This window comes from Ricinus communis, chromosome 1, assembly GCF_019578655.1.
Source record: "Ricinus communis isolate WT05 ecotype wild-type chromosome 1, ASM1957865v1, whole genome shotgun sequence".
NCBI classification, from domain to species: Eukaryota; Viridiplantae; Streptophyta; class Magnoliopsida; order Malpighiales; family Euphorbiaceae; genus Ricinus; species Ricinus communis.
The window spans coordinates 4039160-4106922 of record NC_063256.1 but is presented as its reverse complement, the minus strand read 5'-3'; the positions used below and the strand labels follow the sequence as shown (position 1 = coordinate 4106922).

General features: G+C 34.6%; 13 protein-coding genes across 33 annotated transcripts; 7 read left to right on the top strand and 6 right to left on the bottom strand.

Moving 5' to 3' along the window:
• Positions 1-1887: 1887 nt before the first annotated feature.
• On the bottom strand, positions 1888-5906 carry LOC8281804 (probable apyrase 6). Its single transcript, XM_015721302.3, has 8 exons — positions 5020-5906; positions 4832-4944; positions 4184-4291; positions 3951-4002; positions 3306-3494; positions 3111-3208; positions 2745-2941; positions 1888-2581 (listed from the first exon to the last, which is right to left on the bottom strand). The coding sequence occupies exons 1-8, from the start codon at positions 5597-5599 to the stop codon at positions 2308-2310; spliced, it is 1611 nt and encodes a 536-aa protein (XP_015576788.2). The 5' UTR covers positions 5600-5906; the 3' UTR covers positions 1888-2307.
• Positions 5907-13027: 7121 nt separating this feature from the next.
• On the top strand, positions 13028-15125 carry LOC8281805 (amino acid transporter AVT1I). The gene is made up of 3 exons (XM_015721303.2): positions 13028-13174; positions 13549-14156; positions 14475-15125. Exons 1-3 carry the CDS (start codon positions 13081-13083, stop codon positions 14991-14993), a joined length of 1221 nt encoding a protein of 406 aa, XP_015576789.2. The 5' UTR covers positions 13028-13080; the 3' UTR covers positions 14994-15125.
• Positions 15126-16452: 1327 nt separating this feature from the next.
• LOC8281807 lies at positions 16453-25632 on the bottom strand. Of its 11 annotated transcripts, none has more exons than XM_048374880.1 (10): positions 25206-25631; positions 24531-24669; positions 24364-24393; positions 23199-23604; positions 23063-23119; positions 22580-22981; positions 22284-22343; positions 21737-21814; positions 21549-21653; positions 20606-21050 (listed from the first exon to the last, which is right to left on the bottom strand). In XM_048374880.1, exons 4-10 carry the CDS (start codon positions 23602-23604, stop codon positions 20944-20946), a joined length of 1215 nt encoding a protein of 404 aa, XP_048230837.1. In that variant the 5' UTR covers positions 24364-24393; positions 24531-24669; positions 25206-25631; the 3' UTR covers positions 20606-20943. The 11 variants fall into 11 exon arrangements, with proteins under 11 accessions (XP_048230863.1, XP_048230850.1, XP_048230859.1 ...); XM_025157974.2 differs by having other exon boundaries at positions 23199-23589; positions 25206-25630; XM_048374906.1 differs by lacking the exon at positions 20606-21050 and adding an exon at positions 16453-16705 and having other exon boundaries at positions 24364-24669; positions 25206-25627.
• LOC8281806 (amino acid transporter AVT1I) lies at positions 16884-19076 on the top strand. 2 transcript variants are annotated; one of them, XM_048374871.1, is made up of 3 exons: positions 16884-17336; positions 17503-18113; positions 18375-19076. In XM_048374871.1, exons 2-3 carry the CDS (start codon positions 17619-17621, stop codon positions 18885-18887), a joined length of 1008 nt encoding a protein of 335 aa, XP_048230828.1. In that variant the 5' UTR covers positions 16884-17336; positions 17503-17618; the 3' UTR covers positions 18888-19076. The 2 variants fall into 2 exon arrangements, with proteins under 2 accessions (XP_048230828.1, XP_015576790.2); XM_015721304.2 differs by having other exon boundaries at positions 16884-17352; positions 18375-19075.
• Positions 25212-33319, top strand: LOC107261509 (pentatricopeptide repeat-containing protein At2g02980, chloroplastic; the record flags this gene model as incomplete). Its single annotated transcript, XM_048370916.1, is given in 7 exon segments — positions 25212-25395; positions 25398-25489; positions 25491-25611; positions 28465-28467; positions 31375-32550; positions 32553-32615; positions 32618-33319. Coding segments are annotated over 7 exon segments (1737 nt in total), but the record flags the coding sequence as incomplete, so codon positions are not given.
• Positions 33320-34673: 1354 nt separating this feature from the next.
• Positions 34674-36534, top strand: LOC8281810 (extracellular ribonuclease LE). Its single transcript, XM_002522396.4, has 4 exons — positions 34674-34857; positions 34966-35121; positions 35874-36072; positions 36187-36534. Exons 1-4 carry the CDS (start codon positions 34756-34758, stop codon positions 36408-36410), a joined length of 681 nt encoding a protein of 226 aa, XP_002522442.2. The 5' UTR covers positions 34674-34755; the 3' UTR covers positions 36411-36534.
• Positions 36535-39782: 3248 nt separating this feature from the next.
• On the top strand, positions 39783-41355 carry LOC8281811 (ribonuclease 3). Its single transcript, XM_002522397.4, has 4 exons — positions 39783-39987; positions 40099-40254; positions 40750-40948; positions 41040-41355. The coding sequence occupies exons 1-4, from the start codon at positions 39886-39888 to the stop codon at positions 41261-41263; spliced, it is 681 nt and encodes a 226-aa protein (XP_002522443.1). The 5' UTR covers positions 39783-39885; the 3' UTR covers positions 41264-41355.
• Positions 41356-45281: 3926 nt separating this feature from the next.
• Positions 45282-51000, top strand: LOC8281812 (beta-1,3-galactosyltransferase GALT1). 4 transcript variants are annotated; one of them, XM_048377399.1, is made up of 8 exons: positions 45282-45589; positions 47360-48194; positions 48531-48757; positions 48862-49143; positions 49265-49393; positions 49466-49645; positions 50196-50303; positions 50439-51000. In XM_048377399.1, exons 2-8 carry the CDS (start codon positions 47435-47437, stop codon positions 50646-50648), a joined length of 1896 nt encoding a protein of 631 aa, XP_048233356.1. In that variant the 5' UTR covers positions 45282-45589; positions 47360-47434; the 3' UTR covers positions 50649-51000. The 4 variants fall into 4 exon arrangements, with proteins under 4 accessions (XP_048233356.1, XP_015576854.1, XP_002522444.1 ...); XM_015721368.3 differs by having other exon boundaries at positions 47032-48194; XM_002522398.4 differs by having other exon boundaries at positions 45282-45595.
• A 211-nt stretch (positions 51001-51211) lies between these two features.
• Positions 51212-52490, bottom strand: LOC8281813 (protein DMP8). Its single transcript, XM_002522399.4, has one exon. The coding sequence runs from the start codon at positions 52033-52035 to the stop codon at positions 51370-51372; it is 666 nt and encodes a 221-aa protein (XP_002522445.1). The 5' UTR covers positions 52036-52490; the 3' UTR covers positions 51212-51369.
• Positions 52491-53255: 765 nt separating this feature from the next.
• Positions 53256-55025, bottom strand: LOC8281814 (50S ribosomal protein L18). Of its 6 annotated transcripts, none has more exons than XM_048372263.1 (4): positions 54409-55025; positions 54182-54270; positions 53896-53994; positions 53256-53775 (listed from the first exon to the last, which is right to left on the bottom strand). In XM_048372263.1, the coding sequence occupies exons 1-4, from the start codon at positions 54503-54505 to the stop codon at positions 53620-53622; spliced, it is 441 nt and encodes a 146-aa protein (XP_048228220.1). In that variant the 5' UTR covers positions 54506-55025; the 3' UTR covers positions 53256-53619. The 6 variants fall into 6 exon arrangements, with proteins under 6 accessions (XP_048228220.1, XP_025013735.2, XP_002522446.2 ...); XM_025157967.2 differs by having other exon boundaries at positions 53256-53787; positions 54409-55009; XM_002522400.4 differs by having other exon boundaries at positions 53896-54048; positions 54409-54956.
• Positions 55026-55436: 411 nt separating this feature from the next.
• Positions 55437-56570, top strand: LOC8281815 (E3 ubiquitin-protein ligase MPSR1). Its single transcript, XM_025157965.2, has one exon. The coding sequence runs from the start codon at positions 55750-55752 to the stop codon at positions 56449-56451; it is 702 nt and encodes a 233-aa protein (XP_025013733.1). The 5' UTR covers positions 55437-55749; the 3' UTR covers positions 56452-56570.
• Positions 56571-56716: 146 nt separating this feature from the next.
• Positions 56717-59558, bottom strand: LOC8281816 (protein HOTHEAD). Its single transcript, XM_025157964.2, has 3 exons — positions 58764-59558; positions 57885-58529; positions 56717-57773 (listed from the first exon to the last, which is right to left on the bottom strand). Exons 1-3 carry the CDS (start codon positions 58918-58920, stop codon positions 56899-56901), a joined length of 1677 nt encoding a protein of 558 aa, XP_025013732.2. The 5' UTR covers positions 58921-59558; the 3' UTR covers positions 56717-56898.
• Positions 59559-59689: 131 nt separating this feature from the next.
• On the bottom strand, positions 59690-62587 carry LOC8281817 (myb family transcription factor PHL8). Of its 2 annotated transcripts, none has more exons than XM_015721357.3 (6): positions 61326-62587; positions 61115-61191; positions 60929-61016; positions 60746-60836; positions 60564-60633; positions 59690-60467 (listed from the first exon to the last, which is right to left on the bottom strand). In XM_015721357.3, exons 1-6 carry the CDS (start codon positions 61456-61458, stop codon positions 59826-59828), a joined length of 1101 nt encoding a protein of 366 aa, XP_015576843.2. In that variant the 5' UTR covers positions 61459-62587; the 3' UTR covers positions 59690-59825. The 2 variants fall into 2 exon arrangements, with proteins under 2 accessions (XP_015576843.2, XP_002522449.2); XM_002522403.4 differs by having other exon boundaries at positions 60746-60821; positions 61326-62586.
• Between the last annotated feature and the right edge of the window lie 5176 nt (positions 62588-67763).

Sequence of the window (67763 nt, the reverse complement as noted above, 5' to 3'; positions counted from 1 at the left end):
AAGAACTTAGATTACTAATAAAAACATGTTAATGTTAAAAATGAAATAGACTCGCAGGTTCAATTAAGATATATTCTAGAATTGCATATAAAATAATTATTTTGTAGCAAAAAATATGGTTATTAGGACTTAGATTATTTACTGCAATTAGAGAATCACTCTCTATCAAAAACTGTGGCCACTTTGAATAGGTCTCGCAACCAATATGATATCTCGATATTTGATATCTCTATTTAAAGATATTTTACCGAACTCGATTAAAATATATATATTTAAATTTATTTTAAATTCATTTAAAAAATTATTTTTGTTATTCGAATCTATTCCAAACCTAAATGAAAATACTCTCATACTATCCAAATTTAAATAAAAACTGTTTAAATTAAATAATTATTAAATCTATTTATAAATATTTAAATAAATAGCGAGTACCTTATCCGTTTACCTAAATATTTGAATAAGTAAATAGGTACTCGTTTACAATAATTAAATTCTAAAATATATTAATATAAATTAATATAAATAAAAAAATATAAAATATAAACTAATCAAATTTAATATTCAATATATTAATACAATCCAAACAGAAATTTAATAAAATTGAAAATAATGTTTTATAATCAAATTCGGATAACAGGTACTGTGGATTTAAATTAAATTTGACCCGAACTCGAATAATAAAATTAAATTTTAAATATATTTCAAACCCATTTATTATTATCTAAACGCGTCGGTCGAGTCGGGCGTATTACCGTCCCTGACTTTGAGGGATCATAGTAAGTGAGAGAATGCCAGATTGGCATTCCTGCAGCCATAATCGAACCTGCGCATGAGAGTCTCGGAAAACAGTTTCTATTTGCAAGTGAATGGGTTTTTAGAATAAGAGAGCAAATCGCACACAAAAGAAAATCGAATAAAGGATTTAGAATAACAAAAGGTTGTTTATGATATTCACAACAAGATCATCCGGTAAAAGAGTTTTCTTGATGTTTTTTTTCTAAAATAAAAAAAAAAAAAAATAGATTGAAGTTCTTGAGAACCTTTTTTCTGTTTTAACTTAACAAATGGTTTTAGTTGCTGCTGCAACAATATAAGGGTTGCTTGATTTGTTTAGGAAGGACTGACTTTGTCGGTGAGATCAGTACTTGAGATACTTTGACAATAGGCCATCATCTGCTGCAGGGCATGGAGTTTCATGTCTCAGGATTTTCAAACAAAATGAATTATTATTTTTATTGTTATAGATTTTATGTTTTATTTTTATTTTACGTGGTACAGAAATATTGCTGATAGGATTCAGCGGGGCGTTTGTCACATCCACATGGCTTAATTCCTTTTGGGTTTAGGGTTAATTAAGTTATTTTCAACTTGCCATATCCCTGAATTTATAACCAGTGCCTTGAATTTTAAAATTCCGATATTTCCAAATTAAAAATTAATATTAAATCTTCAAAGAATTGTGATTTCATTTCTGATTAAGCATCAGTTCCAATGTTTAAGTTTCGAGAAAATTGTATTCGTCTCCTGTTGGGAAACAAAATAAACAATTGTAGTAACTGAATTACAAGTATAGTTATCCCTCTAATATCAAAGGGACAAATATTGTTAATCAGGATTTGAATCTTAACACCAGATCATTGGGTTCTAATCCCTATCTGGGAATTATTAGATGATAAAATCATATAAATACTTGACCAATTAACAGATAGATTTAATACAGTATATGAAATATAGCTGACCTAGTAGCACACTGTTCACTCTTAAGCAATACTTTTTATATAATTATTATCCGGCCCTAGCAAAATTGAAACTATCACCGCTGAAGGATTCATTCTTAAATCAAATCAATCACAAAAGAAAAAGCAATCTAATCTGAAGATAACAGTATTTTGAGGAATTATATGCACGGAACAATAAATAAATCTTTTCATACAACAAGTGCGGGAGATACAACTGTAACTCACATGGTGGAGTTGTTTTGTTTTGTTTTTTCATAGTAAGTTGTAGTTCCTATAACAAAGGAAGCATTTGGTGTAATGAAATTTGAGGTTCTCAACTGCCGCTAAATACAAAATGGTCAACTAAGCTTTCTATCCTATGCACAACTCTACTTACACTACTATTTAAAAATTTTAGCATCTTACAGTCTCACCTTTCCAACTTGCTGGCAGCTTCAAGTGAGGGGCAGTAAAATTGGAAGTATGTTGCATAAGAAGAATGATATGCTGCTTGTAGGTGCGTAGGAACTTCCTTCCCGATCTGCAATGGCAGAAAAAGAAAAGGTATTCATGCCTTCAAAATATGCTATCAACTTCTTCCAACACGAGTAACTATATATCGCCCTTTCTCTAGATCATAAACTGTCTTTAACTGAGGTTTCCTCCATTTCGATATAGACCATGCTACAAACATCAATAATATGGCGATGGCAATTAGTGATATCAGTGTGGGTGAATCATCATTAATAATTGTGGCAATCCAATCTGGGTGCTGCATGTCCAATTCAGCAGTGCTCTGCAAGATAAAAGCTCCCAATGCCCAATCTAGTGGCATGTTTCCAACCTCATTGGCATACCCAATCCTGTCCAAACATGAACATCATATAGCTCTTGCATAAGCAAGTTTATCCAGTAACATAAAAAAGTAAAATCCTGAGGGATTAATTTTCTTTTGGAAATTCAAGAACACAACAATATGCATTTCAAGGAAAACACTTCAAACAAGTACTAAAATAAGAAATCTACCTTTCATCATCTAATGCAATTCCAAGACTGTCATGAAGTAGAGCCACAATATATGCTGAAGAGAAGCAATAGCGTATCAGATCATCATCATCTAATGAGTGGTGCTTCTTTCTCAACTTTGACCAATCCTCACCACAAAATTGTTCTCCAGCCATAATCAGATTGGAAAGAAATGCTCTTTTACCTAACCCAAAGAACTAATAAACCAAAAAACACAATGGAAAAGAAAAAAGAGTCGGACACATGTAATTAGTGCATCTAAGCAGGGTTGACATGGTTAATTACTTATCACTCTCAAGCAATAATTAGTTCTCTTTCTAAAGAAGCATGAAATTGTAACATATAAAACAAGAAAGATAGGGGAACCTTTGATGTATAGAAGAAATTTTCAGTTGCCAGAAACTTCCCCTGAAGCTTAGGTATGAATGTAGATCCGACGTTGCAGTGCTGATAGATGCATTTCTCTGCATTTCAGATAATAAAGCAATAATCATTGATACAACAATAGAAATGAAAAGAAAACCCTATCACACAAAGGATTCTTGTGATAGGAGTTGCAACCTTTTCCCTTTTGTATCAGCGTCAATGCAGCAGATCTGCACTTGGAGAAGTTACCCCCAGAATGTAGACTGGATAAAAGCTTGCCCTTTTCCACTGAACCTGGAGACAAATCTCCAGACTGCAATGTGTTCAAGTAACCTTTAGGAGTACAAGGATCTATAAACTTTCCTTTCTCAAGTGACTTAGAAGCTGCAATAATGGAAAAAACAAAATAGTGGGTAACACTCCATAACAGAAATACTAGACCAATCGAAGGTAAAATACCCCAAGGAAAATAAAGTAGAACATAATAATAGCAATTTTAACAACCTCCGCAGCAACATGCACAATCAACAAAAATGAGTTATGCATAATTTCCAATCTGCATCTGGCCATTTTGCTTCCAACACTTTCAATTTCTTTAATGTGCAAATTGTCAAAAGGCATGCATCAAAGGTTAAAAATATATAATAGAAGTACGGTCATTAAATTCAGACATTAAATCATGAAGACTAGCAGTGATAATTAGTTGCTATGTCCATAGATATGCATCATTGTTTGAACAGTTAAACTTCCCGCACAACATTAAATTCTCAATTTGGTGATCATTTTAAGAGATACTAATCTTACATATCCAATGTAACAGACAAAAGCATGGATGCCTACCTGATAGATCCACTTTGACAAGTGATTCCCTCAATGCTTCAAATGCAGCATTCTGCAAAATGAAACAAGTCATATACCTCTAGAGCATATCTTGGTTTAATACAATCAAAACCAGCTCACTAGGCACAAGTAGTTATGAGGAACTCTGATTAAGCAAAATCATAGGACAAGAAGTATTGCAAGAAAAAGCCTAAAGTGAATACAAATAATGCAATTTATACCACTTACATTACCTGGCCAAAATGAAGAAAGCTATGGCTATAGATACTGTACGTAAGGTTCCCAAACTTAATGATGCGCGAGAACTCAGGAGGCACTGGCTCATTTGGAACAAAAGTTACCTGAAAAATATTTAAAACAAAGTTTCACCAGCAATACCCACCACAATCCCACATTTTCTTGCAGAGGTGTAAAAGATAAATATTCAATAACAAATAGATGCCGCTCAGAGCATGAGTTACAACACGAACTCCATGTTTTTTTTAGGAGGTTCTTTGCATAGACCAGTAACAGCTCAATCTGAACTGTTCTTAGCCCAATGTGTAGAATTCACAAAAACCAGGCTGTATTAAAAAGAAAGGATATCTACTCTAACTACAATCTGCAACAGCTACATTTATTGACCTCTATACTAGAAGTGCTCTTAGAATCCTTAGTCATTGGCTATTTTCATTAATTCAGCTCCATCTCATTTCTGATAAATTGATATGTAAAGATAAATCTTTCATTTTTTTTAAGAAAATAAAAGTAGCTGAAACTTCTTATAGGCAGCATGTAGCTAAACTTTAAACGACAATATTAAAATTTGATAACTCACAATAGGATAAGCAAATGAACATGACAACAAATACAGAATTAAAGATGAATGAAACCAAAAAGACCTGAGCAGAAGCTCCCCCAAGTTCAATAATCCCAGTTGTCTCACTAGGATCACCTCCAAGGCTACCCAATGCATAGTTAGCAGCAATCCAAGCATATACCCCTTCATCAGACCCTTCAAAAAAGCAAAAAAACTTTAGCATAATGCATAGAAAGAAATAATAAAAAACAAACAAACAAACGAACATACCACTAATAACAGAAGCCCAATGATCAAAAAACTTGAAGCCAGATTTTCTCAAAACAAGTCTACAAGACTCCAAGATCCTATCTTGAACATTAAAATCAAGTAATCTCATTCCAGCAGTTGCCATTAGCCTAATTTCAGTCTCTCCCCAAAGCTGTTTAGGCACTCTACTTTTCCCAAACTCTATAAGCTCCTCTAAAGACCGACCTGCCATATCCGGATCCTCGGAATACACAGACAAACCCGGATTCACCCTCATCGCCCCATTCCCAAATGCAAACACGGGTCTTCCATCCTTATTCCGATAGGAGAACACGTGGATTCGGGTACCCGTGCTGCCTCCATCGATTATAATACGGTACATTTCATGAGAATCATTTGAAGCAAAGATAAAATAAAATGATAAGATAGCGAGAAGGGTGAAAAAGGAAGCGAGAAAGATATAGAATAAGGTGGATTTGGGTTTGGTTTTGGAGAAGCGTGAATTAGGTCGGATCTGTAGCTTGATGGGATCCATTTGATTATTACTGTCGTTGTTTTTGGGTTTAGAATCGACCCGATTACGAGCATGCGATCGTCGCATCAAAAGACTAAGGAATTGGAGAGATGTAGAATAAATACAATCATATGATCATGGCCTTCTGTCTTCTCGATACAGAATTGAAAAAAGCAGTAATTCTTTTCTTTGTTTTTTTTTTTGTTTTCTTTAAATGGGCAATGGAAGAGGGAGAGGGCGAAAGCAAGCCCTCTCTCGCTCTGGGATGGTGATTCCGAGTTTTGTAATCAGAATAATGAAGAAGAAGACAATGAAGAGAAAAAGCTTTGGTTTTTACTCGCAAAGATACAGAGAGAGAGAGAGAGAGAGAGAGAGAAGAGGAGAAACCCAATCAAAATTTCCCTATGTTCGGTTTTCTACACTTATGGTTGACCGGTTTGAACCGGATTTATTTTTCTCGTTCTTCTATTTTTATATTGGCTATAAATAAATATATAAAATATCAATGATTTCTAATGTTCAACTCCTTTTGAATGGAAATTGCAGCGAAATTGGTTTTAGGTTTCTTACTGAACTGTGGTATAAATTTATTGACTGTAAGAGGTTGTTTCTGGTCAACCTCGATATGTCTGATAGCAACAAGACCCATGTGTTTATCATGAGATGGCAACTTTGAAGGATAAGGAAGCAAGATTTCACCAAATTACAGCCACAATACCATAAGCATAAGCAGCAAAGAAGCTAGAATCTACCACCAACATTGTTCATACGACCACTGGGAAGAAAAGCAAAAAAACTTTATCGATCCGAACTCTATTCAGAACAAGCCGACACAAAAAGGGAGTTTTTCTTTATTTGTTGATTTTAGTAGTATGGAAGTCTGCACTTGTTTCTCATCCTTGTGATTATTGATTAGTAACTACTATCGTTAATGATGTAATAATGCTTGTACACATACGAAAACAGGACACTGAAAAATGCAGTCTTTGGAGTAATCAGGATTATTAAACAACAGTTGACATGAATATCATGACCATGCCCAAAATGGACTGGACATTTAAGGAAGGCTTATAATGAAGCCCATTACCTATCATACTGGATTCCCATTTTTTGATCCCTTTCTGGAAATTTTGCTAAAGGGAGTATCTCTTTCATCTCAGCAGTGAATTGAGTATTCCTTAATTGCCTACTACTGTAGGAAGTAGCAAGTCAACTATTTATGGAGATGGGAGAAGTAGTTGACTAGTTTACCATTGTCCAAATATTATTTCAACAAATTAAGATTGTTTACTAAAGACCGGGGTATGTAGATTTACCTTCCTTAGGCTTTATCTAATCTTAACCTAACGTATTTTATACCAGTAAAATCTTAGATTTTTTAAACTATTAATTTTAGTCATTCAAATTTACTATCACCAACTTGATTAATAGGTACAAAAATCAGAAATGATAACTTATAACCTATAGAAATTGTTAAATTATCTTATTTTTCTAATATCTCTTTCCTCTATTATTTGCTCTTCTTCGATCCATAATCCAACATCAAGGTATGCAATGCTAATAAGTTCACAACAAATTGAAAGCACCATAGAGATCTAGCCCCTTACATTGCTTCCACCGACTTGATGTTTTCTTATTGAATCCAGTAGCAGAAACAGATAGAAGACCACAAGAAACACCAGATTTATGATGATTCTTTGTGTGCAAGGAGAACCCAAAATCAAGTTTCTCCTCACCAATCCAAGAAAGTTCTCCTGCATTATAATCGAGTGATAACCAATATGACAATAGCATCATATTACTTAGATGTTACTTTTTATTTAGCAAATTGATGTTTTTAATCTAAGCTATAGCATATTAGTAGAATAATTTAAAAGTTAATCTAAATATGATATATGTCCCTATTTATACACCAATCTGATAGATGATTGATATATATTTATTAGTTTTAAATAATAAAGTATGCATTAATTATTTAATATCAAAATGTAAAACACTCGTGTTTATACGTATCACCCTCTTATTAATTGTGGTGTATACACTTCTAAGTAAGAATCTCTCAAAGTTTAATTCATTTATAAGAATAAATTCCAAGACAATCAAGAAAGAGAAGGAAAACTATTCAAATTTCCATACTAATTACCAAAGAATATTATGAAATAAGATTCTGTTATTCTTGCCAATGCCCCTCCTAAAAATTCTATCATGATTATTATTTCTTGAGCTAAGAAAACACCTCGCCGTCAAACCAATTCCTAAATAAGAAAGAATAATAAAAATAAAGAAATAGGAGACAATCACAAGAAGGGAGAGAACAAGTTCAGCTGCCTTTTGCTCAATGATCCATCTTTTAAGGATCTTATCTGTCAATTTGAGCACCAAATTAGTACTAGTTCTGTTGACTAATCTATTGCCTACGATTGTATTTGTCATGTACTTAAGCATACAAAATTTAATAGAAAGAAAGACTGGAATTGTATTCTAATTATTTCCTTTATTTCTTCTCCATAACTTGTACAAAAATTTGAGCACATAACTTTAAATGTGTAAGAATAGGAGTGAGAAGTGACCCATAAATTTAACTTGTTAAACCCGCTACATAGCAGGTTAAATTTTTTTTTTTAGTTTACTCACTGTAGCAAGTCATACCTACAAGTGTGAAATATGCTAAGCGCATGCTACAAGGATATGTTACGAGTGTTATAGAAACGGCAGATGCTGTTGTTGTTCCAGGACGACAGGGTCTGTCGTTTATGAATTCACACAGAGCATACAAAATAGAAACAAACAGCCTATTTGAAAAGGACATTGTTAATAAATACGACAAGAGAAATATCAAGGTAAACGACCTTAAAGACATTCGAGCTATCTTCATGGTCATCTCTATTACAGTAAAGAATGATTGGCTCGTTTAACCTTGCCGACACACCTCAAATGCTGATACATAGTCATATGATTCCTTTCTCTTGACAAAAAGCTACAGCTGCTACATTTTAGAAATGAATCAATTAATTTTCTGAAGTGACAACCGATGTAGAATAAGGACATAGGTTGAGATTAGAACGAATGAAGAAAACTTGTAGAGGAATATGATTAGGATCCCATAATTTGCGAACACTACTTAGTAGTACCATCAACTAATATCACATCTGAAATAAACACGTGACCTTTTTATTTTCCTTTTTTATAAAACAAACTTTACCTTGTAAAATGGCTATTATGAAGTGCAGCCTAGTTTTATGTTAATCATTACAGAATAGAAATAGTATAAAACCAACATTCTAAACAATTGAGCAATTAACTTAGTAGAAGTATAAGGAATAAGGCGGGCCGGGGTTGAGAGTTAGAACTCGAGGTGCTTAAGTGAAAAAAGCACGATTCAACTAAAACGCTTGGTTTAAGAACTGATGAAGGCACTCGATCACATCGCAGTCATGACCCATGAATCATGATACTGTAACTAAGCCATTTGTTAATCAATATGCTTTCCTAATGGAAACTTGACCAGAATTAATAAGTCTTTATCTGTTAACTAAGTGCTAACGTGATCATGCTTTTCTTCACTTAAGAAATTCCTTAAGTTGAGGCTGATGGATGCAAATGTATTTGTCAGCCATGCATAATATATATTTACCTTTTTTTTCAGAATTGAATGTTGTAATCAATTATTATCTTCACTAAAGTTGTGCTCCCTTTTTCGGGATTTGGGAATTCCTCAAGTGCTCTCTCTATACGTGTTAAACAATATTTATATATATATAATTATAATTTAAATTATGCCGGACATGATATTTATAGGTTTTAAAATACTGTCTTAAGAGTTTTAACATAATTATATATTTAAAGTTGTAACTTAGTTAAACTAGTAAAGACCATTACTATCTCTTTTTAAAATTCTTGAATAATAATATTTTTTATTTTTTTCTCATTTTAGTAGCATTTTTAAATACGTGAGCAACTCTTTTATAATTCAAATTAAAAATATAAAAAATGATGAAGGCATTTATATATAGTGGATATGGATAAGCCTAACACTCATGTCACTACCAATGCCTCGTCTGATTCAATTGCATATAAATTGCTGACAATTGGCTAATTACTTCGTGTGGTGATTCGTTGACAAATTATAGTAGTATAATTTTGCTTTTCTTGGTTTGCTAAAGGGAGGTGGGTGCTTTTAGTGACTACATAATTTTTTTTTGGGAGAATGGCTTAGCCACATTAAGTGGAAACTGGAAAGCAAAGACATATTGTTTGATGATGTGAATTGACTTTAAACAGGATCTAGGGCATTCCACCTTATTTAGCTACTTTAAGGTCTGTGAAAATTATAGTGGCTGGGATTATGTAGCTAAGGTTAATAAGATAGAATTTACTGCTAAAAGATGGTAGCCACATATTGCAGAAAAAAATTAAGAATGAACCATCCTAATATGCATGGGTATGGAGATCAGAGAATTACACTTACATGAACTGAACAGCCTATTTACACCAATGGCTTTGTTAAGAATGGGAGATGGTGAAAGCTACGTGGGTTCTTTCTAGGATAGCAATATGAACTTGTACATACTGAGAAATAGTGTAAGCATTGACAAAATTTGTCATTGGAAGATAAAATTTTGAAAGGATCCTTTTCTTTCTTTTGATGATAATAGCAGGAGTTTCTTTTCCTTTCTCTTGTTAACATCGTATCCTATCCGATCTTATCAGTATTCACATATCACAGGGAGGAATAAGGTGAATAAAGCAGCAAAGTGCTTTAAATATATTGCTTTGTTGTTATAAAGTTACATTTCTTTGCATTGAATAAGAAATGCAGATTGATAAGGTAGTTGTACTTCTAGGAAGAAATTTGGTTGATGCTTTTAAATTCACTTTTCATTCCAAGAACATGAATTTCCCCCTTTTGTGAGGTGCTTTATACCGTAAAATAGAAAATATTAGTGAGTAACTTTCCGTACCAACTCTTTATTGTTACATATCAAATGAGATATGCAATGACGTTGTTATTTTGTAACTTTTTTTTAAAGTCTGAATACAGTAAAGATCGAATTTAAAATCTTATTACGTATTAACATGTAAATAAAAATGAATAGTAGATATATATTTTTAATTTTAATTTGATGAGATTTAGATGAATTTACTAATACAGAACTAAGGTACAATTAGTGCTGAATTAAACACTTTTAACAACAATAAACAGATTTAAAGATATAAATATAGATTCGGATTGAGAAAACAATTTAAAACATATGAATATAGATTCATAATGACAAAATTCTACGTATTAGTACACCACATTTACTTCTACCTAAGATTGATATTTAACATATTCACTATATTGTGGAAACCTCTGCTGGACTTTGACAGCTGAACCATCTATTGCTTTACAAAATTTATTATGGAATGTTTAATTATTTAACTAAGTTATCATTATCTTCTGACCCAAAAAAGATTCAATTCAAACTGTTGGTTTATTTTTTTATTATTAACTGTAAGATTCTTACCTAACTCTTTCAGAAATGTTGCACCATACATTTGAGGAACTTAATTATTGCATCAACTATCCTTAAAGGAACTAATAGAGTTCATTTGCATATTGTTAAACATTCTTTTATACTCAAAAGTGTGAGTGGAGAGCTAATTTTGTTTGTGCTTGATTTATTATTATTATTGGAATCTTTCTTTTTAACCTTTTTTTATGAAATTCTTAAAATTTTCTTTGTTGTTTTAGGACTCAATTATAATTGGTTACTTTACTTGCATTATTGCACAGACCTTTTTTAATGTAATAAATTAAAATAGAGATGGTATCACATCAGATAGAGTAAATATTGTATATGCTCTTTTCATCCTCTTGCAAATTGAGCGTTCAGCTTTTATATCCTCTCTGCAATTCTTGCTTTGCTGACCTCTCTTTTCATATTGAAACTCCCTATAACATCAAAAGTGATAGAAAAGGTATTGTAACCAAGAACAAAAAGAAAGTGACAGAAATGATTTCGATTAAACTTAGAAAATAACATAAAATCTCATTTAGATCTTTTCTTTCAATACCTGTATATGTTTTTCTTAAAAGGCTTTTTAGAGTACATATATATGTTTAAATTTCATTGACTTGAAGATCAAAATGTGCCTTGTATAAGCAGAGAGTCGTATGAATTTATTGTATAGGTAGGTTATGCATGTAAAAAGAATGAAGGAAAGCATAAAGATATGCAGCATCTGCTCTGGAAGAACCCTCAATGAGAAGGCATAATGAAATGAATGCGCAAAAGATTGGTGACATGTGAGTTGGTTCCCTTTCGTATATGAACAGTAATCGTCGCAAAAAAGTTGCAGAGGGATGCCAAGAAGGCCCAGCCATTTCAAATGGCTATCTACTCATCCTCACTATCCACTTCTTTTACACCCAACTTCAACTTACCTTTTATCACAATTATGGTATACCTATTATTTCTAAGTCCTTGAATTTCTGTGTTTTTCTTTACTTTTTCTTTTTCAAAAAAAATTGAGCTTCATAGTTTTATTTCATATAATTGAATCCTCAGGCTTTCTCTTTTTTTTTTTTTTTTTTGTGAAGTGCAATTAAGTGCATCATTGACCGGTATGATTGCTCGTAAAGTAATAATATACCTAAAATAGTAATTACAAATATTTGAATTTCAATCTATCATTTATACTTAGGGTACAATTTATATGTGTCAAATCTCATATTATTTATGTTTTATCTCCTTAATTGAACTTTATATGTTTAAAAGTCCTTTTAGGGGTATATTCAATTAAAACTTTTACAGATATTTATAGAATTTTTTTTAAGTAAATAATTTTTGCAAGTTTATACACTTTTAAATGACTTTTATAGAGTTTATAAATGTACTAATGACTTTTATAGACTTTATTTTGGAAGACTTTTAAGAGTATATGAATTTGTTATTGACTTTTGTGGATCTTTTTTTGAAAACAATTTATTTACATTTTATGACTTTATAGAAAATTGAACAACTTTTATTGATTTTAATATCATATTTTGATGAAATAAATTAATTTTTGTCATAGGATAAAATAAATATTTTAAAGTAATCAATAAAAAAAGTGGATGTCTTTAAATAATTTAATAAGGTTTCAACGATTTATTATTATTATGATCGTTAATCCATCGTGATTTTTCAATAATATATTGTTTTTGTAAAAGAAAGTCAATAATGCAATAAAAATTTAAAAAACAAACCTGAGGGCTTATATGTAATATAAAATCAAATATAGGAGCTCAATAGAGAGAGAAAAAGAAAGCACCGTTCATTAAGGATCAACAATATACTTATTATCAATTAATATCGTCATGCCTTTTTAAGAATATTTCACGTGGCTGAAAGTCTGAGACTCCAGTCAAATCAAATAAAACTATGGGGACTCAATAGACAAAAACAAAAAACTTAGGGGCTCAAAGATGCATTATTCCAAGAATTATTGGAGCAGAAACATTTGAGGATTTACTTACTATATAAGTAGCAAAAACTGGAGAGCAGGCAACCAACAAAGTTGGTCTTCCTACAAGTAGAGAGGAAATGGAGAGCCAAAACCAGCTTCCGCAAGCACAGGAATCTGGCAGCGGCACCACCTTCCTTAGAACTTGTTTTAACGGAGTTAATACGTTATCTGGTCTCTGTCTTCTTTCTTTCTCACTCTTTTTCTATCCGTTTTATGTTATTCAACTAAAGATATATGTGCACTTGTGCATTGTTAGATACATCTATTTGATTGCTACTATATATAAATATTTGTTTCAATACCCTTGTTTGTCCTGTAAACCTTAAAAGGATTCTGAATTAATTACATAATTCACGTTCTTTTTCTTCCTATGTCAATACTCTTCCTCGACATGCTAGTGCGCGCCAAAGACACCCGATGAATATTTCATGAATAGTAGGCCTTGTCATTATCACATGACATTTAACAAAACAAAAAGAAGAAAGAACACGCGTCATTGTTGTCCCATCAAGTTCCAATCCATAATAACTTGTCCTGTTTTGCAGGAGTCGGAATCCTGTCAATTCCATATGCACTTTCTCAAGGTGGATGGATGAGCTTGATTCTGCTTTTCCTGGTGGCAATATTATGCTGGTATACAGGATTACTCCTTCGGCGATGTATGGATGCAGATCCAGTTATCAAAACTTATCCAGACATAGGGCAGAGAGCTTTTGGATACAAAGGAAGAGCTCTAGTATCCATCTTCATGTATCTTGAACTATATTTAGTAGCAGTTGAATTCTTGATTCTGGAAGGTGACAACCTATACAAGTTGTTTCCAGATATGAGTTTGAAAGTTGCTGGTGTGAAAATTGGAGGGAAACAAGGGTTTATTCTGCTAACGGCCCTTGTAATCTTGCCTACAACATGGTTGAGGAGCTTAGGTATGTTGGCCTATGTTTCTGCTGGAGGTGTTTTGGCTTCTGTTGTGTTGCTTGGTTGTGTTCTCTGGGTTGGCGCTGTCGATGGTGTTGGGTTCCACGAAGGAGACGTGCTTTGGAATTGGGGTGGTTTGCCTACTGCCACAAGTTTGTTTGCCTTCTGTTACTGTGGTCATGCCGTTTTCCCAACGTTGTGTAATTCCATGAAAGACAAAAGCCAGTTTTCGAAGGTAAGATACAACTGGGTAACACTTGCTTAGCGTAGCAAGGAAAAAGTGAAGAGGAAGTATTCTAAGTGTCTTATACTTGGGTATTAATACATTAAATATTTAATACTAATCATATATATTACTCATTTTAATATATCACTAACTATTTCTTAAATATAATATACTCAGAAAAGCATTTGTTATCAAATATCACTAGTTGGGTGCAATAGATTCCACACTGGCATCAGCAAGTGTTTTCCTAGTTATATATCAAATGCATCATTAAATCCATTAAATGAGAAAGAAGTATTATCTAACTTTCTTTCGCTATCATTGCAGGTTTTACTTGTCTGCTTTATTACAAGTACCTTCACCTATGCATCAATGGCGGTTCTGGGTTACCTCATGTATGGAGAATATTTGAAGTCTCAAGTGACATTAAATCTTCCCATAAGAAAAATTAGTGCAAAAATAGCTATATACACTACTCTAGTTAATCCCTTGACTAAGTATGCAGTTGTCACTGCTCCAGTTGCTAAAGCCATCGAGGACGCATTTCGTCTCAACGACAGCAAATCTCTCAGTATTCTCATAAGAACTGCAATTATGATAAGCACGTTAGTGGTAGCATTAACCATTCCGTTCTTTGGCTATGTAATGGCTTTTATTGGGGCTTTTTTGAGTGTGACCGTTTCGATGTTGTTACCATGCCTCTGCTACCTCAGGATTAACAAAGCTGCTCGAACATTCGGGCTTGAGCTGGTGGTGATTGTGGGGATATTGATTTTTGGACTTTTTGTTGCCGTAGTAGGTACATACATTTCTCTCAAACAAATAATAACCCATCTCTGGCACTAATGATGCTGCTAAGCTGATTGACATTTAGATCATCAACCACTAATGTAATCATTTTGCAATAACAAAGGATTATAGAAAGTTTGTGCGAGCTTTTTATAAGGAAAGAGCAACAAGAACAACTTTATTTCTTCATGATTACTTTTGATTCCTTGATGGAGCGATTTGCCCACAACTTTCTGTATAGCTAATATTGAAACTGAACACATAACGTACAATCCCAATCTGCATATCGGATTTAAAGAACACCTGTAGGTGCAACTGGCTGAAAAATAATTTCCAGTATTATGTTTCCTTTTAAATTATTAGAATTATTCTCTGGCTCCAATAATTCTCTTATGTAGTTCAACATATTATTTTTAGTCCAAATAGATATTATCATTTTATGTTTAGAAACAAGATAAGAATCTCGTTTACGTTTTTCTTCTTTTCAATATTTATGTTTTCAGTATATTAATTTTGAGATATTTTATTTTTTAATTTACATTATCAACTTTGAAAGGCACCTATATAATTTTAAATAAATAAAAATTATATATAATATCGTTAAAAATTTAAATATATATATAATTAATAAACTAATTAAAATAACACTCATTAACTATTTATAATTAAAAATAAGAATGTATAATAATTGATTACATTAATGGTATTCTAAAAAACATCCTAAATTTAACTCTATTACGTTTTAAATTTAACTTTGTAAGTTTTGTTTGTAAAAAAATATGAAGTAAAATCACAACTAATAATTTGAGAAAATAAAAATAAAGAAAAAATAAAATACACCAATAGAACACATAAATTTATGTGAAAAATTCATAAACAAATTAGGATAAAAACCACAGGCAGGGATAGAAGAATTTCACTATAAGAAAATAATAGGAGTTACAATATCTCTATTTATAAAGAAAAAAACATTAAAATTCTCTCTTTATAATAGGGGAATACATTGTTAAGACATGTCTTAAAAAGTTTTTGATATTTGAGAGTTAGGTTAAATGATAATTGACAAATAATGTGGGTAATATGTAGAGTGATATCACTTTTTAGGTAGGCTGTGTGCACGTGAAACGAGTGAGTGAAAGCATACTAAGACGTGAATCTGCTCTGGAAGAACCCTCGATGAGAAGGCATACACTACTTGTTCCTCTTCTTTTTCTTGTCCAAAGGCAGAACTTTATGGAAGATAATCAAATTAATACAATGTTTCTAGAATCAGGATTTATGCATTACCCACAATTGCTATGGCTTCCTTATCCTATATAGTAAAGAATCTCTAAGCTAATAGAACCGCTTCCGCTTCATATATTTATTAGTCGAATTTAGAACTAAAGTCGCTCACGAGCTAAATGAGCAGAACTTTTTTTAGTTTGGACTTTATTTAATTAATACACAAATTTAAAAAAGCTTTTACAACGTCGAACTACGTGTAAGTTGTAAGAGATTTGGTGATTTATTGTCTGGACAAATTTGTGACAGCCCCGTCACATCTAAGAACAAAAGTAAGAGACATGAAAGAAAATCTGGATGCTAATATTTTAGAATCTTTAAATGGCCGTAGCAAAATCAGAAGTTGGATGCACTACCCTCTGAACAGTTTTACAACCCCTTTTGCATCTCTTTCAATCATTACAGCAGTGAGATTCTTTTCAATGGCTTCCTTATCCGAGCATAAGTATCCCAAAACAGCTGGGGGACTTATCCAATTCAATTGCCTACAAAGAGAGAACAAAAAATTACCATCGCCATATACACGAAAGACCGGTAATGGTGGTGACATGTGAGTTGGTTCCCTTTTCTGTTCACACTTATTTATAGTGCAAGTCCATCAACAATATTTTCTAATCTCTTAAATAATAAAAACAATAGAAATAAATCAGCAACAAAGATATGATTTCTTCTTTTTCTCTTTTAGAGAATATATCTCTTTTGAATTATTAAGGTGCGTTATAAACATTCCCAACAAGCTTTAAATTTTCAAATTTTTAATATAGAAGAACAATACAGAAAGAGGAAGAAAATGGACGGTTGGTCAAGGCTCATACCCGTTAATGCCATCATGCCCTTCAACGAAATTTCTTTTGGCTTAAAGTCCAAGAGTCTTATCACGTCAAATAAAACAAATACTCAAACATGCATTTTTCCATGTTACTGGAGCAGAAAGTCATGATGAGACTAGAGGATTTACTCAAAACACTTATATAAGTAGCTAAAAATGGATAGTGGGTGACCAATAAAGTGGCACTTCCTACAAGAAGAGAGGAAATGGAGAGCCAAAACCAGCTTCCACGAGCACAGGAGGAATCTGGCAGTGGCACCACCTTCCTTAGAACTTGTTTCAATGGAGTTAATACGTTAACTGGTCTCTTCTTAATTTCTTTCTCACTTTTCTTCTATGTGTCATGATGACACTAAAAATAAGTAACATGCATCTATGTTACATGTTACTTTGTTGTCCCTGTCAATAACTACATTACATTCCAAATGCATAATAATTTGTCCTGTTTTGTAGGAGTTGGAATCCTATCAATTCCATATGCACTTTCTCAAGGAGGATGGTTGAGCTTAATTCTTCTTTTTGTGGTGGCAATATTATGCTGGTATACAGGGTTACTCCTTCGACGATGCATGGATGCAGATCCAGTTATCAAAACCTATCCAGACATAGGAGAAAGAGCTTTTGGATACAAAGGAAGAGCTCTAGTATCCATCTTCCTGTATCTTGAACTATATTTAGTAGCAGTAGAGTTCTTGATTCTAGAAGGTGACAATCTAAACAAGTTGTTTCCTGATTTGATCAGTTTGAAACTAGCTGGACTAAAAATTGGAGGTAAACGAGGGTTTATTCTGCTAACAGCCCTTGTAATCTTGCCAACAACATGGTTGAGGAGTTTAGGTATGCTGGCTTATGTTTCCGCTGGAGGTGTTTTCGCTACTTTTGTGTTGCTTGCTTGTGTTATCTGGGATGGTGCTGCTGATGGTGTTGGGTTCCATGAAGGAGATGTGCTTTGGAACTGGGGTGGTTTGCCTACTGCTATAAGTTTGTTTACCTTCTGTTATTGTGGTCATGCTGTTTTCCCGATATTATGTAATTCCATGAAAGATAAAAGCCAATTTTCTAAGGTATGGTACTCGTGCAGTTTAGAAAATACTTGCCTATACCAGTAAATTAAACATGGCCAAGGAATGTATGACGGACATATAATAGCTTAATATTCCTGGGGTAAGTGGCAAATGAGTGTAATTTATTCGAAATATATGCCATCTCATCACACATATGGCATCAGCAAATCTGTTTTTCCTAATTCAAAATCAAATGCATCATTAAATCTACCGAATGAGAAAAGAAGGATCATCTAACTTTCTTTCGCTATCTCATTGCAGGTTTTACTTGTTTGCTTTATCACAAGTACCATCACCTATGCACTAATGGCAGTTCTGGGTTACCTTATGTATGGAGAATATTTGAAGTCTCAAGTGACATTAAACCTTCCTATAAGAAAAGTCAGTGCAAAAATAGCTATATACACTACTCTGATTAATCCCCTGACAAAGTATGCAGTTGTCACTGCTCCAATTGCTAACGCTATCGAAGACACATTTCGTCTCAACAGCACCAAACCTCTAAGTATTCTTATAAGAACTGCAATTATGATCAGTGTTTTAGCGGTGGCATTAACTATCCCATTTTTCGGCTATATGATGGCTTTTATTGGCGCTTTTTTGAGTATCTCTGTTTCGATGTTGTTACCATGCCTCTGCTACCTTAGGATTAACAAAGCTGCTCGAATTTTCGGGTTTGAGCTGGTGGTAATTGCGGGGATATTGATATTTGGGCTTTTTGTTGGCCTAGCAGGTACATACACTTCTCTCAAACAAATAATAACCCATCTCTGACACTATCCATGGTGTTAAGCTGATTGACAATCAGATCATCAACACTGATGTAATTATGATCAGCATTGAAGAAAGTTTGTGCTAGTTGAGGCTTTTGCTAAGTATAGAAGAATAAAATACTGCATATTTTTGTATGAAGAGCGATAGGAAAAAAATACATTAACTGTATTTCTCCATGATCGCTTGTGATTTTACCCACAATTTTCTATACAGCTAGTATGGAAACTGAGCATATAGGGAATAACTGCAGGAGCACTGCCTGGCATGAATCAATAAATCAACTTCTAACATTATGGATAAAACAAATTGGCAAAATGATCTTGTGCCTGCTTTAGCATAACAATAACTAGACCTAGCCAAAAGATCGCCTCGAACAGCAAACTGGACCAAACCGGACCAGTGGAATCGGAAGCCAGCCCCTAATCAATGGTCATGTTCATGAACCGGCCTAAAAGGGGCAAGGGTAAGTTAAAATTCTAAATTGAGTGAACTTGAACTGATGATACGAATCCTTAAAAGAAGTAAATTTTAAAAAATAAATTTTTAATCTTATGTTTAAGTTTGATCCATTTATGGCTTAGATAAAAAAATATAAAATAAATACAAAAATATTACTTGATGTTATTTAAATATTTAGTTAAATTCAAATTTAGTTAACACTTAGAAAAAATAACTAAATAAATTATGATACTTAACCGTTATGAAATATATAGTTATTATCATAAATTTTACAAAATATATAACATATGTTAAAGGGTGTGATGAATTTTTATTTTTTTAAAATTATAGTTTTCACAATTTTTTTAAATTTTAAATTTTAATTTTTTTATTATTTGAATCAGAATCGAACCGGCATTAACTGGAATCATAATGAACTTCAACCACAAATGGTCCTGCTCAAAGCTCAACGTCTAAATGAACTGGTGGTTCCGGACTGGTTCAGACCCTTAGCCAGGTCTAACACTAACCATCATCCGATGTTGCTTGAAGGAGATTAGCAGGAGCTAATCGCAGACAATATTGACACTGTACTCCAACAATGATTCTATACAATCAGGTTAACTTAGCCAAACTCAAGTTTCAGCTGAATCCTCGGTAAAGTTAGTTTGTCTCAAATCGCTGTGCTTTTAATACAATCAACATCACCAACAGGCAGTTAGGCAGTGAGACTCAAGATGCAAGTCATTACCGTAGACAGCATATAGTTGACAGAAGAGCATAAAGTTGGATATGGAAGACAAAATATAAGGAAGAAAAACAATTGGATATGAAGTCGTTTAGTAGAGCAATATTGCCGTAATTACATTGCTGGTCAAACTATGAGTATGAGATATTGGACTATCTACCCTGTAAAATTTGTCTACCAAAGAAATTCCTAATGTTATGTTGCCATTCTAAATATATATATCAAAAACTTATCATGTGAGGTTTGTCAAAATTCTAGTAACCATTGGAGATAAATGTCGCCACCTTCAGCTTCTCCTTCCACTGCTCAACTTCGCGATACATGACAGTGACTTCAACTTTATGTGTTATCAGTTGTGTTACAAGTTAAGTTCTGTTCAGCAGGAGCTAAATCAAATTAGATTTCAGATAGCATGTCTAGAGTGACAAAATGGCTTTAATTAAAAATCTTATTCAGATTCCATTTTGCAGTTAGCAAACCACATATTCTATCTGCAGAATTAAATGAAAAAATAACTATAAGTAATCTTAAAGATACAAAGTCATATGCACTTAAGATAGTTTAGGAAAAATAGGTACTACAATATAGAGATTTGATTTTGCAACTATTTTGGTTATTACTTTATGATGTAAAGGAAAAAGAAAAAAGCACTATCTAAAATCCTTGGGAGAACACTATTGAAAATATTACTTTAGTGGAAATTGCAAGTAATTGAGAATTGACTCGTGGCAAAGTACACCAAAAAATTTCGTAGTTCTCCAAGATCTTATGCTTCTGGTTGATATGCTTTGTGGGGTCAAGTATTCATCTTATGGCACCTAAGTTAAAACCAGAGACTTCAATTTGTTTCAGCTGCAATAATACCAGCTATTACAAGCAAACAACTCCAAAGCACCTTCTATTCAACCAATATAAGCCTTGTAAAACTTGAAACTTGGGGCATGAAGAAACATTTCTAAGATCCACAATTATCTGGCCTATCAAAAAATCACTAACAAGTTAGTGTTATGAACATTGATGCTATTGTTTCAGTTTTGCATATTCTATCATTTGAAAGGTTTATGAATAACTTTACTAGTAGGATTATACAACAATTGATGCACATTAAGAAAGAAATCCCAGAAAGCTGCAATAACATCTGGCAGAATGTATTTCTTTCTTCCACTTCAAAACTAAACACTTCCAACTTTTCAACATGGTTACTATTCCCATTCACTTGGTTTGCCAAACCAAACAATCACCTAGGATATGCAACTTTTATTCCTAGAACTAAATTTTGAAATATTTTCCTGTCCCTAGTCAACTCCTTTGATTGGTAATGCTAGCATTTGACGTTCTTCCCAAGAAATCCTCCAAATTGCCAAATAATTGAAAATGGAGTAAAACAAGGGTTCTGAGAAATTTTTTGGACATGTACATGTCCACAAAATAAATAAAATATACAAATGTAACTGATAGGAAAAGGCATAACACACCTCCACGCAATGTGCTAGCATTTCCCAATCGGGCTTCACGTCGTAATTGGCTTAAGCGCATTCTTCCTTTCTCTGGGATCATCTTGTCCTGAACTTCAATGCTCACTACCATAACATTGGCATTGTAAGTCCCACATATGGGCCAAACACCCGAATCAAAGCATCAAATGAAACAAATTAACACATACCAGGTACAGATTGATCGACTCTCCCATTTACATTAGAATCATGCATGCTATCCACTTCCGATCGATGATAATCTGCAACTATAAATCCCGAAAATGCAAGTTAATACTTAAGAATCTAGTGATCTAAGAGTATGACATCTCAGAGTTCAGCATGTTTCTACACAGATCAATGTGACTTCACAAAGAATCTCCAATCCGGGTGCTTACCTTATAGACCAGAGTCTGTTCAGAAGGAGTTATCATATAAAACTAATCAGGCAAAACATTATTCATGGCAATACAAATTATAAATTTGGAGGGAAAGCTACAGACCTACTGCATAAAGAGTTCTAAAGCTTGTTTTAAGTGACACAACATTTCTACATGCATAAAACTATCAGTTCGTAGCACAATACCTGCTGAAGAACCATCAAGATAGCTTGCAGTCTGGGGAAACAGTACAACTCTTAACCAAATGTAAACACTTAAAATCTAAAAAAGCAACTTGAAACTCCTATTAGGGAGTTTATAAGATATTAATGCCATGACAACAAAGAACAAATCTAACCTGCTCTACTACCATCTTCTTCTCCAAATAGATCTGCAATAATCCTCTGCCTATGATCATCTGGAACAAATGCAGCAGATTGACCGGATATAAGCATTGTGATGCAACAAGAATATTCAAATAAGACTGCGATCTAGATTGGATAAGTCCAAGAGTGAAGGAAAGGCAATTCTTTCAAGACTTCCTCCCACTAAGGGACTATGTCCAGGTAGCAGCACTCAGTCAGAAACAGAAACTAGCAAGTTTGATTATGGTTTTTCCAGTTATTCCCTCAAACCATTTCTGAGAAAGTTCACCTTTAGAGGTTTGGTGATCCAAATGCCAGAGCATGTGATCTTCAATTACTTCTTGCACTAACGAGTTACTTCTTGACCGGGCCTGACGCCTAAATTCACTCAAACGAACAACTGTTCCCTGTGAATCTCCGCATGAATGTTTTTGTATCTTCTCCTGCAGTTGTGAATGGTTTTTGGACCGAGCTTGATGTCGAATCTGAGTCAGACGAATTCTTCTTCCTTGCATATGCTCAACCATGGACTCTCCAAGCCTCTCTTGCAACAATAAATTGCATTGTGATCGAGCTTGACGTCGAATTTGACTCAAGCGTGGAGTTCTACTTCCCTGGAATCCAATCTCTTCACTTCTCACACAATCAACTACAGATGTCACTTCAACTTGTTTCCCAGGAGATTTAAGATCTGAAAAGAAATGCTAGGTAAGCAACATACTAAGGGCATATAATATCGAAATTAAAAATGAAAAGTAACAATGACCAGTACCTGCAGCATGGTTCATACTTCCCGATGAATCTTGATCCCCTGGAGTAATGTCAAACCCTGATTATATAACTATTAACATAACATCAGTCAAATGTCTAACAAATTAGAATTGACTATCGAACTCTAAAGCACTTACCTTCTTGATTCTGATCATTCCTATATACACCATCTAAGCTATCAGATTCTAACATGAGTTCAGCAGATTGTGCAAGAATCAACAGATGATCATTGCCTCCCTTAGAGTTGCTTTCTGCATCAACATGCTCTCTGTCTAATTGCATTTGTTCAATTGAATATGTTCCTTTGTCCTCAACCTTTCTATTTTCAGTAGATTCTTCAACAATTTGGCTGTCCTTACCAATTGCCCACTGATGTGAAGCAGCAAGCCAGAGTGTCTTCCACAACTTCTGCTGTACATTATTGGACACTTGAAGCAACTCTCTTTCTGCTGTTTCACTTAATTTTCCATCTTTTTCATTTAGACACAAAACTTTCTTCTGTTGTGAAAAGTCTTGAACATTATCTCTCTGTTTGATGGTCATCTTCAACAGTCAATGCATCCAAGGACAAAAAATATGAAATATCTAATAACACACTGCTCTACTTTCAGAACCACTAAAAACTAAGAAAACAAACAAACAAACAAACAAAAGACAGAAGTCAAAATGCACAAAATCTAGCTTTCCATTTATAGACCTTTTGCTAATAATTCCATGGCCCAATTTAAGTAAAAAGGGGGAAAATTGTCTCTAGAATTCAAAAATGAAGAATAATGAGACACTTAATCATAAGCTAACACTGAACCATTTACAACGACAAATTGGGATTCAAACATGAAGAATAATGAAATTTCCCAGTATAGTAGAAGAATAAATGCTCACCCTAAACATTATATAGATAACCAAGAACACAAGAATGAAATTGAACCAAACATTTCTGGAAAAAAATTGCAAAATAACAAAACCCACTAGTATTTACTAATGGCATCAGGGTTGATACCTAAACATCTATAAAAACCCAGTTCAAAAAGAAAGCAAAAATAAAGTACACATCATATTGTTATTTTCAGATTTAGGCCAGTTGCAGTTTTTGTTTAATCAACAGTAAAGCAATGTAAGTTGAGTAATAAAGGTAGAGTATAAATAAAAAGAAAAGGAAAAGATAAAATAAGGTTGCCATTGATTGGAACAAAATAGAAAACAACAGTAGGTCAATGGGTAGAATAATACTAAAAGAACGGAAGAAAAGTCCAATAATAATAATAATAATAATAATAAGAGAGAGATAGATGGCGGGCTTACCAGAAAGTACAAATATTTAAAAGAAAAGGTCTGGTTCAGTACAGGAAGCAACACCAGCAAGAATGAAGAGTGAAGAGAATGAGGATGAAAATAAAAAATTTAAGAACCCTAAAACAAAAAGAAAGGGTCAAGTTTCCTAGGAATGTAAATCAAAGTGGGTCACTTACTTTCTTGCCTTTTCGAGTTCAAAATCTGCAAGACTTGTTTCTTAACGTAGCAAGATCCAATGGGAGATTTGTTATATAGCAGGTCTTTGTCCTCACTTGTTGGCTGCCACATGCCCGCCATTTTCTTTTCTTTTCTTTCCTAATTAGCCAAATCATTTTGGGATAAATGTTTATATTATTGAAAAATTTAACACTCTTAAATAAACACTAGAAGACAAAAATTATCTATTTACCAGTCAATTAGTTTGTATGTTGCTTATATCTTTTTCTACCTGAAATTTATAATTTGACATGAGAAATTAAAGTAATCAAAATATAGTTTGTGAGATATGCATTGAACAATCTCTAAGTTATTTTATCGGTCCATTAATATAGTTAGTATGTTAATTTTGCTTGTTTTATTGATAAATTTTAATTTTAATTTTCTTTTAAAAAAAATTATGAATCTATTAGGAATATATATAGTTTATGGGTAAATTAAAATGAGCAGCAGAACTATAGAAACGAAGGACTTTATATTTTATAAATTTAATTTTAATAGTTATGAAATTAAATAAACTAATAAAATTCTTTTCAAATAAACTTAATTTATAATAAAATTATAGATAAAAAAGTATTTACTCCATACACATATTGCACTATTTTCTTTATTATTTAGAACAATAAAACACGTACCATTGAAGGACTGCATCCCCATCTTCACTAGTGACTAAATTTCCTCCCTCAAAACACAGCACAAATGACGCACCATACTCTCTATCTCTTCTACCAAAATGCACTTCCCTATAAGAACTCAAGCAAATCCATGCCTTCACCATCAAAACCCACCTCCAAAATGACCTCCACATTCTAATCAGGCTCCTCCGCTTAATCCTACGTCGTCCTCTATGGAGCATGCGCACCGCATGTTCGATCAAATTCCCCAAACATACATTATTCTCATCAATACCATGGCTCGTGTTCTATTCTCGATCCAACACCCCACTCAATGCGATTTTCCTTTTTGTTAAAGTCTTAAATGATGGTTATCTTGCAGATAATTACACTTTTCCTTCTTTACTTAAAGCTTGTATATAGCTAAGTGTCACGAAACTTCGGCTTAAATTAATTTGCTTGACAAAGTCGAACTAAGTAAGCCTAGATGTGAATTGAGAGAGATTGTAGGTAAGCAAAGTAGACAGCAGGGGTTTAGGACTTGGGTAGGGTAGAAAGTTGAAAGCACTTGAGCTTTGTAAATATGAAGAGCTTTATTAAGTTTCAAACCTTCCTCTTGTATCTTACAAATGATAAATGGGGAGGGTATTTATAGGCTTCTCACCTCCTCAACTTGTGGCTAGGAATCATTTTTCTAGAATTGTCTACAAGCTACTTGTGTACAAGGTTTCCTTTGGAAGCTACTTTATGTATAAACAAGGGAAGCTTCTAGGCAGCTCCTTGGCTTGGCATACGACTTTGCATCCTCCAGCAATTTCTAGATCCTTCCCTTGGTTTCCTTGGGCAGCCAACTTGGGCTAGGCTGCAGCATTGGGTTGGGCATATTTCTGCCCATGGAGAAGCCTTGCCTTGCCCAAGATGAGGTGGGCTGTAACACCCTCCTCCACTCAATCTCGCGACGTCCTCGTCACGCCTTGAGCTTTGTAATTTTGGATATGCTCGGGGAATTGCCATAGCAAATCTTCACGTTCCCACGTAACCTAGGTGTCGGACAAATTTTTCCACTTCACCAAGTATTCGGTGTAGTTGGAAACTCCTCTTCTTCTTATCACTCTATCCGCAAGGATGCATTCAATCTCCTTGTCGAACTCGGTGACAACGGCTGTTGGAGCTCTTCTAGATTCACCACGGCTGGGGTCTTCCCTGTCTTTGTGGTATGGCTTGATCATACTCACATGGAAAACATTATGGATTTTTAATCTCGAGGGCAGTTGGAGCTGGTAGGCAGCAGCACCAACACGTTTCACAATTGGGAATGGGCCTTCATATCTCCTTACCAAGCCTTTATGCACTTTGCGGAGGGACTTGAACTGATTAGGCAGCAGCTTCACCATCACCAAGTCGCCAGCGTTGTATTCCTTAGGGCGTCTCTTCACGTCAGCCCACTTCTTCATGCGCTTCGCTGCTTTATCGAGGCATGCCCTTGTTATATCTGCCTCTTCGTGCCATTCCCTTGCAAACTTATAGGCGGAAGGGTTGGCTCCTCCATAGCCAACAGCAATGGCATTAGGCATCAATGGCTGTTGTCCCATAATAACTTCGAAGGGACTCGCCTCGTTGGAGGTTGTATGAGAATTGGGCTACGTCAAGCAGTTTTGCCCAATCTCGCTGGTGACCACTAACATAGTGCTTTAGGTAGAGTTCCAGCAAGGCATTAATCCTTTCCGTTTGGCCGTTGCTTTGCGAATGAAAGCTTGTGGAGAAGTTGAGGTCTGTGCCCAGCAACTTAAATAACTCTCGCCAAAACTTGCCAATAAACCGAGGGTCTCCATCGCTGATTATACTCTTCAGTAAGCCCCACAGCTTCACAATATTCTTAAAGAAGAGACGAGCTGCCTCGTCTACTTTGCAGTCCGTCGGGGAAGGGATAAAAGTAGCATACTTGCTAAATCTATCCACAATAACCATGATACTTCCGGATCCTTCGGATTTCGGTAGGGCCACAATGAAGTCCATTGAGACACTATCCCACGGCCTTTCAGCGATAGGAAGAGGTTCAAGTAGGCCAGCAGCCTGTTGTTGTTCCACCTTGTCTTGTTGGCATACAAGGCAGGTCCGAACATAGGCCTCCACATTGTCCTTGAGTTGCGGCCAATAGTAGTTTTATTGGACTAGCGCAAGTGTGCGAGTCATGCCAGGATGTCCAGCCCACAAGGAGTCATGGCACTCCTTCAGAATTTCTCTCTGCAGATTTCCCCACTTCGTCACATAGACTTGATTGCCAACAGTGAGGAGAAGGCCATCTTTCTCCCAAAATCATCGAGTTTTTCCCTCGATCGCCAGCTTGATGATGCTCTTGGCCAAAGTGTCTTGCTGCATTTCTTCCTTGATGCGGCTAAGGAAGTCGCTCTTCGGCGTGCTAGCAGCAATGGAAGCCAACTCCGCTTTTCTACTCAACGCATCAGCGACAACGTTGGCTTTCCCTGGCTTATATTCAAGCTTGTAGTCGAATTCAGCCAAGAAATCTTGCCAGCGTGCTTGCTTAGGACTCAACTTCTTTTGAGTCTGGAAATAGCTTGTAACCACATTATCCGTTAAAATAGTGAACTTGCTGTCGAGCAAGTAATGTCTCCATGTGCGCAAGCAGTGGACGACGGCGATCATTTCCTTCTCTTGGACAGTATACCGCCTCTCCGTTTTGTTGAGCTTGCGACTTTCATAGGCGATTGGGTGCTTATCTTGCATGAGGACGCCTCCAATGGCATAATCCAAGGCATCTGTATGCACCTCAAATGGTTTTCTATAATCGGGTAGCAACATAACAGGCTCCATTGACATAGCATCCTTCAAGGCTTCGAATGCAGCTTGGCATTCCTCACCCCAATTCCATGCCTTATTCTTATTGAGTAATTCCGTCAATGGAGAGGCAATGGCAGAATAGCCTTTGATGAACTGCCGATAATAGTTCACCAACCCAAGAAAAGATCGCAACTCGGGCACTTTGGAAGGAGGTTGCCATTCTTGGATGGCTTTAACTTTTGCTGGATCCATAATCAACCTGCCATCCTTGATTCGATGGCCAAGAAACTCCACTTCTTCTTTCGCGAATGAGCATTTCTCGCGCTTTATGTACAGCTCGTGTTCGCGGAGTACTTGGAAGACTTGCTTGAGGTGTTACACATGCTCCTCAAGACTGTTGCTGTATATAACAATGTCATCCAAATAAACAACCACAAACTTATCAAGAAAGGGATGTAGTACCTTATTCATGAGGGTGCAGAAGGTGGCAGGGGCATTAGTGAGACTGAAAGGCATGACCAAGAACTTGAAAACTCCATATCGCGTCACACATGCTGTCTTCGGCACATCACCAGGTGATATGCAGACTTGGTAGTAACCAGACCGCAAGTCCAGCTTTGAAAAGTATCGAGCCTTCCCCAATTGATCGAACAAGTCGGCAATCAAGGGGATTGGATACTTGTTCTTGATGGTAATCTTGTTTAAAGCCCGATAATCTATGCACATACGTAGCGAACCGTCCTTCTTTTAAAAGAGGATTGGCGCACCATATGGGGCCTTCGATGGCTGGATATAGCCCGAATCAAGTAAGTCTTGGAGCTGTTTTCTCAATTCAGCCAGCTTCGGATGTGCCATGCGGTAGGGTGCCATGGCAGGAGGTTTAGCACCAGGCTCGAGCTCAATATGGTGATCCACATCTCGCTTTGGTGGTAACTTTTTGCGGCAGCTTCAGCGGCATCACGTCCTTGTATTCATCAAGGATTGTTTCGATGGATGGTGGCAAAGTCGGGACAGACTGCTCAACATCATCCTCATCGTTGAGCTCCCTCATAGTTGCGACGTAACACTCCCCGTTCTTGAGACCCCGCTTGAATTGCAAGGTAGAGATCACAGCAGGTTTTGATTTTGCCATGCTCTTCAAGGGGATCACTCGAAGCTTGGAAGCATCGAGGATCACTAGAGATCTCATGGAAGGGACCGGAATGGCATAGGCTTTATAGAAGAATGCTAGACCAAAGACAACCTTAAAATCATCCATAGGCACAACAGTAAAGTCTAGCGTACCTTGCCAATCACCAACTTACACCTTCACATTTTCCGCAATGCCATGCATAGGCTTTGCCTCCGAATTGACAGCCTTAATCGTGCCGACTCCTTTGGATAGCTTCAGGCCTAGGCGCTTCGCCTCGTGCACGTCCATGAAGTTGTGCGTAGCACTCGTATCGAGCATGGGGCATGCAGCTTTGCCCTCAATGAACGCATCGATGTAAAGCAGGCCTCTCTCCTTGGAGACTGAGCAAGAGATGAGCTTTGACAACGCACCTAAGTGCTGTAGAGAACCCATGCCAGCTTGGGGTTCTTCTTGGCAGTTATCTTTGTTGAATTCTGCCATGATGGCATTCATCGCCTTTCGATTTGGGCAGTCTCTCACCCAGTGTGGACCATCGTAATGAAGCAAGGCTTAGGCGGCTTAAAGGCAGCAGGTTTGTCTTTGTGCAACGAGTCTTTGCCGTGCTTTGAATTGTCGCCAGAGGACTTCTGGTAGCCACTCTCCTTACGTTTGTTGAAGTCCCTCTTTTGGCCTCCCTCACTCTTGGAAGAGCTAGGCTTCTTGCCCTTGTCTTGAGTAGAGTAGTCCTTGAGGTTCTCCACTACGGCAATTGCTTCATTAATGGTCTGCACTCCGCGTCGCTCGAGCTCCATCTTCACCCAATCCTTCAGCCCATCTTTGAAATCAAAGAGGAGTTGATCGTCGGTTAGGTCTGGGATCTCTAGCATGAGAGTCGTGAATTCCTTGACGTAGTCGACAATGCTTCCTGTTTGCCTTAGCCTACGCAACCTGCGTCGTACCTCATCGTTGGCATTATAAGGCACAAACTGCTTGCGAAGTTCGGTCTTGAACTGTTCCCACGTGTTGATGACGCAAAGCCCCTTCTCCCTTTCGGAATGTTTCCTTCTCCACCAGAGTTGGGCGGAATCCCTTAGGAAGATGGCAGCATTGCTAATCTTCGAGAAGTCATCTGTGACGTTCATCGCCTTGTAGTATTGATCAAGACCGAACAAGAAGTTTTCCACCATAGTGGCGTTGCGTGTGCCATTGTACATGGCAGGCTTAGGGACTTTCAATCCATGCGGGACAGCGGAACTAGTAGTGGCAGCTGTGCTTGTCGAGGGTGGACTACCTCTACGAAGAGCATCCATCTCCCTACGAAGCTCTTTCAGCTCATCTCGTAGGGTCTTTTGCTGGTTGGCGAACTCCTCCCTAAGGGAGCGTAGTTTTCCCCGAAAGGCTTTACCAAGATCTTCGATCATGGCCTTGGTAGCCCTTGTGATCTCCATGTTTTCGTGGATGAGGTTGTCAACCTGATCACTAAGCTCGCCAATAGTCGAAGTCACGCTAGCCAAATCTTTCTCAAGGCTAGCAACTCTGGACTCCACAGGCTTGCGCGCTGGAGCCTTGGATTTGCCCCGTCTAGGCTGTAATCATTGTTCCTCACGCCCGCGGGTCTGCTCAGTGCGTTGCTCTTCGACCGCAGCAGCCACAATTCCTTCCTCGCTTGCCATCACTCAAATCACTTCCACCAGCGGTACCTAGGATTCAAACCGTTGCTCTGATACCACCTGTCATGAAACTTCGGCTTAGAGGTCAGCCAAGTCGCACGACGCTTAGTTAACTTGCTTGACAAAGTCGAACTAAGTAAGCCTAGATGTGAATTGGGAGAAATTGTAGGTGAGCAAAGTAGACAGCAGGGATTTAGGACTTGGGTAGAGTAGAGAGTTGAGAGCACTTGAGCTTTGTAAATATGGAGAGCTTTATTAAGTTTCCAACCTTCCTCTTGTATCTTACAAATGATGAATGGATGGGGTATATATAGGCTTCCCACCTCCTCAACTTGTGGCTAGGAATCATTCTTCTAGAATTTTCTACAAGCTACTTATGTACAAGGTTTCCTTTGGAAGCTACTCTATGTACAAACAAGAGAAGCTTCTAGGCAGCTCCTTGGCTTGGCACACAACCTTGCATCCTCCAGCAATTTCTAGATTCTTCCCTTGGTTTCCTTGGGTAACCAACTTGGGCTAGGCTGCAACATTGGGCTGGGCATATGTTGGGCATATTTCTGCCCATGGACAAGCCTTGCCTTACCCAAGATGAGGCGGGCTGTGACATAAGCTTTTCAAGAAGGTAAACAATTGCATGACCTTACTATCAAACTTGGGTTAAATGATAATGTCTATATGTTTCCTGCACTTATAAATATGTACACGGAGTGTAATGATGTCGATGGAGCTCGACGTGTGTTTGATAAGATACTAGAACCATGTGTTATTTCATATAATGCTATCATAATGATTTATGCTCGAAGTAATAGACCTAATGAAGCATTGGCGTTGTTTCGCGAATTGCAAGCGAAGAAGCTTAAACCTACTGATGTTATCATGCTTAGTGTTTTATCATCTTGTGCTTTTTTGGGAGCGTTAGATTTAGGGAAGTGGATTCATGAATATGTCAAGAAGAATGGTTTTGATAAATATGTCAAGGTGAACACTGCACTAATAAGTATGTATGCCAAGTGTGGGAGCTTGGATGATGCAATTTCTGTCTTTCAGAACATGAGGGTAAAACATACCGAGACTTGGTCAGCAATGATTGTGGCCTATGCAACTCATTGGCAGGGTAATAAAGCTATATCAATGTTTGACGAAATGGGATAGGCTAGAGTGCAACCAGATGAAATTACATTTTTGGGTTTGTTTTATGCCTGCAGTCATACTGGGTTAGTAGATGAAGGTCTTGGTTACTTCTATAGCATGAGTGACAGCTATGGGATTATGCCTAGGATCAAGCATTATGGGTGCACGGTAGATTTGCTAAGTCGAGCTGGGCACTTGGATGAAGCTTACAAGTTCGTAGATGGATTGCCAATCAAGCCTATACCCATACTATGGCGAACCTTGTTATCTGCTTGTAGCAGCCATGGCAATTTAGAATTAGGGAAGCAGGTGTTGGAGCGAATATTTGAACTAGATGACTCTCATGGTGGAGATTATGTAATTCTATCAAACATGTGCGCTAGAGCTGGGAAATGGGAAGATGTGGATTCCTTGAGAAAATTAATGATTGATAGAGGAGCGGTAAAGATTCCTGGATGTAGCTTGACAGAGGTAAACAGTGTGGTGCATGAATTCTTCTCTGGGGAGGGAGTGCAATACATTTCTATAACTATCCATGAGGCACTAGATGAGTTGGTGGAGGAATAAAAATTGGTCAGTTATGTACCTGATATTTCTCTAGTCTTTCATGCTGAAATGAATGATGAGGAGAGGGAAATTAATCTTAGATATCATAGTAAAAATTAGCAATTGCTTTTGGCCTTCTTAACACTCCGCCAAGGACAACAATCCGTGTGGTGAAGAAGGGAATTGCCATTCTGCTGCTAAATTTATATCACTGACTTCCAATAGGGAAATCATTCTTAGAGATATTTACCTTGACCGGAAATCATTCTTGTGAATTAAAATCCCTCCTTATTATGACCGGGATATTTACCTTGACGCTTATCTTTCAATAACACTTCTCTATTAGTTACAAAATATGAAGGATATGGACCTGATTTTGCATTATCTCTAGAATCGCTATCAAATAATACAAGTACTTGGAATCATTAAGAGCAAGGAAGAGCAGGACAGGTTGGTTCCAATTGGTGGTTCTGTAAGTTCTCATCAGGATTATCATTGTCCGAGTATATGACCGTTGATGTACAGAAGCTGGTATGGATCATTATTGTTTGTTGTACTCTCTTTGCTCATCATAGGGAAAAGAAATTAAAAAAATAAAAGTAAAAACATTCTTGTTTGTAAAGAATGCATAATGTACCCAACATGGGTTTCAGGAAATGTGAGCGCCTAACTCATTTTGATCTTAATTTGCATTTATAATGTCCCTTCTAAATCCATTGACCTTTCATACTTATTTTTGCCACGGCCATATGGACAAAGAATGTATAGTTTATACTCTACATTCTTTGCCTCTTTGGTGATTTGAATCCTCAACTGTTGTTTGTCTTTGTGTGCCTTTACTGTTAAATATTTAGTATCTGCAGTGTAAAAGTTGGTTCTCCTATTCAATGGAGAATTCTTTTTTAATTAATTCGGTGATACTGATTCCATTGATAATTGAATCAAGTATTGTTTTCTTATTATGTTTTGGCGGTCATGTTCATACATGCAATTTGTGATGTGGAAATCAGAGTGAGAGGGTTTCCACATGTTCATATGAACCTCCGCTGTAACTTGCACATATTAATGACTCACTCTGAAGTCAAGAAATCACCCAAGAGAAGGCATAAAAAAAAAACACAGCGTATTCTGTACTGAATCAATAAGATACCTCTGAATGTCTCCTTGTAAGAACTTGAAGGCTTTCATCAACTAAAGAAAACAAGAATATGAACAGTTAGCTAATGCTTGTTAAAAATACTGCTTTTGTGTAGAGAGTAAATTCTTTTATCTTTGGCATGAAGGAGGGCCATGAGTTTTCGCATCAATCAATTAGGATTTTGGCGTTTGAAATAGAAGAATTTAAAGAAGGTAACGGTTTTATGTCTAATAAGATTAAGTAAATGAAACATTTTTTTTATTCTGTATCTTGTTTTGGACTTTTAATTTAATTGAAGATTACTTCTATATGAACATCTCAGTGGTGCCAACAATGTAGGAGAGTTTACTCTTTTTCTTTTTCTTCTTTATGCCCTAAAAAGGAACAATAAACTATAGACATATGGGAAGTCATAGAATCATATTCAGAAAATTTAGCATATTACATATAGAATTTGGCTCTCACTCATGGTGTGTACAGGCTGACTTTCTCAGTAGTGTGAAAGCAAGCAGCAAACCAGAGCAAGTGGCTCTCCTTGTTAATAAAACCTGTCTGCAGTGACAATAAAATCCAATATTGAATTGAATACGTCTCTCTATTGGTTACCCATAATTACATGTCTACCTAAATGCAACCTGATCACTTTGACCTGCTCGTTGTTCTACTTCCCACCTATCTACTACAGAAATATGAAAACATGAACTTACCCAAAAATCATTATTATATATAATTCAAAATATAATACAAAATCTCCTTAAAAAAGTACTAATATATAGTAATACACAATTATGGTTCAGAAAGAATACTAAATGAACACTTCTATGAAAATAAAACATTTTTTATTTTGTTGAGTTCAGGCCCAAGGATAACCAAACACAATTCAAAAATCAAAATAATGGATTCTTGGGAAGGAATCAAGATTAGGGTCAACTTGGATCTATAGCTAATGCATTATTGGAAAATAAGAGCCGACATATAGCAATCATGGGGAAATGTTTACACACGTAAATAATGATAGACTGATAAGATTGGTAAGCATATGCTGTCTTAGGTACTCTGCATCATAACCTTCCATTTTAGCCTATAAATACAGCTACAAAACTGCATTGTAAAACAACAGTGCAACCTCTGAAACTTGATTACGAGGAAGAGTGGAATTTAAGAAGAAAAAGAAAAATGAGAACCCACAATTCATTCTTGTTCATGCTTTTAGTTGTACTCTACTTATCAGTCCTTTGTGCATCCCAAGACTTTGATTTCTTCTACTTTGTTCAACAGGTAATGTAAATGAGTTACTAGTTAGTTACTACCACTTCGTTGTTGTCTCTTGTAATTAACTCGAGGCTTTGTGTTTGCTCAATATTGTTGATCATTATGCTAATACAGTGGCCAGGATCATACTGTGACACAAAGCAAAGTTGCTGCTATCCAACTACTGGAAAACCAGCAGCTGATTTTGGCATTCATGGACTTTGGCCTAATTACGATGATGGCTCTTACCCATCAAATTGTGATTCTAATAACCCCTTTAATCAAAAGAAGGTACTTGCTCTACTTTATTATTATATTTTGGCTTTTCTTTCCCAACTAAAAAGCATGTGGGCAACAGACATTTGATTATGCGTGAAATGATATGTACTTTAACTTTAAACGCATAGCTAATTTAGTGGAGAATCATATGATATTACTTTTGAATTAAAACCGACTAACTCTAAAGTTGTGCACCAGATTTCACCTCTCATGTTTTAGGAGGGGAAAGAAAAAGAGAAGAGAATATTTCTTTTCTTTTTTCCTTCCTGAAAGGTAACAGTCAACTTTTTGGTCTGTTTTATTCTTTATTAGGTGATGTTTCCATGTCAAAAAGTAGTCTTTTAGCGAAGAAAGCAATCTTGTCTTTGTCATTTCCGCCATTAATTTGGGATCAAGAATTGCTAAAATACATAAATACGAATCTTTTCCTTATACGCATAGTTTTTGAAGAAAAATGTTTCCTTATACGCTGTGACAACTGTGTATGAAAAATGCCTGATACTTTAGTGGATCTTTAGATGCAATGCAACGGTCTGTCAAGAAATCTTTTGCAAGTATGCCCCTCTATTTTAGAGTTCTTCCTGTTTTACCCCCTAATACTTCTTCTACCATTTAGTTAATCTTTTCATTCTAAAGTTGCCTTTTGCGAAGAAGGAAAAAAGAGAAGATATTAATCGTTGCAGCATATTGTATAGTTGCTTTTGCCCTAAAATTTGGGCAAACATACAGAATGCTAATACCCATGTTTTCTTGTAATGCCACAGATTTCAGACCTAACCAGCAGTATGCAAAAGAATTGGCCAACCCTGGCTTGCCCAAGCGGCAATGGAGTTACCTTTTGGACGCATGAATGGGAAAAACATGGTACTTGCTCCGAGTCAATCCTTGATCAACATGGCTACTTCAAGGCAGCTCTTGACTTAAAGAAGCAAATAAACCTCCTCCAGGTCCTTCAGAGTGCAGGTAAAACTTGAAAACTCATCTCAACTGTAGTCCTTAACAACTAAAATTAACTTCAAGCACTTGTTCCTAAGTTTTTTTCTTTTTTAAAAAAAAAAAAAAAACAAAATGTTACAGATATAGTTCCAAATGGGGGAACATACAGCTTGAGCAGCATTAAGAGTGCAATTCAAGAATCAATAGGCTATACACCATGGATCGAGTGCAATTCTGATGCATCAGGAAACAGCCAGCTTTACCAAATTTACTTATGTGTAGACACTTCTGGATCAAACCTTATTGAATGTCCAGTGTTCCCACATGGAAAATGTGGCTCACAAATTGAGTTTCCTTCCTTTTAAAGGAGAATGACAGTTGATTCTTTTACTTTGATTTGTCTTTATTCTCTAATCATCAGTTAATTATGTACTGGTCGCAGTGGCTTGCAATTCAATAAAATCCCTAGAAATTCCGGTTACCAATGAATTTGTGGCCTTTTCTGTGTATTACATATTTTCAAAGAAGAGAAAATAGCATTTAATTTATTTGAAATTATTATTGCCGTACCAATTAAATAGCTTGATTAATACATCTAAAATAATTAAACTTCAGAAGAAAATAGAAAGAAAAGGAAAAGAACTAGAACATACCATGACTAGGGTTGAGAACGGATCGGTTCAATTCGGTTATTTATAAATCACCAGTACCATACCAAATCTTGGTTATTTTAAAATTGAAAGTACCAGTACCGTACCAAACATAAAAGGATCCAATACCGTATTATATCAATTTTACGGTTCAATACAGTTCGGTTCGGTGCTATTTTCGGTTCTAAAAATTTTTAAAAATATAACTTTAATATCATTTTTAATCAAATACATTTAGAGAAAATATGATTACTAACCTAAAAAAAATAGCATGAAAATCTAAATTAAAATTGCAATCACATTCTTGAATAACCTGTTTCGCAATTCATTCATTTGCAAATACAATAATTCATTCAATATTCAAATATAAACCATTAAAATATATATTACTGCAAGCATAAAAATATTTTACAGATGGCAATCATTAAAATAAATAAATTTACAAACTTTATGTAGCACTAAAATATATGTCCAAAATTAGCAAAGGAATGTTATTACCTTCCTTCAAAATTAGCACTCCACATTTAATCTTGGCATAAATGACTCACCAATCTCAGAATCTTGAATAATTTCTACAATAAAAGTAAAAAATTACATCAATAAGACTTAACAACATCAACAATAAACAAACATATGTAAGAAGTAAAGAAATTTTACCTGACTCTATACTTTCAATATCCTCTATTGATTCTTCTAGTTGGATAGGTTTATTTGAACTTCTAAGCCAATCTTGACAACAAATGAGGACCTCCGCTGTTGTAGGAAGTAAAGAACTTCTATATTGTTAAAAGATGTTTTGACAATTTTTTTCTCAAGTTTTGTTTGATCCTTTTCAAAAAATAAAATAAAATTTATAAATATAATTTAATATTTTTTTTATGTTTTAATATTAAATTATAATATTTTAAAAGTTAATAAATTAATTATTTCTAAATATTTAATTTTTTAAGTTTTATTAGTATAATAATATAAAAATTATTTTTAAAATATTTATTTCTTAATTTTAATATTTATATAAATTAATACTTTTAGTATAATTAATATTATTATTCTTAAAATAAAAATATTATATAATTAAAAATTAATTTATTAATAAATATAGTGTAAATAATATTATATTTATATAATAATATCTTTTATAATTTTTACTAATTTATATAATTTTTATTAAATTAAATAATTTTTTAATTAACTTGTCAAAAATTTCTAGATAGTAAATAAATTTTAAATCTAATATTATCGTATGTATACTAGATTACTAGTATCAATATACTATATGACATATTAATATATATAACTTAGATTTTTTATAGATTATAAAGTATATTATAATATTATAGTTATTTTTAATATGTATTATTTTTTATATTTCGATAACAATTGCTTGAATTATATAAATGATAAATATAAAATAATTTTTTATAGAGTATATGTATTATTTTTTTAATATATGTATTTTTTATATAATATAAATAATTATTTATAAATATATATAAAAAATTCGGTTCTACGGTTTGGTCCGGATCGACAAGACGGATCGGTTTTGGTACTACATTCAGACAGCTTTTACTAAAGAACCGATTATATCGTAATAGTAAAAAAATTTGAATCGGTTCAATTCGGTTATAAATTTTTTTTGGTTTTTTCGGTTCTGGTACTTTTCGGTACGGTTATTCGGTTTGGGCGAAAATCACCGAGATTCATGCTCAGCCCTAACCATGACCATGTTCACATGCTGATTTAGAGCGATTCAAGGGATGATGTTTCCTCTATGAATTTTATATTAGGATGTTAAGATATGATTGTTTTTAATTATCGACATTAATAATTTTTCTCAATTAAAGAAGATTTGAATTATTTTTTTAATAATTTTTGTATTAAATAGATTTGATATTTTTATCTAGGTCACCTATACAACAAATCGATAGATGATTGTCGCATATTGATTAATTTTAAATAATAAAATTTGTGTCAATCATCCAATACTAAAATATAAAATACTTATATATACGTGTGATTTTCTTATTAATTGTAATATATATATATACTAATTATTGTTAAATAATTATATTTAATAATATAAACAACTCATTCAAAAGGAATAAGTTCATCCGAGATGTGTCGGTGAAGTACTAAGAAACTCATCAAAAGATGAAGTCAAAATTAGAAGAATAAAATTATAGATTAAGCAAATAGTTGAGGCCTGGAAGTGGTAGGTAATGCGTATAAATAAGTTTTATAAGTCTTGGACGGTACGTCAATATGTCTCTTTTTCTATTCAATTTTAATTTCGAAAGCAAAAGATAGCAGTAGCATTTTTATATCGTGGGGATAATGAAATTATTTTATTTAAATTTCATCAGTTTTCTACGCATATATATGTCTACTTTAAATTGGACAACTTAAAGCAGAATTGAATATGTGTAAGATAAGAGAGTTCAATTAATTTACTTGGATCATAATCTAAACGCCACTTATGTGCATTAACTCTACCTTTTGATTTATTTAAGTTAGCGATGCCATGTGTCCATGTTTCAGGCTTTTGATGCAAAAGGAGTATTCAACTTTCTTTTTTCAAATAAAAACATCTACTGTACAGTATTAATATTCTCATTTTATTATGGATAACAAAATATTTCAATTATTTACATGTACAACGGTTTAGATTAATGCAAATTTTGATTTATATAAAAAAAATAATATATTTATAATTTCATAATTATTTTATGAAGTGAATAACTCTGATATAAGTTTCACTTATACACTATAATAAATATGAAAATAATATATATTTTAATATTGAATAATCAATTTTATTATTTAAAATTAATCGATATTTATTAGTTATTTATTGATTTAATATAAAAGTGAAAGGTAAAATTTTTTTTTGTTAGTGTGACTCATCCAATAATAAAATATCATAGATAGGAGATGGCCAAGAAAAATAATAAGTTAGTTATACATAAAATAAAATATCATGAAAAGGCCAGTGTTCACGCAAACATGTAATAATATAAAGAGATTCAGAGGCATATTCTGTTCATAACCTTTCTAATTTGGCTATAAATTCATATCAGAAGTAACCCCACTTCATCCTTTCAATCCCATACGTTTCATAGGAAACCAACTGTATAAAAAGTTTGCTGCGTGTAAAAAAAAAAAAAAAGGAAACAAAAGTCATTTATTAAAGATGAAACAGAACTTTTCAATCCTTTTCAAGCTTTTGACAATACAATGTCTTTCAGTTGTTTGCCTTTGTCAAGATTTTGATTTCTTCTACTTCGTCCAACAGGTTAGTTGATATGTTTTCTTATTGTGGATGTCCATATTAATTATCATATCCATATGTGTTTTCTTTCTTGCAATTTTGATGATGGAATGAAACGGAATGATATGTATACAGTGGCCAGGATCATACTGCGACACAAGGCACAGTTGCTGCTATCCAAAGACAGGGAAACCTGCAGCAGATTTTGGGATTCATGGGCTTTGGCCAAATTATAAGGATGGAGGCTACCCATCAAACTGTAATCCTGACAGTGAATATGATAAATCTCAGGTACTTAAAGCTTTAATTCTTTCATCTTATTACAGACCACATCCAGTTCTTGTTTGAAACTTCAAAATTGAATGTATGTACAATTGTTACATATTGGAGGCAGTCCATGCCTGGTTTTAATTAAAGAATATTTTGGCTTAGTAGTACTCTTGACTAATGTTTTTATCTCTTGAGATAAGGATAATGTTGGATTAAGAATCTTTCAGCAACTTGTTAATTCTAACATATATCTATTGTCATGGTAATTGGTGCGTGATAAAATTAAGCAACTTGTTCCATCTCCCACTATTCATTTCCCTAATATTGTGAACAAGTATTTTATGTCTGATAACGTTAAGAGTTCATTCATTTCTTTTCTTCAAAAGTTAAAAAATGTCTGAAGTGAAAGTAGAAAATCTTACAGTTAGTTTATCCGTTCAGTTTAATGTTCCAGTACTGTTTTTTTTCTTATTTAATATATTTTCCTTCTCTATATCATATATCATATGATGTTAGATCTCAGACTTGACAAGCAGTCTGCAAAAGGATTGGCCAACACTATCATGCCCCAGCGGGGATGGTAACAAGTTCTGGTCACATGAATGGATAAAGCACGGAACCTGCTCCGAATCTGAACTCGACCAGCACGATTACTTCGAAGCAGCATTGAAGCTGAAGGAGAAAGTAAACCTGCTCCAAGCTCTCAAGGATGCAGGTATCCCTTTTTAATTATTATTAGTCAATCTCTGTCTGGAGTTTTAAAACTTCATAACCTTTCCAGTTCTAAAAGTCGACGTTGCTAACAGGAATCAAACCAGACGATGAATTTTATGAACTAAGCAGCATCGAAGAAGCCATTAAAGAAGCAACTGGATATACTCCAGGCATAGAATGTAATGTGGATGGATCAAGAAATAGCCAGCTCTTCCAAGTTTATCTGTGTGTGGACACTTCTGGGTCGGAGATCATTGAATGCCCAGTGCTACCAAGGGGGAGATGCGCGTCTCGAGTCCAATTTCCTAAGTTTTAGATGTGTAAAACATTGCCACCTTATTTAATCTCTTGTATTAAACTGTTTACTAATTCATTGCTCCGTTGGCAATAAAATGGAAATTTTTGTTATCTGTGTATTATTAGGACTGAAAATAATGTTTTTAGGGGCTAATTGTGAAGCCATAATTGAAATTTTTTTAATTAATGGCTTAAAATGCAAAGTGATTTACAGTAAACAAATTTATCTCTGTAGGTGAAAAGGAAATTGGTGAAAGTAAAACTAATTGAACAAACACCTGAGAGAAAATGTAAGAATTTACTTGAGATTCAGTTCATGTTACATGAATAGAGAATTTGACTACACGGCGAGTAGACTCATTTATAGGCTCTAGGATCCATTCGGTATATGTTCGAAAAATTTCAGCCCAGCCCGAATCTTGAACACTTCTGTTTTCCTTTTCTTTGTTGACCAGATGAACAGCTGTAATTGTAGGGAGGATAGATAGGGAAAAACCGAAAAAGAAATCTTTTTATTGAGAGAAAGAATCCATAATTGTGCATACGGCAGATAGTAAACCATTATACAATCTCCAATATTTTGGGCTCAAAACTTATTGTTTTGTCGATAACAACAGCGCACCCGCATCTCTTGAAAATTTGATGTGCCACCTTCTCTAAAAACCACCATGAAAGTGTACTTCCATTTCTTTTTCCCCATTAGCTTTTAGAAATGCCTCTACTCTTATAGTAATATTCCGAATTTCTCTTGTTAGTCCCATAATATTTTCTTTTTATATTTTTAGTTTTCACATCTTATTTGTTCATTCTTGCTAAATAATTCTATGGTCTTTATTCATTTAAGTATCTTATAGACAGATACGTGAAGTGGAAGAAGAAGAGCGAGCATTGCTCACGTTAACAAATTTGGAGGAAAAATAAATGCTCCCTTCAATAAGTGATTTATTTATCAAGCAAGTCAGAACCAGAAGCAAAACAAACTTTGTTGCTTTTACTTCAAAGAAAATACTCCTATTATCTCTTCAGTTTAAGGATAACATATTCCTTAATCTTTTTCAATTATACGTTTACACTTGCACTTTGTTCTCTAATTCTACTTAGTAACTTTTAATCTTCCATCCTTCTACAAGGCAAGCTTAGAGTGTGTCTCTAACTTATGCTGTTATATGGAAGCAGCACAAACTCGAGAAAGTTTCTCCCAAAATAAAATAGTTTTGGAGAAGTCACAAGTGGAAAAGAGATGATCTAACACTTTCTCTAAGCTAATTGACCACGTACAACACAAAGCTCATCTGCCACTGTCTTTCATATGACAAGTTTTTTCTTAATTCTGAGTTTGCCATTTAAGGCTGATTAAGCAATAAAACTATGCCTAGGGATATTAAACGGACCCCAAACTAGTAGTGCTTCTGGGTCTAAGTAATTCTCAAGCAACATGATATAGATACCAAACCCTTCTTCTTATTCTAACAGATTTAATCTTTATGTAAATCATAAATATTGTTAATTCGCTTTCACACACACATAATTTGAAAAGTAATTCCATTTGAGGAAATTTCTTGTTACAAATTTAATCAATATTTCTTTGTCTAGGTTCTAGAACTACCTTGACTCGGTGAATTCAAAGTTTTTCCTTCATGTGACTTTGAACATTGGTTGACAAAGAAAGGGAGCACCTTTGCTTACCAACTGGGCAGATTTCATGAGATAAGAAGCAAATTATGAAACAAATATTGCAAAAGATAAATAAAAGTACATAACTTTCAAAACAAGCATTCATCAATCAGCAAAGAGGTCTTGATTGAAATGTATAAATAACAAATAAAATTAAAACACAAGTAAAGACAAAACCCAACATCTTTTTAATTTGCCCAACTATATATGAGACTTTGTCGCTAAATTGTAGACTCATCAAGACTTTTATATGAATAATATTACACATTACAACTACAAATCAGGCTCTTCATTTTTTGTTTCAGAGTTAGGTATTGATCCAAGGTGGTTGGAATACAGGTCTGTCTTTTGCTAGTCTCTATATAATTTTATTTTATTTTTTATAGTAAAAAAGTGAAATTAATTGAACTGCTGAGAAAAGGAAAGGGATTGCTTGTTTTTCATGTCAAGCTCAAAGGGTCGAACCGTCAAGTGTGTACGCCACGCATCTTGTGTATGGACATTTATGAGTCGAGTCTTAATGGTCACTTAGATGAGAAGTGTGTTTGCATGTACTAATCACTCTTACATTTCAATTCCTTTCTTCCCTAAACAACTGGACCACTTATTAGGAGCCATTAAATTCCTTATTATTTCTTAAGGAAAAAAAGAAAGAAAGAATAATATGATAAAATTTAAATAAAATCATTGGGGGGGCAATCTTGCTCTCGAAGTCAATTTTTAATATTTTAGAGTTAGGCAGTTGGATGTGTTGTCTTTTTCAAGCTCAGTTTTTCTTAGTATATTAATTAAATATCTTAGCATATTAAAAATGTTAAATAAGTAAATTACAGGAAGCTATCATGATTTCTATTATAATATTATAATTAAAGCTGTCAACAACACGCTCATTTTGTCACAAGAAATTAAATTTCTTTTTACCATATGAAAAGTGTTAAAGAAAGCTAGCTCCATGATTTTAACTGTCCATTAACCAAATCTCAATAAATTAATTGCTAGAAAGAGTAAAAAGAGCTATATAATAATAATAATAATAATAATAATAATAATAATAATAATATGTTATTACCATCATAATAACCCAACTGTTCCAAGTGGCCTCCTATAAATAATCTTTCTGTTCCATGCAGAGTTACAATTTCTTTTTTTATTGCGTTAAAATATGAAACGCTGTATTTTACTTTATAAAATAAATATAGGTAATTGGCCAATTGGATTCCCTCCAATTCTCTTATTATCCTCTCCACATCCACGTTTTTACCTTTCGATGATTTTAGGTATTTTGCATCGAAGGCCATTCATTTGTGTTATTATCCTCTTAAGTTCTATTTTTGTAATTTCAAAAATTTATCGGGCAGGCCTTGAGATTGTCTCGTTCTCTTCACAAGTTCCACTTACCATGTCTTTATTTCCTTTTGGTACTTCCAAAGTTCAAACTATGCCATCCTTCAATTTGTCTTTATTTTTATTTTCTTATTGGAACAATATGATTATTTTACATATATATGCATTTTTAATTCTTTAAATGTTGGCCTCAAACTATTTTGAAATAGTTTACGAGCGCATTTCTTGTATTAATTTAATACATTTTTAAAAAGATTTTACTTCTTTAATATTGTGAATTCCAAAATAATAATAAAAGAAAAATAAGAAAGGAAAATAGAAAAATTTAAAAAAATAAAAAAAATTTAATCGTGTTTCACGAGAGAAAAGCCACTTTAGAATGCCTTTATATATTCTATCAAGCTTTATATTTTTATATTATCATTTCAAAATGTCATTTTGATTATTATTTTATCCTTTTATATATATATATATATTTTAATTTTATATATTTACCAGATTTCAAATAGGAAACTTTATTATTAACTACAAAGAACAAAAAATATAGATGATCATTTTTTCCATATTTAGATAAGAGAAAGAACCAAAAGATAAAAAGAATTTATCTTTTCTTTTCAAAAGATTCTATCTAAAAATCAAGTTATAATAGTCTTTACTATCATTGTTTATCTTATTAAATAAGGAATAAGTTAGAAAATGTTTAAAATTATAAAAAAATTATTTTTATTATAATTTTTCACTAAATGAGAAAATAAAATTATTCTTTAGAAAACTATATTTCTACTTTATTTTCAAAAAAAAAAGGAATAAAAAATTAAGGAGTGTAAAGTGTGTTTGATAATAACTTCAAAAAGGAAATATAATGTGCATTAAAAAGGAGGAAAAGCCACGTGGAAAATGACATGAATAGTGTCAAATAAAGCGGCAATATGTGATTGGTCATTTCAGTCAGTCAGTCCATAACCAGACCGGACAATTAATTGATGACTGACTCCAAATAAACGGACATTGTCAAAAACACAACAGCGCCACTCTCTCTCTCTCTCGCCTTTTTTTTTTTTTTCTTTTTCTTTAATACTTATATTTTTCTTTGTTGTTTAAGATTTTCTACGGAGTTTACTAGTCTACAGATTATAATAATAATGATAATACTACGCAACAAACAGTTTTCTCTTTTCTCCTTCTAATTTTCCAATTCCCACCGTTCAAGCACAAGTTCAAAACCCAAACACGCACAGATCCGAACATACGATACAAACTATATTCTTCTTCTTCTTCTTGTAACAAGTACCATTTTCTCTCTCACTTTCTCTTCTTCAAGATTCAGGTACAGGTCAGTTCTCTTTGCTTTCTGTTAGTTTTTTTTTTCCACTTCTATTTTTGTAGTGTTCTTCTAGCAGTTAATTAATATAACTGCTTATGCGTTTATTTTATTTTTTGTTTTGTTTTTGGTTTCATTATTTTAGAGCTTAATTCAACTTTTTTTCTTTCTTTTCCATTGTTTGTACCAATTGTTCGGTTAAGTTTGGATTCGGTTCAACTTTGCTTGGATCTATCTCTTTCTGTTTGTTAACAGTTTGTTGCTCTTCAATGTATGTCAAATTTGTGTTTGGCTTCTAAGAAGATTGAGCACTGCACTTTACTCTTCTTTTCCCTTTTTCTTTTTTAATAATTATTTGAGATTACCAAACTTCTCAGCTGATAGCATGCTATTCCTGCATCCATCTGGTGCTTGATTATTATTTTTTTTTTTTTTGATTGTTTGGTGTATATTATTTGTTGCCGTGTCAAAGGTGGCGTATTCACTTCATTATTCTGGTCAAGGATGTACCAAGGCGTTATAAGTTTCCTCATCATGAAATTAGCACAGAAGGAAAAAAGTCAAAAAAAATAAATAAATAAATAAAGGAATTTCGCGTTGATTTTTATGGAAAATAATGAAACAGAAATTAAAAAAGAAATGAAGTCTTTGACAAATTTTGTATTGTTTGAATTCTTTTTTCTTTTAGAGTAATTAATAATATAGTTTTTAGTAATCAACCATTTTATTTTGTTAATGATAAAGTGGACCGTATCCTGTTAGTTTTGGTGATCTAACTTATGTTTGCCCTCTTAAACTATTGGTGTGCGCGTCTTCTAATTGATGAAGTCGTCTCATAACTTTATTATTTTTCTGTAACATATGTAGCTTTGGTGTGCTTTTTTGGTGACATATGGAAGCAATACAACCATTGAAAGCGGATAATAATTTAATCAGTGTCTTCTAATTTGACCCATTAGCTCCGGCCTAGATGGGACATTGACTATATAGTATATAGACTTAATTATTGTATACGATGAACTTCATGGGAAAAATAAATGTTATTTTGGATGTTTTTCTCTTTTGGAAATTGTTAGTAGCAAAGGTATGGTCAACGTTGAAGTTTCAGTTGCAAATGAAATTGTGATTAGTGTTGTTTAATTGATGGTCTTTACAAATGGTTCGTGATCCAATGCTTCCCTTTTTTGTGGTGAAGAAACTGGAGTTAAAACTAGTCAATTCAAGAAATTGATGCATTTAGTTACACTTACACTCATCTCTGTAAGTGTAACTATACTGCATTAATACTGGTGTTGATTTATGTATGCGTTAGCATCATTAGTTTCACTCATTAGTTTATTTTATTCTTTACATCGTTTTCATTGATCATTCAATGTACCTTGAGCTTTTTTTAATCTTTAGCTATGCACATGCAATGTTTTAGAAATTTTTGGAAAATCTTGTTTCAGCTCGGCAGTGTCGCATGCGACATTTATATGAAGAAGTGACGCAGTGGAGTGGCATTGAGTTACTTACTATGTGAACTGTTATACACAGCAAGAGCTTACTTTCAGAGCTTGATAGTTGGCTCTGTCGGATAGCTGACTGAGAAACGGGGATTTGATCCTTTGTTCTCCACTTCAGTTCTCATCATTTCCAGATCTGAAGATTTAAACTTTTCTTTATTGGAAGTGTTCATCTTTTTTTTTTTATTTTTTAAAGCATGTCAGCCAGTGGACTTTCTGTACAAAAATAGTTATTAAAAGATTTGTTCACTATTCACATGATAATCAACAGTTGGTGGATCTTGGTTTCCTTCCACTCGGTCAGAACAGAAATCAGAATCCCATTTTCTGATGTTTCTTGAGAATAATGAAAATGAAGAGATGGTACGGCGGTGTTCTGATTGCATCCTTGTTTATGTTGCTGATCCTGAGATATAGTCTTATGAAAAATCCTATTGGAGATAGTTATCTGATGAATGCCTTCTCCAATGGTACTAATCCTCTTCAATGGGTGCAATCTACACTTCCTCCTACAGTTAAAATTCCAGAGAATTCTGCTAAAGTGATTTCCACTGAGACCATCGTCTTCAGTTTGTTTGCTCAGAGGAATATTTCCAATGAAGAACAAGTATCTTTGCAGACATGGAATCTACTGAAACACTTGATAGATCAAGCTCATCTTTTACCCAATGGAGTAGAGGCCATTAAGGAAGCTGGGAGTGCATGGAATAACCTTATGGCTTCAATCGAAGAGGAAAGACATGGTTACACAAATGAAAGTAGTAGAGCAAGAGAGAAACAATGTCCACATTTCCTTAACAAAGTGAATGCCACAGCCGTCAAGAGTAGTGGTTTTAAGTTGCGGCTTCCTTGTGGACTGACTCAGGGTTCTTCAATAACAATTATAGGCATTCCAGATGGTCTTCTTGGCAATTTTAGGATTGAGTTAACTGGGGAAGCACTTCCTGGGGAGCCTGATCCACCCATAATTTTGCATTACAATGTTAGGCTTCATGGTGATAAAATAACTGAGGATCCAGTTATAGTTCAAAATACATGGACTGTAGCACATGATTGGGGCGATGAGGAGCGTTGCCCATCTCCTACTCCTGAAAAGAATAAGAAAGGTAAAGATGAAAGCTGCATTTTTGTTCTTGATTAAACATAAATTGACAGTGTATGCTTGTAGTTTTTGTGTGTATCTCTTTAAGACGATACTACTTCAAATCCCCTTGATAGCAACTGGGATCGATTTCGAGCCACTGCATGTCTGTAATTGCTTTTTTTTTTTTTTTCTTTTCTGTTTTAGGAGTTTTGCAAGAGTTTTAATTACTGATATGTTGAAGGTGCAATTATTCACCTATAGCTTGTTTCTTTCGAATTTTTTCTGCATCATGTGTTTATCTTATAACCAAATTTTTGCTCCAACAAGTGGTGATAACTTAATTTGTTTTGTATGCCAGTGGATGACTTGGATCAATGTAACAACATAGTGGGTAGAAATGATACTCGTGCTATCAGGCATTCTGAAGGTGCAAGGAGCTCTGCCATGGTGCAGGAAGGATTTAAGAACAGAAGATACTTTCCTTTTAGGCAAGGTTATTTATCTGTTGCAACACTTAGAGTAGGAACAGAGGGAATCCAGACAACAGTTGATGGAAAGCACATAACATCTTTTGCATATCGCGAAGTACTTTCTTGACTTTGTTGTTTGTGTTATTTATACACTTTTTCTTGTATAGAGTAGTCAGGTTCTTTGAATTTATTTTCTCTCTTGGTTTCTTGTCCATTCAGACCTTGGAGCCATGGCTGGTTAGTGAAGTTAGGATATCTGGAGACTTGAAGCTAATTTCGGCTGTGGCTAGTGGTCTGCCCACGTCAGAGGAGCTGGAACATGCAATTGACTTAGAGGCACTCAAATCAGTTCCTCTCTCTGCCAAAAGACCACCACATCTCTTTGTTGGTGTTTTTTCCACAGCCAACAATTTTAAACGCAGGATGGCTGTTCGAAGAACTTGGATGCAGTATGCTGCAGTCCGGGCAGGGACTGCAGCTGTGCGCTTCTTTGTTGGTTTGGTGAGCTTTCACTAGCACCTTTTTAAGCCAGTAAAATGTAAAAAAAAAAAAAAAAAAAGAAATTAGTGCAAAAGAACAGGCTTGTTTGCTAGGTCGCTTACAATTTTGAGGTGTATTGCAGCATAAAAATCAATTAGTCAATGAGGAACTCTGGAATGAAGCTCGAACATATGGAGATATACAGCTGATGCCTTTTGTTGACTATTACAACCTTATCACCTGGAAAACTTTGGCTATTTGCATGTTTGGGGTAAACTCTGCTCTGTTCTTTAGACATATGGATGCCTGAACAATTGTTTTACTCACCTCTTCTCCTAAACAGACAGAAGTTGCATCTGCGAAATATGTCATGAAGACTGATGATGATGCATTTGTTAGAGTGGATGAAGTGTTAGCTTCTTTGAAGAGGACTAAAGTGAATCACGGACTGCTTTATGGACTCATAAATTCAGATTCTCAACCTCATCGAAATCCTGACAGCAAATGGTATATTAGTCTTGAGGTAATTAATTCTCTAGTCTTGAATCAAGAAAAAGAAACGCTCTAGTTTTGATTGTATCTACTTGTGAAAGGCTCACATATTATTTTCTGATGCCTTTTGATGGATGTAATTAAAATGAGCTCACACCTAGTAGGCTCTTAGTCAATGGGTTCTAGAAGTGAGGATTTAGATGGTTTAAGGTTCTACTATTTGTGATTGAAATTGCTGCTCTAGTATTTGGAACCTCCACTCTTGTGGTTGCAAATTCAAAACTTTCCCCTAGATGTATATTGTCAAAATTTGGCTGATCAATCAGAATGAACATGGGAATGGGTCACTGATTTCACAAGTGGAGATGTTAAAAGCAGATACAGCCCTGCAGAGAAAACTGCGCAAATCTTTTGGGGTAAATGGGAGCAGGACCCTCGAGTTTAAGGGTGCTTTAATTTCTAGTTTATAAAAATACATGCTAAATACCTCCTTTCTTTGTGCCCCTGATTCTGACTCTATGATAAGTAATTTGTCTATTCCTCATCACTTATCTATCCTTTATTATCCCTTGCTATAAAAGGAATGGTCTGAAGAGAATTACCCTCCGTGGGCACATGGTCCTGGTTACGTGGTGTCTCAAGATGTAGCAAAGGAAGTTTACCGGAGATACAAAGAAGGTCGTTTAAAGGTATAATACTAGTTGTATATTTTTCTCTTTCCACTTGTAGTTCCCTCTCTCTATATATAGTAGAAGGTGTTTCATTACGCTACGAAACAAATGCACTAAAATTTTCTGTTTGAAATTTTATGATCAAAATTGCAGATATTTAAGCTAGAAGATGTTGCGATGGGCATCTGGATAGCCGAGATGAAGAAGGAAGGTTTAGCAGTTAGTTATGTGAAGGATGAGAAGATCCATAATGAAGGGTGCAGCGATGGTTATACTGTTGCTCATTATCAAGGTCCCAGGGAGATGCTTTGCCTATGGCAGAAACTTCAAGACGGAATTGGTGCTAAATGCTGTGGTGACTGATAAGCATAGTTCACATCCAGGGTCTCCCTCAACCTCATGCCCGAAATGCCTAATGTTTCTAACCAGTTTTGGAATTATCCTGACCAGGATTGAGCGGATATAGATTTTTTGAGAAGATAGTCGGGCATTTTACTTCTATTAGAGTAGGTGTTACCACTGTATTGTATATCTATACCATACATATCATCAGGGTCATTACATCGCACTGACTTTGAGTGATGTGGCATGTAGGAGATAGTGCCATGTATAGGATCTATCTAATAGGTTATACAGATCAATATGATGATTAATTCTTTTTATCTAAAATACTATTCTTTTAATCCAACATGCTATTCTTTTTTATCTTCTCAAATCTCATTCTCTGCTTCTGATTTAATTTTCTGCCTTGCTAGTCTTGTTTTTGTTGTGCAAATTCTAGATACATGTAATTGATTCAAGAGTCGACTCAAAATAGGACCAGGATTTTTAACTTCAAATGTTTTATCAATAAGTGGACCAGCTTGTAAATGCCATGGTCAGTATCAAAAAGTAATAGCAGAAGTATAGAAAACATACTGAAAATTAAAGGAATAAATACACACCTTGTGTTATTTCGAACAGAGTAATCAAACAACAATAATACATGGGGAACCAAACCCTACTCTTTAATAAACCAACACGGAAACACCAAAACTGACAACATTCAATAAACTCTCAAACAATATCACAGAAGCAATTCTAATCAATTAGCCATACAACCAATGCCATATCGAGTATTAGGGAATACAAGAAACAGGCCACTGCAGACTATACCAACCATGATAGGGAAACTTTCCATTACTTGATCCATCTCCTTCACATGTCCAGGAAACAGACAATCAGTCACCCTATGATCAGAGAGAGCAATCGCAGCGAAAACCAACACCGACATCATAGCGTGAACAAAATCAGTCAATCCCACTTTATACCTTTCATCTTTAGGCACTTGGACACCGAGTCCAGGCTTGAAAACAGCCAGCCCTTTGGGTGTAACAAAGCCATAGTAAACTTTCCCATCCGGGCCTTTAAAACTGTCAGTGAAATGAAAGAAAAAGCAAGAAACAGCACAGAGGCCAAGGAGGAGTAGAAGCATGAGAATAGAAACATGAGTACACTCTCCATTCTTGATTACAGATGGAAGAATCATTTCAAAGGTTAAAAGAGTTCCTGTCGGAAGGAAGTTTACAAGCATTGAGGTTTTTGAAAGTGTTTTTTGCACTCCTTTTGCCATTGCTTGCCTTTTCCTTCCCGGTTCTTTAGGGGCTTGGGTTACGGAAGAAGATGAGAATGGTGTGATTACCGGATTATCGTCATTTCTAGGAGATGCGGTGTAGACTTTAATTCCAATATCTTGGCCAGTCTGCTCCATGTTGCCAAATCAAAAGCCAGCAAAAATAAACAGGAATTAATGTGATGCTATTCTCTTTTGATGTCGGATTAATAAGAAACTGAGATATTTTTAATGGTGTGTTCTTTGAGTATGGGGTTTTTATATACGTTTTGCAATAACTGTCTCCTAATTTCAAATTTCTAACTATATCCCAAACGATCAGTAACTGCTTCTTGATTCGTTGCCATTTACTCTGCTATTACTTTTTTTTTTTTTTCCTTTTAAAAGGATTTTTGCAACTTTTTATAAAAAAATAAATTAATAAGTGTAAATATTATCACCATCATAATATGAGAATATTACATAACTAGTTTTCTGTTTTTTAATAATCAATATAAATATAGATTATTTGTTCTTTCAAAAACATACGAATACATATTATTGAATACTTCATAAGAGTTTTTATTTTTTTAATAAATCATATTACTTTTAGATAAATAAATTGACAAAATGTATATTTTAACACTTTAATTTTAATTTTTTAATATTTTAATTTTTAATTTAATCTAATAAATATTTAAATTCTATTTTTATAATCTTTTAAATACTTCTAATTTAATATTTATCATAACACTTGCATTTTATAAATATATATAGAAATATTCTACCCAATAGGTGAGCATAGCACCCCGTTTTTCTTTTATTTTCATGTTATCTTTTTTCTTTTGTCACGTCTTTAACTTGATTTAGACATTCGGGTCCTTTTCCTCGCACCATTCTTGAATCAGAATCTTTTTCTAAATTTGTTACCCCTTTAATATTACTGTTTTAAAAAAAATTACCGTACGCTTAACTAAAAAAATTTGAAAAACAGAAACATAAAAGATACCTAAGAGTCTCGAAATAAGAAAAAGAAAGAATTTAATTAAATAGGAAAGAATAAAAAAAAATGATAAGTAAGAGAATTGAATAAATTTGACATAATGTTTTTACTAATCAATGTTATATCACATATTAATTATTATAAATATATAAAAATATGGATTTATATAGAAGATTTACTAAACAAAACTAAAATTGCAAGTATATAAACGTATTATCTCTATGAAAACAATTTATATTATTATGTGAGTTTTTGATTGATAATAAATTGATTAATCATGTTCCTCAAGATTGTCAATCAAAAAGTTATATAATAATATTTTTTTTTAATATGGAATTCACATATTAATCATGGAATATTTTCTGTATGGTTAATATGGTAGGAAAAGAAAAAGACAATTTCATCATTGAAAATACATATTAACAGTTTTTTTTCTCATATTAATCATGGAGAAACCAATTCACATATTAATCATCTCAGACCAACAAGATACCAGCGACATACACGAAATCACAATCATGTCATAAGACTTGCAGTCTCAAGAGCAAACCAACTTAGTGGCACCTTACAGAAAGCTTCTCATAGCAGATAATAAAGTTATACCCGATGAGCACTGGAGTCGTCTCCAAGATTATAAGGGCTCAATTTCGAATCATATGCCATGTTAAGCTTCCAAAATGCAGAAGAATTCCAGAAAAAATATACATTAAGAAGAAGATTCTGCAGAGTTAGGTACAGAACTATCTGGGTAAGAATCCATGCCGAGAAATTGCAAGCTCAAATGCTTGCATTCTTTCCCCTCTAGGAAAACCATTGCGATCATATGATGATATTTCATTAACATCAAGATCTACACAAGCCTTAACAAGCTCTTCACCAAGACATTTAGCAGCTTCCTGTGAACAGAACTGTACCGAATGGATATTCAAATAAAAAAAAATTGATGATTAAAATAGCAGTAACAGTAAACTTTCTGAATTTCTTTTTCCCTGCTCTAACCTTGACAGTGTACTTACAATCTTGCTACAAGGAGGACTGCCTCGCAATGACTTTTGCAAAGTGCTTCCATAAAATAAACACTTCTTGTTTTGGTCATCTACCAGCATTGCATATAACTGTTTAGTTGAACAGAACACTGAGAGCCTTGGTTTTATCGGTGTGCCATTAAACTGGTATAGACATTAAAAAAATCAACTCTTTTAAGAATCTTTTAGGGAGGGTTTATTTGAAAGGGAACAACAAGAATAAACATTTCTTTCGTGCTTATGTAATAAAAAAGGCATAATCTTTCTAACAGCATACCTTCTTTCGCCTTCTTATATTTATGGTTTTTGCACTTTCTGTTTTAGTATTGGCCCTTTTGCTTGCCATTACTGTCATTGCCTGAAAATCTACCATAAATAAATTATGGGTTTAGAACTCCACACGCACAAAAAGAAAAAGTTTAAATCTTTTTCAAAACAAAGAATGTATACGCGACCAACAAATGACATGTAATTATAAGGGCTTGAAGTCATTATTCCACTCACTTGTAGTTTGTAGGGGGAGAAAGGTAAAAGCTTTTGAGCGGTTTCCAAAGAAGTCACAGTTCATGAATTGGAGAGCACGGACATTCACAAGAGCCATGTTGTGGATATATTGATAACTAGTAACACCCAGAACGATCTGACAAGATGATCACATTACAAGAACCTGCTAAACGAGATAATATCACCCAGATGAGATGAATTCCACATGTAATTTTCTTGAAGGCAAAAGAAACTTTCTTTCTTTCAGGAACTTTATCAAACAGTTGGTGTGTGTATGAGAGAGAGAGAGAGTAAACAGGCGCCCTCACCAAATGCGATAGCAACGAAGATAATGGTAAATGGAGTGGCACTTGGTGTTTAAAAACGTTTGGTGGACCCCTAGCTCATTAGTTACTATAACCTGATTCTGTGTATTTATTTTCTATTTACTTTCCGTTCTATATAAAAGAAATGCACAAAGATATCAATTAATATTCATTTCCTTCAAGGGTTTTTATTTATACATCAAAAATAGAAAAGTTTGATTATAAATATATTCTCACAATATGTTCTAACTATGAATGAGATTATTTTAAAATAGGGAATAGTAAAAGATTATGTAAAATTAAATGGAAAGGGAATTTCAGTCAGCAAAGTTGAATATTAGGCTAGAATTTGTATTTTCTAAATTCATCGTTGGAGATGGCTCTAGATTGACGATCATAACCCAATTAAACTACCACTTGGACCAAGTCACGTAGACTTTTCTTTTGCCGAATAATACTGAAAGCAATTACCGAAGTATTCTTTCTTTGTCAAAGTTAGCAAATCATTTTATGCTTCTCATATATGACAAATGATAATAATAATTTTGGAAGAGAAAAACTTGAAATATAATATATTTGCTTAGCATTTTAAAAGTTTTAATTAATAATATTATTTCTCTGCTGATGATGGCTCTTTCAGCAGTAGTAATGAATATTACCATTGTGAAGAGTAATATAACTTTTTATTTTATTTGATGAATTCAGATACTATGTTGTTAGGGTAATATTTTGCAAGATGATTGATGATGATGAGGTTGCCCAGCCAAGTCCACTCCATCATAAAAATATCTTCCCTTCAAAGTTTGCAGCTGGACAAAGACAGCTTATTATTAGGTGACAGGATAAACATGATAAACAGCAGCAGCAACACACAGAATTCCAGATCTTTCTACCACTTTCCTCTCTCTAATTCCTATGGGCTCTTATATTCTTCTCTCTCCATTGTTACGCCTGGCTATCTTCTCACTTCTCTTTTTCTCTTAGATACTTCCTTTCTTTTCTTTCTCTCAAGGTTCTCGCACACTTATTTCGATCAATGGCTTCTGAAACTCAAGTACCTGAACTATCTTCAGCCTTTGAAAGATTCCTAAGACACAGAGATCTGTCTTTGTTCTTGCCTTTCATCTTAGGCTTTACTTCCACCACCACAAACACAAACACAGAAAACCCAGATCAAGAAAATCAAGAAACAACCTCTCGACATGAAAGAATCATCCTAATCAACCCTTTTACTCAGGGTATGGTGGTGATAGAAGGAACTGAAAGTTTGGATTCTCTTCTTAGAGAACTAGCTGCCAAGAACGGCCACCCACCTGCCTCTAGGGCATCAATAGAGTCCTTGCCTAGTGTAGATGTTCAAGAAATTGGTGATCGTGATAGCGAGTGTGCTATTTGTTTAGAGGAGTGGGAGATTGGTGCTGGGGCTGTGGTGAAAGAGATGCCCTGTAAGCATAGGTTTCATGGTAATTGTATAGAGAAGTGGTTGGGGATTCATGGGTCTTGCCCTGTTTGTAGATATAAGATGCCTGTTGATGATGAGGAGTTGAGCAAGAAGAGAGATCATGAAGAAGAAGGAGAAGGAGGGAGAGAGAGGAGAAGAGAGATTTGGGTTAGTTTCTCTTTCAACAGTAGTAGTAGTAATAGGAGAAATGATGATTCTAATCAAACTCCTTCAAGTGAGTCTAATGATGTCGATGATAATTCTACTCCAAGTCCTGATCAGGAAAGGGAGGGTTAGTGATAATTTTTGTTTGGGTTTTTTTGTGTGCATTTCTATTTCTGAAAGAGTTTGTACATAAAATAATTGTTTTCTTGAGTTCCCCTTGGATAATATATGAGTTGCGTACTTTTTCTCCATTTCTTGCTTTTGTGCATAGCTAATTTTGTACACAGCAGGATGAGATGATTCTATATTTCTCTATCCTAAAATGGTCAATTTAAATCAAAGTCATAAAAATCATCTATCATCTGATGACCATAAAAGATGCAACTCTGCGTTTATCTACCAAATTATGAACTTAGATAGTGTTATACGGAATAGCCACATTCAAGAGCTGCACTTGAAGAGGCTAGAGGCAATTCATAGCTAAATTGAATTGATTGCGACAAAGTACGCTATGATTAAAGGGAGAAGTATTTAACATTAACTGGTGATATGATATGTATTTCTTAAGTTAAGAGTTTGCTAAGGTTGTTCTTGATTATTAAATATAGAAGTATTCTCCCTGTCTCTTAGAATTCTGATCCCTTGATATCTTCCCAGCATCAATAAAGTAGCCATTGGGTTTGTGCCTGGGGATTCCAAGAAAGTTGATCCATCTATTACTCTCAGACCCTTTACTCCATAGACTTTGTAATCATTATCAACAACTGATCCAACAGTACATCCTCCATGATAATGATAATAAGTCCTCACGTTCTTCTTACAGAAATCTCTCAGTTCATGAGGACTGGATAACAGATTATTCTGAGGTTCACTCCTCAGGAACAGAGCAACAGACTCGGACCTTGATACCCTTTGAAGCAATTGGGCCATCTCCACACAACCGTCCAAGTCTTTTTCCTCTGCTAGATAGTTGAATTTCACCAATGGGTTTTGCCTAGGATCTGTGTTGTACAATTTCAGCTTGCCTTTAGATTCTGGAAATGCAAGCTTGACTGCAATTGGCATTCTCGTTGCGTTGAAGCTTATTGGTAATATTCCGCCTTCTACTATGAATTTGAAGTCCTTCGCAATTCCCACGACTTGAGGCGTATCTGGCAGCCGATATTCCGCATTTGTGTCTGCTAGAAGGGCAATAGCAGGGTTGTCTTTCATCTCTTGGCCAACCCCTTTCAGGTCCCAAACAAGTGGGATACTGAAGTTCTTAAGATGCTTTTGTGGTCCAATGCCACTTAACATTAGAATTTGAGGACTGCCTAATGCTCCTGCTGACAAAATAACATCTCCCCATGAGCTCGAGTTCTTTGGTTGATTGAGGTAAGCTTCATATATTTGATCTGTGCTGCCATTGCTCTTAATGAACCTAATGCCATGGGCTATTCTCTCATTTTCCGAACCTGCATCATTGAAAGAGAATATATAAGCATCCAGAGAGGTATTATCCAAGAAGATATTAATAGGTGAGAGATGAATTTATTTTTTGCTTTCTGACTGATATCTTGACTCACCATTGTTATGGAAAATGATGTTCTTTACGGTTGCATATAAAAGAACTGTGATATTTTCTAGATTTCCTGCTCCCAGAAGATCAGCTGAGGTGTGCCTTACTCCAAATTCATCATAGGTAGTCCCGCCAATCTTTGTACCCTCAATATGATCCCAGCTAAATCCGTTATAAGGAAGAAATCCTGCCTCAAGAAGACCAAATTCAAGAACAGATTGCCATATGGACAGCTCAGGTCTGAAAACAATTTTAGACTCCACCCACTCGTACGCTTCCTTCACTAGCTCTTCATCCCACCCAATTCTTTTAACAAAATCATTACTAGCTCTGCTATAAAAGGCACCATTTATTGCGGACGATCCTCCAAGCACTCGCCCTCTATGACCCTGAACTCCATCCTTGGAAATGAAACTTTCAGCCACTGATGAGAACTCATCAGTTTGGAGCAATGCGAAACCATAGTACATCTTATTCCATACCAAGGGATTTCCATAGGGAGAGCCACCTCGTTCTACCAATAGCACAGAGAACCTTTCTGAAAGGGTTGCTGCCAGGGGGCATCCCGCAGTGCCTCCCCCGACAACTATGTAGTCAAAGGACTTGCCTGAGACCTCGTTGACATCTGAAGTCATGTAAGGGATAATTTTTCCTACAATGAGGAAACGTAACAGAACCTATTAGAACTGACATGTCATGTATATTGTTCCTATACTAGTAGTGGACTCGTCCTCAGGTTATATAGGAATTTGAATCTCAGTTGGAGCTCAATTAACAGTATATATATATGTGTGTGTAAAATATATATGTAAGGAGAGAGTGAGAGAGTCAATGTGTCGTGTATCTAAGTAAAAGCTGTAATTATATAGAAGCAGTGAAGCAATACCTTGAAGCAATGGAGATGATTTAGACAAGTTCACAAGCAGAAAGAAAAAAGCTGCTAGAAGATAATGACCATGGATGATTACTGGATAATCCATCTTTTGCACTTCCAGTTTCCCTCCCATAAAGATACCATAAGAAAGCGAAAGGGCTGGCTGCATATATTGGCCATTGTGGTGTATTTAATAATTGAGCTTGCAGGCCTAGCAAAAAAAGTTAATCAAAGTTCCTTAAGAAGTAATATATTAAACCATACGCATGGTTTAGCTAATGATTCATGATTCACTTATTGTTGCGCTGCTTGATGATTTTGCTGCAATGATGATTCCTTGCTCTCTGGTATTCTGTTGCTGCTGCTGCTGCCTTTCTAACTTTATTATTGTGATAATCTGATATTGTTCTTCTTTGTGCTTTAATTTTTTTATTTATTTTCTTTGTCTATGCCTTGCCTTTTCACTTTGAAAGACTCCTAAAACGTTCACTTCAAGTCTCTTTAGCAAATATAATATGTCTTTGTGCAATTACTTATTATTGGAATAATCAAGAGTAAAATAATGGAATGGTTAATAGAAATGTTATCAACTTGCGGTTCCCCTTGAAGATCCCCAATAAATTTGGAAGGCATAAGGTTGCATCATCAACACAATTGACCAGATAAGCGAACCCTTGTCACCTTAAAACAGATGTATATTGCTCTACAGCGACACTTAGAACTCTGTAACCATTGAAAGCAATTTTTTCTTGGCAGCTTTAGGAATTTCGAACATATACAGAGAGAAAGAAACAAGAAGGGAAAAAAGCTAGAAATATAGATGCATGTCTTCACATAATATAATATCTATACCAATTTTTCCTTTAGTGTGTGTGTGTGTGTGTGTGTGTGTGTGTATAATATGGAAATACTTTGAGAAGTCGCAGAGAGTCCAGACATATACCAATGTATACATAGTTTATAAACAAAGATTTTAGTTTAACATTAATTAACTTTGCTACTGCTTCATAGAGTACTATATATTATTTACTAAAACCCTTAACAGTATAAAGCTCCCAAGAACTCTAGACTTGCTCAAAATCCCTGGCAATTTAAGTCTATAGCTCTTGTTGACCCTGGTTCGAAGTCAATCTGATATTGGCTATTGAGATCAAATATTCTTAGTTGCTCGCCATTTCTTGATCTTTTCGCAATTGGCTGCTGTACACAGATACCATCAGAACTTATTGTAGTGCTACTTCTCTTTTTTGCTTGATTGGTTGGCTGATAAGTATTGTTATTATGGTTATTATTATTATTATTCCATGACTTGTCTTGGGGGTGAGCATCCATCAAAGGAAGCTCAAGAGAAGTAGTAATGGACTTATTGGTGGCACCTATCTCATTCTTTTGTTGCATATCATCCTCCTTTCTTCCAGAGCTTTCAGATGATGTTAAGGAGCTTTCCGCTGAACAGACTGTCCCTCTTCTGATCATTTGATTCTTGTCTGTTGTATCATTCAAGATTGAATTTCCTATTTCTGTCAATTCTGAAATTGAAGAGCTTGAACATCCCGTGTTAACCATTGACACTAATCGAGATAGTTCAGCTTTCGCAATTTCTATTCCCATTGCAGAAGAAGGATTATAACCAGAAAGTGTTTCTTGTGCCTTTTTTAATACTGATCGTAAGTATTTCCCTTGAGCCTCTATTCTCAGTTGTAAATGTCTCTGCACCTGAAAATTACATTACATTCCTAATTGGATCGTTACTTTTCTTTCATCAATGGAATGATAAGTATCTGTATATTGATAGAGAATTCGCGATCCTACCTCAATCTGTTCATGAAGTTTTCTCTGAACTTCCATTTGCATTTGGAGAGCCTGAGCAATCTGAAAGCTTCTGTTGAACACGACACAATACAACACTTTTAATCAGTAAAAGAACTCTTCTTTTACTGTCACATGAATTCAAATTCACCTCAAAGTACATAAACATTATCTATAACTATTACTCATTAGTTGGATTTTGAATTTCCTCAGCAATTCCTGCTTTTAATTCGCAATTAGTACTTTGGATCTCTTTGTAATCTGCATGGAAGGAAGCTGTAAACAACATCGCCATATAAGAATACAAACGGAAATAAATTTCTGCCAATCATATAGCTTTTTAATCTGATTCATTGTTAGCAACTCACCTTCTTGCTTATTCTCAATGCTGGCCTGTGACTGTGATTGTGATGGAGACTGTGAGTGCAGCAGCTGGCTCTTTCCCAGCCTGTACTTCTGCAAGAACAACAAAGAAACACAATGAAATTTTGCATTTCCTAAATTGGTACAAGCAAGGAAGACTGATCCAATCATTGTGAAAATATAGAAAATGCCTGTAAATGGCTCTTCAGATGGTACAAAGTAAGTCCAGGAATTCCCATCACCCTCATCAGACTCTTTGGTGTTGCTTCTGCCAATAATATAATGATAACAAATAAATTAGAGACTCTACTTTTCTTGTTTTTATTTTATTTCCAAAAGAAAAAAAAGAAAAGAAAGGAAGATCATTGAGGTTATGTATATGTATATAAATGGATACTCAACTGTCTGCTCCTCCAAGTTGATTGACAGCTTCAACAAATCTTTGATGTAACTCAGGTGTCCATTTAAGCCTAGGTTTTGCATCAGTAGATAAAACCAAGTTCATATTTTGATTTTGCAAATCTTGGAGACCCATTTTTCAGTATTTGTTGTGGATGAAAGACAAGTAGTAATCGTAATGAAACATAAAAAATTTATTATGGGTAGTGAATGGTGACCCTTTTCTTTTTCTTCTTCTTTCTTTTATGAGGTAAGGTTTGAATTGAATAAGTGGCAGCTGGTGTCCTTCTCTTTATAAATTTTGGAGTTGTTGGGGGGTGTGTTTGTGTGTATTGTGTTGTGTCCTATGTTATCACTCCATATCTGGAAACATTAAGTGGGGTAATGTTGTAAGGGGAATATATGCCCATTGAGCTAGCTGTGGCCTGTGGCTACTTCTTCATTTCATTACTTAACTTTTCCTTTTCTTTATTTTAAGAAAAAAAAAAAAAAAAAGAGAAAGAAAGAAAATAGATTTCTATTTGTTTCTTATTTTTTCTTTGACTTGAAAGAAAGGGGGAGGAGGAGAGGGTGGGAAAGAATCTATGATGCAGGAAAAACAGAGAAAGCAACACAGTTTCAAATTGAGTCTTCTTAAAAGGAGAGAAAAGAGGAAAAGTGTATGGTTTGTTTTTATCTTGCTCTTGCTGTTTTCCCACTTCTCTTTTCTCTCTGTTTTGATTCCCTGCTGAGTTAGGTTAGCCCCACCATGATGAATAATGGGTTCAACTTTCTCAACACTCCTTAGAAACTTGGAAGAAGTATTAGTAATTTTGTGATAAGAGTAGCTATAATGGATTTATTTCTTTTGGTGACTGAAAGGGATAACCAAATAGGTCTTTCTTACTTTAATTTTTTTCTTAAATTTTCTTTCTTTCTTTTTCTTTTTCTTTTTCTTTTTCTTTTCCTATTCCTTTTTTGAGTAGGGTGTAGTGAGATTGGCAGATTCTTTTTGTTCTTTGTAGGGCTAGAGGAATCAAAGAATCTAACCTTAGATTTTAGGACCCCCAAACTTGATCTATGTATTTTATCTTATAAAATAAAATAGTGTGGAAAAGGTGAATCAAATCAAGCCATCTTATTAAATGAAGATAAAAGTTCCTTTGTAAGTGTAACTATAAACATTTTCTTCCATAAAAAATGAACCAAGAAAAGGAGACACATGTTTAAGATTATCCACTTAGAAGAGAATCTTAAAGGCTTCCAGTTTCAACGCACAGACTGTCTATTGGCCGTATTGCATGTTTATCGTACGGCACCAATGCTGCTTCACGTACCATCGATGAATCACTAAATAAAAACCTCCCTTTTTAAGACTACATTTACCCTTATATTAATTTTATCTATCAGAATTAACTACTGGAATCTCAAGAAAATCAAAGCTAAGGCATCAAGCAAAGAAAAATCAAGTTTCTTGCGCATCTACTCATCCATGCTCCCACTTTAGAAACTTTTCTTTTTCTTTATTTGCTTAAAAAGAAATTCCCCATAAGGATCATGATTGATGAATAATTATTGAACTTGCTTTTGAATTATGCAAGTGATTCCTTTCCTTTCAATGATAAATTTACAGGAAACTAAAGTTTCTATCTATCATTTTGTGGTAAAGTTTTGGACATGGATTTCAATTTCTTAGTGTCTGAATATATCTTTTTATTATCTGGCCTTACGAGAGAGACACTCTTATTATTATCCGAGTTATGATACAGAGACATCCTGACGTGAAGTAACAAGATTAGCTTTGTCTGAAAAACAAAGAGAGAAATTCATGAAATGACAAAAAGGTCCACGTACTTCTGGCTGCAAACCTTTTTATAGTTTGAAAGCAATCAACTTCTTTAAAGGAAATTATTCCAAAGGGGGTGTTGTTAGCTTTAACTCTGTAATCCATATCCATGCTCAAACTGAGAAAGAAAAGAATTTTCACCAAGAAAAGAAAAGAAAGGAAAAGGGAAACAAAAATGGCCAACAACAAATCGTAAAAGTCAGTTGAATCAGATCGATCTTCAGATTTCTTGGGTTTCGGTCAAGAATTTTGATCAAATGGAATCAAAATCCAATGATTGATCTCTCAAAGCATTGCCATCTCAGTGCCATACATTCAGTTGGTCTGCTGCGTTCATTGTCGCAGGAATCAAAAATTAAGTAATGAAAGGTTAGATTACCACTTAAGTAATAATTTAAACAAACAATTAAAAGAAAGTGGGAGCTCTATGTTTTCTTTCTTTCTTTTTTTATGAAAAGCAAAGGAAGTAGAAGAAATCTGCATGCATGAAAGTGTTTTAAGACAGTCTCTCTATGTGTCATATTTTTTAACTGAAAGATTTCAATCAGTTGACTCGAGCTGTATTATCATCAACTGAAAGTTGAGTATGAGACAGCGAAGATAGGGTGAAAAATGCCATCCCTTAGATAAAAACTTCAAAAGAAGTGGACCCAAGAATTGGTAGGTCCAGTTTAACAGCAAGTTCTTCATAAGAAGTCACCCACTTATGTCCATTGGACTATAATTTCTTGGTGGCGACTTCATAGTTCATATTCAAAGAAAGGAATAAAAATTATTGAAACGTTTTAATAGCATGTGGCCCAAATGTTTGAAAAACAAGAAAAGCAAAGAAGAGTTATTGAAGTACCTTTCTCTTTAACCAGCTGCTGTACTTGAAGGCTCCTTTCTTGCTTTAATATATTCCACAACAGGTAAAGGAGATTCTAGGATGATGCCAAACGGCCCTGGTATTTTTTTCTTTTCTTTTCTTTTCTTTAAGGTCAGTAGGAGAAGGTCCGGTGAATCAAAAGTCATTTAAGCAAAGGTGCTTCATCAATTATTATTCTTTAAAGGGACCCATTACAGGAAGAGATCTCACAAATCCAAAAGCATGGAAAGAAGATGAGAAGAATATGGCCTCAGGAATCAGGAAAAGAGAAACAAAAGGAACTTGTCACTATCCCACTAAATTAATAAAGAGATTTATCGCTCTGCAATTTTATGTCCAGCACACGTTAAAAATGACGTTAGCAGTATGTCACTATTATGTTGATTACTATACATGTATAATTTTATGAACTGAATATTGCAGGATTTATAAAGATAAATTAATAAGCGCTAAGCAAATTTAAAAGGATAAACAGATACATGTTACCAATACATAAGATTTTCCTGCCTCTTAGAGAAGCGTTAATGGCTGGATTGCAGTTGTATTACTCGTTGCAGACTTCCAGTGATACCACTGTGTAGGATTGAACTCAATTTAGGATCAGCACTATGCAAGAAATGAGATGGCTGTGACTGGTAATTGGGTTTTTTTTTGTTGCTGCGCAGCTAAAAGAATAGATGAGGTAATATGTACATATATGTGCAGACAACAAAAATAGACTTTTGGTTTAGAGGTGAAAAAACAAGCAATTCCATCTTGATGTGAAAGAGCTCCAAGAAAGATAAGACTTTTCAATGCAATAAAAGGAATTAGACAATAATCTTCCGTTAAAGCATTTTTCACAATTAGTTTAACTTAAGAGTCAGTCTTGGCTCTAGAATTTGTAAATCATCATCTACTATTACACAAATCAAATGGTAAAAAGGGATCGAAGATATCCATGTCAAACTCAGATTGAAGTACCAACTTTGTCACATCAAATTTGAACCCCAAGAATGTCCCCAGGAATGATGAGCATGATAGTAAACCAACAAATGAGGATCAAGGTTCAATCTTATGTCTTGAGCTACAGTAAATCAGTATATTCGACAAAATTAACAAAAGGCTACTGCTGAACAAACCAATGATACATATATATGAATATGCATTATATTTCGAATGATACATATATATGAATATACATATATATGAATATGCATTATATTTCGGCATTCAATGACTAACATATATATGAATAATTATAATAATAAATTTATATTAATCATCTATTAATTTAATATATAAAGAGAGATAAGAACATACTGTTGGAGTAGCCAAATTTTCCAATAATTAGGGCGAGACATGACTGTTTCTTTTCACTAAAGCAATAAATGTCATACTTGCCCCATTATGTGAGGTCTGATTTCTAGAATCTTTGTTAGGCGCATCTTTTTCCATTACCCCATGACTAGATTGACAAAGCCAAAATGGAGTCATGGGAAGATATTCCCTCAAATAATTTAGGCAATACTGACTCCTTCCTGATAATACATCTAATGATGAATTACACCTTGGATGACACAACTCAACCTGACCCAAAACCACCAGCATCCTTTTACTGCATGGAATGGGGAAGCTAGGGTGAGATGAGCAGTATTTCCTAATTAAATATATTAGGACACTATAATGCAGAAGCCTCACCTCAAGCTAACAATGAGAATATAATTTCAATCTAACTAGTCTTGACTCAATTTACTCTTAAAATTAAAAAAAAAAAGAATTAAAGAACAATAGAACAGTTATTGATCATGATAAAGCAAATTAAATTCTCAAGTATCATACATACATGTCCGCAATGCAGAGGTAACTCATCCTTACAGTTCAAAACTTTGCTCTTTCTTGTTCTATTTGAGGATATCCCTTCCTCTCGTGAATCTTGTCTTTACAGCTAACTATTAAAACTGCAGTCCTCTCTTCCTGATGGATTTAACTTATTCCCCTCTGTTTTTTCTTATATTTCTTTAGCCCTTTATTCATTGAAATCTACATACATTTACTATTGTCCGTATATGCAAGTGGGTAGCAGCATTTGAAGCTTATATATTCTTTGCTGTCTCAAGATCAGAACCATTTAAGTGACTCCTCCCTAGAAGACATGGAATTGGGACTCAAATTTTAGGAATCCTAAGGCTAGATTTTGTAGATATTGGACCAACTCAATGTAGAATTATATATATTATTGATTTTCGATGAAAGTGCCAAAGCATCCAATTTAATAGCCCTTGAAACAAAGTTTCCTTCTTATAACAATAGCATCCCACAGGTATTACAAGGCCAATAATTCCCGACAGTATGATGCTTTAGAGGAATCTTACAAAATATTTGGAGGATTGGAATTGTTGTTGCGATATTCTAAACTCAATACAATATTTAATCATCAGATAAAGACAAAACTCAATCACAGAGCATATTTGTCAAAAAAAATAAAAAATCATTCTACTAAAAATTTTAAACTGTAGCAGAGACTGATATACCTTTAGCTCCATATCAAAGAACCATTACATCCGATATCTGGGGAGACCCAGAAATAGTATTATATTTTTAAACAATAAGAGCCTCGCATTCCTGATTCCTGAAATCACACAACAGTGAAGAAGTTTGTATAAATTTGTATTGATAAAACAGTGATGAGTATGTTACAAATTCTAAGTTTATTTACAACTGATGAAGAGTTTATATTGATGCTTGTATATGTCCAACGGCTATTTTTCTGAGAGGGGAAAGGTAGAAGTGACCTTTCCTGCTTTGCAGGAAAAGTTGCTCCCTTTCACCCTTGGTCAATGATGAGAAGCCTGCACAAGCAATCCAGCTTGTGCAGTCTCTGAGGCCATGCCTTCCATGTCCCTCTTCGCTTACCCCTCAAGCTGGGTTTATATAGATTTATTGAACCCATCTTGCTGAGAATGGACTTATGACTTTGCTTGTCCAGGGCTTTTGTAAATATGTCTGCCAATTGATCTTGACTCTTGACGTAAGGAGTTTCAATTTCTCCTTTTTGAACCTTTTCTCGGATGAAATGGCGATGACTTGATGTGCTTGGTTCTTTCATGAAACACTGGGTTTGATGCTACGATTGTCACAAAATATTTTCATAGGCTCCATCATTTCTACTTTCATGTCCTTGAGTACTTGCTTTACCCAAATGAGTTCGCTAGCCGTGGATGCCATCGCACGATATTCTGCTTCGGCGCTTGATCTAGCAACTACGCTCTGTTTTTTGCTTTTCCATGTCACCAAGTTTCTCCCGACGAATATACAGAATCCAGTGGTTGACTTTCTATCACAACTTCCAGCCCAATCCGTATCTGAGAAACCAACTACATTAGTGGAGCTATTTTTCTTCATCCAGATTCCCTGTCCGGGTGTTCCTTTTAGATATCTGAGGATCCGATCAATGGCTTCAAGGTGGCTGGTACGAGGAGCATGCATAAACTGACTTATCACACTAACTGCAAAAGAAATGTCAGGTCTAATGACAGTTAAATAAATTAATTTTCCTACTAAACGCTGATAGTGTCCTATGTTGGTCAAAGGATCTCCGTCTTCTAAATTGAGTTTAGTTTTAGTTTCCATTGGACAGGGAGCAAGTTTGGCTCCTATCTTGCCAGTTTCCTTTAATAGATCAAGGGTATATTTTCTTTGGGATAGAAATAAACCTTTGCTGGACTTTGCTATTTCTATGCCTAGAAAGTATGACAACTGACCTAGA

Coding starts and splice junctions, on each gene's coding strand:
- LOC8281804 (XM_015721302.3), bottom strand. CDS start 5,599: ATGCGACGATCGCATGCTCGTAATCGGGTCGATTCTAAACCCAAAAAC. Junction 4,945..5,019: donor TTGGGCTTCTGTTATTAGTG/GTATGTTCGTTT, acceptor GCTTTTTTGAAG/GGTCTGATGAAGGGGTATAT. Junction 4,292..4,831: donor TTGGGGGAGCTTCTGCTCAG/GTCTTTTTGGTT, acceptor AATATTTTTCAG/GTAACTTTTGTTCCAAATGA.
- LOC8281805 (XM_015721303.2), top strand. CDS start 13,081: ATGGAGAGCCAAAACCAGCTTCCGCAAGCACAGGAATCTGGCAGCGGC. Junction 13,175..13,548: donor CGGAGTTAATACGTTATCTG/GTCTCTGTCTTC, acceptor CCTGTTTTGCAG/GAGTCGGAATCCTGTCAATT. Junction 14,157..14,474: donor ACAAAAGCCAGTTTTCGAAG/GTAAGATACAAC, acceptor CTATCATTGCAG/GTTTTACTTGTCTGCTTTAT.
- LOC8281806 (XM_015721304.2), top strand. CDS start 17,256: ATGGAGAGCCAAAACCAGCTTCCACGAGCACAGGAGGAATCTGGCAGT. Junction 17,353..17,502: donor TGGAGTTAATACGTTAACTG/GTCTCTTCTTAA, acceptor CCTGTTTTGTAG/GAGTTGGAATCCTATCAATT. Junction 18,114..18,374: donor ATAAAAGCCAATTTTCTAAG/GTATGGTACTCG, acceptor ATCTCATTGCAG/GTTTTACTTGTTTGCTTTAT.
- LOC8281807 (XM_048374880.1), bottom strand. CDS start 23,604: ATGACCATCAAACAGAGAGATAATGTTCAAGACTTTTCACAACAGAAG. Junction 23,120..23,198: donor GAATGATCAGAATCAAGAAG/GTAAGTGCTTTA, acceptor TTATATAATCAG/GGTTTGACATTACTCCAGGG. Junction 21,051..21,548: donor TGCTAGCACATTGCGTGGAG/GTGTGTTATGCC, acceptor ATTTTTTGATAG/GCCAGATAATTGTGGATCTT.
- LOC8281810 (XM_002522396.4), top strand. CDS start 34,756: ATGAGAACCCACAATTCATTCTTGTTCATGCTTTTAGTTGTACTCTAC. Junction 34,858..34,965: donor TCTTCTACTTTGTTCAACAG/GTAATGTAAATG, acceptor ATGCTAATACAG/TGGCCAGGATCATACTGTGA. Junction 36,073..36,186: donor CCAGGTCCTTCAGAGTGCAG/GTAAAACTTGAA, acceptor AAAATGTTACAG/ATATAGTTCCAAATGGGGGA.
- LOC8281811 (XM_002522397.4), top strand. CDS start 39,886: ATGAAACAGAACTTTTCAATCCTTTTCAAGCTTTTGACAATACAATGT. Junction 39,988..40,098: donor TCTTCTACTTCGTCCAACAG/GTTAGTTGATAT, acceptor ATATGTATACAG/TGGCCAGGATCATACTGCGA. Junction 40,949..41,039: donor CCAAGCTCTCAAGGATGCAG/GTATCCCTTTTT, acceptor CGTTGCTAACAG/GAATCAAACCAGACGATGAA.
- LOC8281812 (XM_048377399.1), top strand. CDS start 47,435: ATGAAAATGAAGAGATGGTACGGCGGTGTTCTGATTGCATCCTTGTTT. Junction 48,758..48,861: donor CATCTTTTGCATATCGCGAA/GTACTTTCTTGA, acceptor TTGTCCATTCAG/ACCTTGGAGCCATGGCTGGT. Junction 50,304..50,438: donor ACAAAGAAGGTCGTTTAAAG/GTATAATACTAG, acceptor TCAAAATTGCAG/ATATTTAAGCTAGAAGATGT.
- LOC8281813 (XM_002522399.4), bottom strand. CDS start 52,035: ATGGAGCAGACTGGCCAAGATATTGGAATTAAAGTCTACACCGCATCT.
- LOC8281814 (XM_025157966.2), bottom strand. CDS start 54,505: ATGGCTCTTGTGAATGTCCGTGCTCTCCAATTCATGAACTGTGACTTC. Junction 54,271..54,408: donor TCTCCCCCTACAAACTACAA/GTGAGTGGAATA, acceptor TATTTATGGTAG/ATTTTCAGGCAATGACAGTA. Junction 53,788..53,895: donor GTCCTCCTTGTAGCAAGATT/GTAAGTACACTG, acceptor CATTCGGTACAG/TTCTGTTCACAGGAAGCTGC.
- LOC8281815 (XM_025157965.2), top strand. CDS start 55,750: ATGGCTTCTGAAACTCAAGTACCTGAACTATCTTCAGCCTTTGAAAGA.
- LOC8281816 (XM_025157964.2), bottom strand. CDS start 58,920: ATGCAGCCAGCCCTTTCGCTTTCTTATGGTATCTTTATGGGAGGGAAA. Junction 58,530..58,763: donor ATCATCTCCATTGCTTCAAG/GTATTGCTTCAC, acceptor TCCTCATTGTAG/GAAAAATTATCCCTTACATG. Junction 57,774..57,884: donor CATCATTTTCCATAACAATG/GTGAGTCAAGAT, acceptor TCAATGATGCAG/GTTCGGAAAATGAGAGAATA.
- LOC8281817 (XM_015721357.3), bottom strand. CDS start 61,458: ATGGGTCTCCAAGATTTGCAAAATCAAAATATGAACTTGGTTTTATCT. Junction 61,017..61,114: donor ATCTGAAGAGCCATTTACAG/GCATTTTCTATA, acceptor TTGTTCTTGCAG/AAGTACAGGCTGGGAAAGAG. Junction 60,468..60,563: donor AACTTCATGAACAGATTGAG/GTAGGATCGCGA, acceptor TGTAATTTTCAG/GTGCAGAGACATTTACAACT.